General features: G+C 41.3%; 1 protein-coding gene across 1 annotated transcript; it reads right to left on the minus strand.

Moving 5' to 3' along the window:
• Positions 1 to 614: 614 nt before the first annotated feature.
• On the minus strand, positions 615 to 39,087 carry LOC125344857 (ankyrin repeat domain-containing protein 26-like). The gene is made up of 15 exons (XM_048337169.1): positions 38,897 to 39,087; positions 38,151 to 38,265; positions 37,822 to 37,995; positions 36,852 to 36,958; positions 33,986 to 34,148; positions 30,604 to 30,710; positions 27,721 to 27,883; positions 24,337 to 24,443; positions 21,464 to 21,626; positions 18,082 to 18,188; positions 15,200 to 15,362; positions 12,336 to 12,518; positions 10,066 to 10,332; positions 8,918 to 9,015; positions 615 to 858 (listed from the first exon to the last, which is right to left on the minus strand). Exons 1-15 carry the CDS (start codon positions 39,085 to 39,087, stop codon positions 615 to 617), a joined length of 2,352 nt encoding a protein of 783 aa, XP_048193126.1.
• Between the last annotated feature and the right edge of the window lie 33,002 nt (positions 39,088 to 72,089).

Below are 72,089 nucleotides of genomic sequence, written 5' to 3' on the forward strand. Positions count from 1 at the left end.
ATTCTATAGCAAACTGTTGTTAAGAAACTCACATACCAATCTTAATCCATACATTAGGCTATTCTATTAGGCAAGGACACAGTAAGACGATGATAGCAAAACAAATAATTCCTATAATGAAAGGGGCTTTTCAAATAACATATTAATTTAAAGCTTGTTTTAATTATAGTCAACTTATTTTTCAAGTATTGCCTCCAAAACTTTTGCAATGCACCAAGAACAGAAAACTGTGTGTGTGTGTGTGTGTGTGTGTGTGTGTGTGTGTGTATGTGTGTGTGTGTGAACTTACTTTTCTTGCTCTGGTATGGTATGGTAACACATGATAACTTTATTTATAGAAAGTCACATTTATTCTCAAATATCTCATTTAATTATACTTTTTAAAGATAGTTGAAACATTTTTAGTTTAAATACATGTATCGAATCGAATTATTAGGAAATGAGCATCACTTGAAATGGGACACATTTGTTGACTTGTGCTGCTTTTTAAAACAGATTATTGTCATATTTGTATGGCACAAATAAGTCAACTGTACTTCTCAATAATTCATCAAATCAAAGACAGAACGTGTCTGAAGTCTGAAATCCAAAATGAAAAAGATACTGTAACTAACCTAAAGTTTTCTCAGGAAGGCGTCCACCTTCTCAAATGCAGATCTTAGTCTTGGGCTCAAATCCGCATAGTCTTCTCTTGCTGAAAAATGCGTCCGAGGTCCCAGAAAACTCTGAGAATTTCTCTCAGTAGGGTTGTTTAAGCTATTCCTGGTAGTAAAAGTTTCAGACGATGTTTGACACAGATGAACTCTTAGATGAAGCTTACAATTTTCATCCTCCAGTCTCTTAATCTTTCTTTCACATCTGCAAAAGGCAAACATCCAGGAATCCATCTTTCCCTGAGTTAGACCCAAAGGACTTATGGCTTTAAGAAAAAAGGTGCAAACACTAACTTTTAAAATTAGCCTTAAGACCAAACTTAAGTTCCTTGAAACAGTATCTTGAAATACACATTGGTTAATGAATGCCAACTGTATAACGTGTAAAATTGTAATTTATTCTAAATAATCACACACACACACACACTCATTCCTGGCAAGTTAATTCCAACACTGTAGGGAGGAGACAAGTGATTGTCAGGGATGTCTGGCTCCACAGTTGTCACTGCTGCCCTCTGGTAGGGCTCTACTTAGAGGATTCCTCATGTAAGTATTACTATCTATGTAAAATCATCTCTGTATTATCATATGTGGACACTTTATCAAGCATAAGTTCAGTGAAACAACATATGATTCTCCTTAAGTAGGTGTTTAAACTACGAATAATAAACTTAGATTACTGGCATTCAGTAAAGCAGGTCAGAGATTATAAATATGCAACCGAGACATTTGCAAGTGCTTGTTTGCACTGTGTTTATCGTCCTTAAGATATCAAACTTTGGCTAGAGGAATACAAGGCAGCAGTTCCAATGGAGAAGATCGCAGAGCCGGTGATCCAAAGAACTAAAGTAGCCTTTTGGCAATTGGCACACAGTATGCAATTCTGTTGTCAAAGACATTGCCCCCTTCACAGAAACAAAGGAAGGAATTCCATTTACGGTGTTGAGAATTGAAATTCCCAGTCTTTCCCTGTATAACTTTGAAGGGCATTTTGTCTCCGGGCACTCTCAGTTGTGAATTCAAGTATCACAGTCAGGGAAGACAGATAGACTGTGCCTTCAGCAGAAGTGCTACATCTTTGCACTGATGGTGCAATGTCCCAAAAAACACAAGTGAGCTTGAAATTTTCTGTTGAAGGAATACTGACAAGTAATTGTATACAAACAACTGTGCTAATTAGAAAGACAATGACTTCTCTGAAAATGAAGGGGGAAGGCCACTGAGAATAGGAAGAAAAACAGAGCAGCAACCAATAAAGCCCCAAAGTAAACCAAGAGGAGAAACTGTTCTATTCTAATAAGTTAGGAGAAAATTAATGTATTCATAGTATTTTCCAAAGTTGGTTTGTTCAGTTAGGTTCCTCTTCCTAGTAATCTCATGAGTCTGTCATATCAAAACTATTGTAAGGGCTGACCTCAGAACCCGGGTGACTAAATATAAGTTTTACTGCTAAAAGTATAACAGCTCCTAAACCCTGGGGATGACTCTATGCTAGAGGGCTGCACCCCCACCCATGAGACTATTTTGTAGTTTGACATTTAAAAATATAGGGAGCCCTTGTTCCCCCCTGTACCTAGGTAGCAACCATGGTAATGGACAGTCAAAAACGATCCTAGTCATAGACTATCGAAACAACCATACTAAGAGTAGAAATGCCATGGAAACTGTTGGGTTGGTTTACTCATGACTGAGTACTGGATTGTTTTCGCCTGCTCAAGCTTGGGAAAACATGGTGGTAATTGTTAAAATAAAGTTGATAATGGGTCAGCCTGACTGCAAAATTCTGCTTCTGTAAACGGCTTGCTTAACCCATTTGTGACTTGCTCTACCCCCTGCACTAACCCACTGTATCAGTGCTACGTGACCACCTGCTGTCAGTTCCTCATATCAAGGCCAGTTCCCATTACCAAAGCCAAAATAGGTTAACTGATAGGGTAGAGAGCCAATAGAAATAGGACAAGACTTGCTTGCTAAATGCCATCCAATAAGTATCTGCCAAGTTGTAAATACCCTGCCCCTGTTGTAATCACAATAAAAACCCCGCCTATCTGAGGGTCCGGGCTTTCAATCCAGATCAGCTTGGTGATGGTTGAGAGTCCAGGCTCCACCTGCAATAATGACTCTTGTGCGTTTGCATCGGTATCGGCTCCTTGGTGGTCCTTGGGGACTGGAAATCTTAGGCATAACAGCTTGGAGGACTCTTCCCAGAACCCCAAGATCCCAGGACCCTCGAACCAGAGTGTGACACTTGTTTTTCTTGTCTGTTTTGGCGTCCTTAATAACCAGTAACTAATATTCTGTAAGGTTGTCATAAGACTTAAGCAGACATGTAGGTGGGTCATCTTGGAAGACCAGGCCCCCTCCTTAGTGGGGAACAAAGTCCCCTCCTCACTTAGTATAGTCAGTAGGAAGGAAACGGGCTGCTCCTGGGGCGCAGCAGCCTAAGGCCAACAATCCCTATTCACTTCTTCCTCCTCTGGGCAGAAGGAATTCGTTCACTGAAAATCTGCTTTGTGCCTTTGGTGCGTCTCTTTGGTGTTTGCTTCTGGCTGTTTGTATCTACTTTTCTGAAACTCACATAAGATGGGACAGACTCAGAAGACTCCCTTTCTCTTCTGACAGACAATTTCAAGGACATGAAAAGCCAGGCACACGACTTGAGTATAGAAGTAACAAATGGGAAACCAATCACTTTTTGTTCTACATCCTGGTCTGGCAGGATTTGCTGGAAAATTCCCTTCCTAGTTAATGCCCTTTTTACCTCCTCAGGAACAGTTTCCAAGAGACACCTGGTCTCTGCTGGTATAGAGTTCCAAACAGCCTCCCCAGGTCCCCCCAAGTCTGAAAGACCAAGGGGAAGAGAGATCAGCTTCAAGTAGCCATTTTCTTCCAACTGAAGGTATTTAAAGGCCAATTGATCTGTACAATGCTCTAGTTAAAACTGGGCTCAGACTAGAGTCAAGGACTGGGTGGGCTGAGTCTTAGCCCAGGGAACCCCCAACCAGCTTTCCTCAGCAGAAAAGTACTTAGTGCACTAAAATGTCTTGCTAAAACTAGAAAGCCCTGGTAAATGAGACCGGAGAATGCTAAAATCATTTGTTAAGTTTTGTCTTAAATCTTGGTTATTGCAAGAGTAAGATTGGCATAAATACCTCTTGCCACTGGAAAAAGTATGGCCGACATTTATTTTGCTCGCTTTAAGATCTTTTGCATGTGTATGTGTGTGCAGGTGTGAGTGTGAACATGTTCCAGATGAAAACTGTCAGTATAATGTAAGAATGGGTGAGTTGACGTTCAAAGCTCATCAAGTTCGGGCCTTACCAAATGTTTTAAAGGATTAGTGCATAGTTTAATACAAACAGTTAAAAGGTATCTAAGGATTCTTTAATTTGCAGTTTTAAGTCTGGTATCTTAATGCATAAGGCTATTTAACATGTAATCAAGTTATTTTCTTTAGCAAAAGACATTGGAAATGTGAAATTTATTTTCCTCTGCTGTTAATATTCAGGGCTAAATGTCAGAAATTTGGATATTAATGTTTATCCCTGTTAAAAAAATTGCTTGGGTTTCTCAGGGAGAGATGGAAAAAAAGGCAGAAACCCTTAGGCCAGGCCTGCAAGCCTATCCTCAGGAGTGAGGGTGATGTGGCAAAGGGGCAGCTTAGCCAGTCCATGGGGTGGGCCAGGCCCTGGGGGAGTCCACACATGGTGGAAAAGCGTAAGCTGGCACAGAGGCAATTCTCCCAGCCCCAAGGAGTAGGATGGGCAAATGGAGGCTTTTCCTTGTCCCGTATCTTTTCCTTACAGGTGGACATAACATCCTGATGATAAAATAGGTGTTGTGATGATGCTATTGAAGTCTATAACTGCTCCTTGGGAGGTTTGAACATTAAAAAAAAGTTTTCAGAAGACAGTTCAAAGTTTATCTGGACAATGTAATTTGACTTCTAGGCTATGTTGCAATTTGGATGTGTCTTAAAAAAGGGGACAAAGATACCAAGTCTGGATTCTTGTTTGTCATTCTGGAATGTGTAATTCTTGCATGGAGGGAAAACTGTCATTTGAGTTCAGAGGTGTTCTAGGCAATAACGCAGACCGCAGGGAAACAAATGACCCCTTTAAAGCAGCCACCCGGAGGGAACAGACTGTGGCCAGTGCCTCTAGATTTCAGAGTTCTTCAAATACAACTGAAAGCTAAAATGTAAATATTAAAGCAGAGGTTACTAAAAGAGTTTAGAGATCAAGATGGATTTCTAGATATGAGATTGGAAAATAAAGTTGTCCTAAATGTTTCATTGCAATTGGACAAAAGAAATAATTTAGGCTGCCAAAATGATTGTTTAATTTGCTATTCCAATTTGCCTTGCTGGTTTTATAAATTTCCAGGTAGAACTACAGTCAAGGACAGATGATTCTTACAAGTTTATCAAATGTAACTTTGGCCCTTACCAAGTTCCAGTTAAGATGATGCTTAAAAGCTACTTCTGTGTGGACCATCTTGTTGCTTTAATTGGAGTAAGAGGACTTTTGTAAGATTCATTGATCTGAAAACTGTGGTTCAAAGCCAGCCCAGGCAGAGAAAGGTCCCTGTGAGAGTCTTCATCTGTATTGAGCCAGCAGAGTGCTGAGAACAGAGTTGTGTGGAGCTTAAAGTGGTAGGGTGCTAGCCTAGAACTGAAGAGCTGAGGGACAGCACTCAGGTCCTGAGTCCAAGTCCAGCGACGGATCAAGAGAAATGTCAAAGGTGCATTGACCTCAGCATGGAAAAGGCTGGGACGAAAGAGATGGAGCATCCAGAGGCAGGAAGCCACTGCCTGGATGGCAGCGAGGGTGTCAGATCCTAGAGTCATGTGTGCTTGGCCTTCACAAGTTCATCAGAGCCAGGAGGTCCTGGAGGAACTTGCCAGTCCTCTGTGATAGTGGGTAGTAAAGCTAAGATTGTCTAATGAAGGGATAGCTTAAAATCCCAACCCCTGCATCTGCTCAAAGCCCTGAGCGGCAGTGAGAATTCTGAGCTCGCACATCTGTTCAGGAAGGAAGCTTGTGGACCTGAGATGGTGTCCTTCCCGAGACCTACCTGATGCCTACTAAGGTAATTTAGGCATTGTTAGGTTATCAGAGATCTGTTTCCCCAGCCAGTCAGGAAAACGCTTTTGCAAACTGAAATGTTAAAAGGCGACACTGCTGTAGCCCCAAAAGTCTATAACGTTGTTAGAAGTTAAAAGTTGAATGTGATTTCCAGTTTGGAGGAAAGCTTGTAAACTGGACATCTAATCCTGCAGCCTCTCGCTAAAGTAGACTAAGGTGATAGGTTCCTGGCTAGGTCAGGTCAACGCCCCTGAGCAGGCCTGAAGAAGTTACAGAAGAGGAATGATCTTCACCCATCAGCTCCCTTTAAAAGATGAGGAAGGATAAAGTAGGGAGCCCCCTTCCCCCCTGCTCTCCTCCCACTTCCACCCTCCCTTCTCAAAGAAGCCTCAGGCACTAGATGTCCTCTTCCACCTGAATTCCTGGCAGGGAGGGAGTGGCCAAAGGTTTATCACCAGGCTCTTCTGGGGGGCTCCGGGCCACCGGAAAGCGCGCAATCAATTTGTCTAAGGTGGGCAAGTTAGACAGGCAGTGGGTGAGTCTCCAGCAGCCTTCAAAGGCTGCTTGTGCTTACCGTCCTTCCGCTTCCATAGATCTAGAGGCTGAGGAAAATTGACAACGATTCATGTAGCATTTGTGGGACAGGCAGCTCCAGGCATTAGAAGGAATATTAGCAGCAGCAGCGTGCCATGCCAGACCACAAATGCGGCTGGCGGAGTAGCCGCCAAGAGAAAGAGGGCAAGAGGAACGGTGCCAGGAGCCTACAGGGAGGTGATTTACTGAGATAGAAAGTACCTGCTAGCTTTTCTAGTCACTGTTTCAGGATGGATGGAAGCTTTCCTAACCAAGTGGGAAACAGCACAGAGAGTACAGAAGAAGCTTCTAGAGGAGATAATTCCCAGGTTTGGACTCCCAGTAGCCATAGGCTCAGACAATGGCCCCTCCTTTCCTCACTTAGGTAAGGCAGCTATTAGGTAAGTCATTGGGGATTATTAGGAAATTACATTGTGCCTACCACCCCCAAACTTCAAGTCAGGTAGAGAGGAAAAGAGAGCTTAACCAAATTAGCCCTTGAGACTGGTGAACACTGGCCAGCCCTCCTCCACCACCCTGTTCGCCATCACACCCTAGGAAGCAATGTTCCCGCGCCTCCTCCTTTAGGCACCAGGCTTGGTTGTGAAGCAGTAGCTAAACTGTCCAACCAGCATTTGCCGAAAGGCAACCAGGACTATATTAGGGGGTTCACTAGCCAGGCCTTAGGGTAAGCTTCTTGAACCAGGCTAAGCAGAAAGTTGCAGCAGTCCAGCAGGAGGTGTGACATTCTGTGGGAGCCACTGCTGCCTGTGGCTGCCCCACCCCCTCCCATCCCATTGGGGTTCAGATCAAGTACAGCCTGACAGCCATCGGAGCCATCCACCAACTCCTCACCACTCAAGTGGGTTTGGACATCGGTGAACGCATGCACCCACTGAGACGCTGACCAACTCCCTGGCAGAAGTGGTCCTCCCAAACAGGACAGGTTTCTTTGGAGAGGAAGGCTGTCTTGGGGTTAAGCATACGGGAATGAGCAGAGAAACACCAGGAAAGCATGGGATGGGATGAGTCTTTGTGTAACGGGTCCCTTTGGCTGACATTGTTAAAAACCTCGGTAGCAGGACCTTGGAGGTTGGTAATAGTCATCTTAATGGTTGGTCCTTGTATTCTTTTTTAAATTAAATGTTATTAAGGTGTCAATAAATTAAGTTGTATTGACAAGGCCAGTGAGTCCATTTCTTGTGATATCGTACACCCTCGTTTTTCTTTCTCTTCCCTAGATCAGGTAGGCATATATACAAACCATACCCAGTGTACTAAAATCACATAAAGTAACCATATAGGGTACGCCAAAGGAAATTCACCTAAAACTTCAAAGGCGACATCAACAATAGACTCCACCTGTGTCCTTCTCTTGGGGTTGTTTTTGCTTATCCTGTTCTTATATGATGTGTACATAGCTTTGGAGCTATGGTGATCCTCTGATAGGTCTATTGTAGACCTTTTCATGTTTAGTAGTTGTTTGGTTTTAGATATATACTGTGAGGTCACTGACCCAAACGTGGAAATACCATTTGACAAGAAGTTTGTTGTTTTGCAGACCTGGTCTCTACTGGTCTTTGTACTCTTAAGAGGCTCACTGCATTTCTAAGAGATCGTGTCAGCGCGGTACAGCTAAGAGTGCTGAGGTCTCCATATCAGCCCCTGGACAGGAAAGCCATAAAAATGTAGGATAATGAGGGCATGACTGGCCCCCCCCAGTAAGCAGTAGAAGAGGAGGGAATGTAAGGGCTGACCTCAGAACCCGCGTGACTAAATATAAGCTTTACTGCTAAAATTATAACAGCTTCTAAACCCTGGGGATGACTCCGTGCTAGAGGGCTGCACCCCCACCCGCGAGACTATTTTGTAGTTTGACATTTAAAAATATAGGGAGCCCTGTTCCCCTCTCTACCTAGGTAGCAACCATGGTAATGGACAGTCAAAAACGATCCTAGTCATAGACTATCGAAATAACATACTAAGAGTAGAAAGGCCATGGAAACTGTTGGGTTGGTTTACTTATGATTGAGTACTGGATTGTTTTAGCCCGCTGAAGCTTGCTTAGTGGTAATGGGAAAACATGGTGGCAATTGTTTAAATAAAGTTGGTACTAGGTCAGCCTGACTGCCAAATTCTGCTTCTGTAAGCGGCTTGCTTAACCCATGTGTGATTTGCTCTACCCGCTGCACTAACCCACTCTATCAGTGCTATGTGACCACCTACTGTCAGTTTCTGATATCAAGGCCAGTTCCCATTATCAAAGCCAAAATAGGTTAAGTGATAGGGTAGAGAGCCAGTAGAAATAGGACAAGACGTGCTTGCTAAATACCATCCAATCAAGTATCTGCCAAGTTGGAAATATCCGGCCCCTGTTGTAATCACAGTACAAACCCTGCCTATCTGAGGGTCGGGACTCTCAATCCAGATCCGCTGTGTCGGTGACGGTTGAGAGTCCAGGCTCCAGCTTGCAATAAAGCCTCTTGTGCATTTGCATCGGTATCGGCTCCTTGGTGGTCTTTGGGGACCGGAAATCTAGGCATAACACTATGTTTTACAGTCTACTTAATAAGTTTTGTTTATTTTCTGTGACTCTAAACTTACTCCTGTAATTTATTTGATAGCTGGGAGATTTTAGATAGTTGTGCTTGCACTGTCGATGTCCAAACAGCGTCCTGATATGCTCGAGCTCTGTTCTGCTCCTAAAGAAAATTGAAGAGTCATTTTTCAATCAATATTTCTTGAACAAGTTCCTATATTCTCTCCGTGGTGTAGAACACTATGAGATATGGGAAAGCCGGTGCTTGAATTTACAGTACTTCTCATCATTATCCCCTGCATTTAATCTAAATACTAAATACCTAAGTGCAGTTTTCTCTTGGGGAGGACATGAAGTAAGTACTACAGCAGGTGTACAAGAGTATGGATAAAACTTAATAAAATAGAACAAGACCAATCAAATTTGAGAAAGAAAACCTGACCTGAATGAAAGTCTATGAGCATGTTCCAATTTGTTTTATTTTTGACGGTTGTCCATTGTGGAGCTTGATCTCAGTGCCTGGGCATTGTCCCTGAATTTTTCTACTCAGGGTACTACTTGACCACTTTGAGCCGCAGCTTCACTTATGGTTTTCTGGAGGTTAACTGGAGAGGAGTCTCAATAGACTTTCCTGTCTGGGCTGGATTTGAACTGCAGTCCTCAGATCTCAGTTTCACGAGTAGCTACTATTAGTTACAGGCGTGAGCCACAGGTGCCTGGCTTGCATGTTATAATCTGTATGAATTATTGTTTTCTAAGAATTTAATTTTATGGCAACTAGATTTCAAACATGAAGTAATTTTTTTTTTTTTTTTTGCCAGTCCTGGGCCTTGAGCTCAGGGCCTGAGCACTGTCCCTGGCTTCCTTTTTGCTCAAGGCTAGCACTCTGCCACTTGAGCCACAGCGCCACTTCTGGCCATTTTCTGTATATGTGGTGCTGGGGAATCGAACCAAGGGCTTCATGTATACCAGGGAAGCGCTCTTGCCACTAGGCCATATCCCCAGCCCATGAAGTAATTTTTAATAAAAAGAATGTTATTGAATATAAATGTACTTACAATGTGGGAATAATGTAGAATATATAGAATATGATGTAATATGTAAGATAGAAACATTATATAATTTACTTCTAATAAAGTACATGAAACAATGTGTAAGTCCAAAATATACCTTCCAATAAATGTTTAAGCATATTAGAAATAAACATATTCACCTGTATAAAGTTGGACACTTTTTCTGCTTGTTCACTTATTTCGCTTTCCGTTTTTTGTGTGAGGAATATTCTGTACTGTTCTGTCATAGCTATGGTACACTTGCAACTCTCAGTAAGATGTTTTTGGTCTTCCTTCAGCTTTGTATTCTCCTCAGCCAGTGAATCGTTTTTGCTTTGCAGGGACTGTAACTGCTCTTTGAGGAAATTATTTTCTTCTTGCAGCTGTTGATATTTGCCCATCTGCAGATTCTCTGAGGCAGCAGAAACCTGCATGGTCATCAGCACAGGTTGGTAAAGAAAGGCAAGCTTACACAGATCAATCATGAGTATAGTAAGATACTTAGAATATGCTCCCCTGAATTACGCAGAAAGTCAACTCATTTCAAATGACTACAAGGTTAAAGTACATTCCCTCCATCGATCAGCTTTGTCATAAAACACTTGTGCTTGGTCTTGCACTTCTGTCTCCTAGTTTTCTTGTTTTTTTTCTTTATAGAATGACTCTAATTCCAACCTTAGAATTCCAATTCCACTTAAAGAGAGTGCAATCTATGCTGTCTAAAATTATAAGCCGTATTCTAATCTTCAAGTGTTTTTAATGTAAATCTGAATTTCATGCCAGAAAATGATGACTTTTGGCAAGTAACTATGTATGACATGTCCCAGTATAGAAGTTTAGTGATATAATCTACGCATGGTTTTGAACAAAATGGACTGGATTCAATTACATGATTTTGTAATTGTCTGATTCTTGCCACAAAGCAGGGAGAATTCTAAGCCAAACAAGTAAATAATTGTACCTTTTCAAGAGCACGAAGTTGTGAAGAAGTGATTTCCTTTGCAATAGGGTTTGATTGGTGAGATGATTCTCAAGCTTGACTCTCTCTCTCTCTATATATATATACACATATTTATACATATATGTATATATATATATATATGGGGGCATTCCTCCTATAATTTTACTTTATCTGAATAGGACCTAGCCTTTGAGAATGCTCTCTAGTGAACAGAATGTGATGAATTTACTGTTTTATTTCAAACATTAAATTAGAAAAAGTTTAGAAACAGCAAGAAAACTTCCTCTCATTGGGAAGTTTGCCTTCAGAATCTCACCACTACACTACACTGTGAAGAAGCCCACATGTGGATTCCTTCAATGGCTGCTGTCACCCAGACATGTAGAGCAAGGCTTTTGGTGACACAGTCATCCCATACAATGCAGAGTGTAGAGAAATGGGCTGACTTCACTACTGATTCAATTCCAAATGGAAACACATTAATGTTGCACTGAAACTCCACATTAAGAGGTGGATTGTTCTAGGTAAACAAATGGGACGGGAATGCACAATAAACATGAATAGAAACCCATAATCTTCCAGCTATCTTAAAGCCAGTATGTAGAGGAAAAGGAATAGATAACTAGTATAAAAATAACTATGCTAACAATTACAAGCGTAATGAATCAAAACCGCAATTCACAGCCTCATTTAATGTGACTTTTCCCCTTCATTTAAAAAAATATTCTTTATGTATTTGTACAAGGGGGCTTCAATTCAGGCTATCAATTTATAAGTACAAAAATCGTGACCAATGTCACCCCTCCTATTGTACTTCATCTGTCTCAAACCTAACTATCCTTTAAGCGAATCCTTTTCTTTTCTGAAGCTGTAGGGATCTTGTTAACTATGAGACTTTGGAGAGAAGCAACTAGGATCCCAAAATGCCACATTGGAGCGATCCATTGGGCAAATGGAGCTTCCACACTTGCACCCATTTGGCTAGTCCTTTGCGGAACTCCAGGCTCTGCTGGGATATGACTTTTCTGTGGGGCTGTTTGTGTTCTTAGTCATCCCCAACCAGGAAAACAAGGCCAACTACCTGGTGATCATGCCATCGGTAGAATGTTAACACTGTTTAGAATTGGTTTGGACATTTCCCTTATGTTTGATTGTATGCTTCATGTGTGGTGCTCTATCTATTCTATCAAGAAAGCAAAAGCCCACTTTGGGATATATCTCAACCAAGTGGCCCATTTATAGTTAAACCTCTCAAAGAAAAAATGTAAGATTTCATCACAAAACAACACAGCCTGTGTACATTTTAGGAAATGAGAAAAGGTAAATTTCAAATAAAACTTTAGGTTATTATGTAGTTGTTTTATTTTAAAACATTCCATCAAACAGAAGTGAAATAAAGTGCTGGATTAATAGACTTTTGTAACATAAACAGTACATGTAAGGAGTCACAAAGGTTTTGCACTGTTCTACCTTAGAGATTTCTTTGTATCGCTTGGTCTGAAGTTTTTCCCTGTATAGTTTATGAGTCAGCTTTGCAAATTCTTCTGTCTGTGACTCATATGCGCTTCTCATGAGCCGTAACTCCTCTTTGAGGACACCCATTTCCTTTGACAGCTGTTCACATTTGGAGGATTGGATGTGCACATTTTCATCCTGCATGATACATAAGTGTAGGTAGGTAAAGAAGGAATTCCCGTGGCAACTGTATAACACAAAACGAGTTATAAATATTGTCAGATTCTTAGAATGGAGTCCCTTGAAGAACTCAGAAAAACAACCAATTTCAAAGTAATGTTGATTCACCCAATGGCTGTAGTAGAAACCTGATTTTGCCTTCAGACGTGTGAAGGAATAAGCCAGTTGTCAGGGTCAAGTCACCCCAGCTGATACACAGGGTAGAGAAATGGGCTAATCTCATTGTTGTTGATTAAATTTCACGTTGTGAACACTTTAATAATGTTACTGTAGAATTCCACACAGGGAGAAGTATTGTTCCATGTAAACAAGTAGGACAGAAATCCACAATAAATATGAAGTAGAAATTCTCAACCTGTCAGTTATCTTTGTGCTGGTAGGGAGCACAAAATGAATTGATAAGTAAATGTGCTACCGATGACATTTTAGCTTCTAAACTATAAGCATGTTTCCGTTACCGCAAGTTTTCTTTCTCATGGTTCTGTCTTCCTTGTCTTAATGTCCTTGTCTTAACTCGGGGCCTGATCACTGACCCTGGCTTCTTTGGCTCAAGGCTAGCTCTCTACCACTTGAGCCACAGAGCTGCTTCTGTGTTTGTCTGTATCTGTGGTGCTGAGGAATCGAACCCAGGGAGTCACGTATACGAGGCAAGCACTCTACCACTAGGCATATTCTCAACCCCGTACATAGTAATTTTCTATGGTGCTGTTGGTGTGGTTCAGTGTCCAAAGCTAGGGAAACTAGGCTATTCATCCACGCCTGTTGCCCTTGGCCTTTGGAAGAAGTTTCATATTTGTTGAGATTGGTTCTGTTATGCTTAATTGGATTTTTTATGTTTGGTGCCATTTATTTCCTACTGAAAAATAACCCCCAAACTTTGAGACACAGTTTGACAAAACGGTCCCTCAAAGTTAAACCTTACAAAAACAAAGATTTTTTCACAACCCAGCTTGGCTTGTATATAGCAAATAGAATGACGATAGATAAATTGTAGTCAAACTTTAAATAATCTCACAATTTTTATATTTTAAATTATTCTGTAAGTGCCACAGGTTAGTATAGCCACTTTCTCTATGAAATGGCAGTGTTTCTAGAAATGTAACAGCATGTTTGGTGTTCCAGTGATGAATGGCTTGCGTCTGTCTCATTCACGTGGGAAGGGGCTAAGCGTCAAAGTGACAGAGCATCTTGGGCTTACACCGTGGCGTGCTGTGATTGCAAATGAAAAACTCTGAGTACTGAGTAGTGGCAAGAATTCTAAGTGGGGTGAAAATAAAATTATTGCGGGTAGAAGTTAGCATGTCCTTGTTCTGGAGCACAGTCTCTAGATTGCTTCCATGAACACATAGCGTGTAGGACAACCTGGAACACCAATATAAGGGATACACTGTGGTCAAAGTGGCTCCATGTGAGTTTCAGTAGAAGAGAGACAGAGAAAGGACGCGAGAGACACAGAGAGAAAGGCATTCCGTAGCCGACTTCTTGCCCTTAGGAGCCACCACCCCTGTGAGGAAATGCACACACAAAGGAAGTCCACCCAGAGGCCAGCAGCACTCAGATAAACAGACATGGGGGAGGAAAACCTCCAGTGGACTCCTACCAAGCAGTTCTCAAGCAGTCTCACGAGAACCACAAGGAACGGCATGAGTACAAGTTTCCTCAGCAAGTGTCTCCCAAACCACAGACTTAGGAAGAAAGCAAGTCCCTTGAGATAGAAGATTTGGGGTAAGTTTTAGAAAGTTATGACAGAAAAGTGGATTCAACAGTTCAATGTATTCTCAGTTAATTCAATTGTATTTAGTAAGAACAATTTTTATACTTATTTTTACTGTTTATCATTCAAGTGATATGCAGAGGGAGTACAGTTACATACATAAGGTAGTGAGTGCATTTCTTGCCAAACTTGTAGCCTCAACCCTCATTTTTCTCCCACCTTCCCTCCTCCACCATTCCTAGTTCACAACATACTGTCTTGTAAGGACAATTTTTGGAAACACTTTTCCCATTATGTTCTTGTTCTATAAGTGATTTGGAGATTAGAAAAACACCCATTCCTTGGAGCTGCCCTGCTCTGAGTGCAAGTGTACCTTTCCTACTACCTGTTTCACCTCCAAGCTCAACTCTTCTCTACATTATCCAAATCCTTTCCCTTTGAAGTTACATTGGCTGTATGGAATTTTCTAGTTTCAGGAGTGCTCCAGGCTCTGCTAACTCATTAATGAGTTAGCAGAGGGGAGTAAGCCAGAGAAATTGCTTGGGGCTACCAACATTCTGTTTGTCTTTATTGGATTTCTGGGAGTTATTGAAGTAGGAAGGCTTCAACGAAGGTGACTAGTTCAACTAATGATCACATTCAGCATGGCCCCTTCAACTTGATCAGTTATACATTCCATCCTCCTTCAAGTTCACTTCTTCTATACAGTAGCCTCGAGGGCCACTACCAGGTTTGGATAATTTCTCTGCATAGCCAATCTCCTACACGTTATGTTTCCCCCTGGGATTCTGAAGGTACATTGAGATTTCCTAGTTTCAGGAGTGCACCAGGCTCTTCCTTGTCCACACTTAGTGCATCACCACACGTAGTTCGTCCTGCTATTAATAAAGTTAGGAACGTGACAGCATTATGGAAGATTAATTACCTCACTCACGTTTACCTTTGAACCATTCAGTTCCATATCTGGTGGTGTCATATCTGTTTCAAGCTGTGTTTTCACGTGGAGTTTGTTAGTATGCTCTTCTTCTGGAACATTTTCATGAGATGCAGTAGTTTCTTCGTTGCTTTCCTCTTTTCCTCGGCATTTACTGTGAATAAGTGCGATCATCTTAACATTTTGATTAATAAAGGGAAAGGTCACTTTGTGAGCTCTCTTGTCAGATATCGATGTGACATTGCATAAGATCAAGCACATATGATGTGTAGAAAACTTTGCACACTTTCCGTATATAATGCAAGGAGAATTGAGAGATCTTAGGAAGGACAATGAGACAACATAAAATGTTCATTATTAGACTGTAATACAAGCAACAGACACGAAGAATTCCACTGGTCTGCTCACATCCCATCTGATTGGGAAAGGATATTATCTCCTTTGGGCTTAAAGAACTCCTAAAGTTATTAAGAAATTCAAGAAAGTTGTGATCTAAAAATCTAAGAGATTAATGGATGGTTTTTATGCTAACTTGGCTTTGTTCAAGCAGGAAAAGCAGGTCACTACTATCAAAGATGTGGCACTGCTTGCAACCCATGCATAGGGAGAGGTTATACATTGAGTAGACACTGCACAGATCTCTAAGAATAAAGATGCTGAAGGAGCTGGAGAGACTATAAATCAGTATCAGAACACGTTCCTCATATGTGCAGAACTCTTGGGTCAGTCCCAGTACCACTAGAAAGCAAGGCCTGAGATGAAGAACCCACACCATTGCTATGTCCTGCTGTGCTAGCCTTCTGCATGATATCTGCCAGCTGAAGTCACTAACTCAGCCATCCAAAACTGAGCTGGAGAAGGAAACAGCAGCAGATGTAAATAGCATGGGAAAATTATCTGTTTTAGCCCTCAAGGAGACCATAAGGGGTATTATCATGTAGTCTTAATTAGTGCAGCCACAGCAAAAATTGATTTGGATAGTTCAGTCCACCCAATAGTATCTCTAGCAGAGATGTCAATACCTTGCTTAGGCAGAATCCTGACAACATTTTGAGATGCACAGTTTACAGTAAGATTAAGGGCTACTAAAGTAGTAATTTCATAGCCTGGTTTCTCTTCAGATTGTATAAATCGTTTGCCTTTTACTATGATAACTATTTATCTTCACACTCAAAATTTTAAGTGAATATAATTTCTACAATAGATAATGAGCTATATATTATCAATACAATTATTTCCTATCTGTGTATATTTGAAGATTTCCACAGATTAAACAATGTAAGTATTCCAAAGCTCAGTCATTTATGTTTGCGCATTCTCACTAATGTCAAAACAGAGAAACTTCGCCCACAACAAATGATGTGGTAGTAATTCTAATGAAAACCTTTTTGAAGGTAATTTCAATACTGAGGTAATTCTTTGAGGTAGAAAACTATTTCAAATGGAAATGTTCTTCATTTCCTTGGAGTCTGATAAAATATATTGTAATACATAGTAAGCTCAAAGTAAAATGAATACAGTCTCTTGGCTGCTCAAATCACTATCATTAGTTTTGAAAGTAATGTAATGAGAATTAGGTTATAGTAGTTTCTGTAAGAAGGTAATCGGTGAGCTACTTCTAGGACATAAAATTCAGTCTACATGTGCAACTTTCCAATCACTGATAAACATATACTAAACACTTTTTGGAAATGAGGAAATATAGATAGAATTTCCAAGGTCATTGATAGAGCAAGTATGAAATCTATGAACTAAATTAACTCATTTGTGTGAATATAAAGCCTGTCTTTCCTTTCTGTGTCACCCAACAATAACCTGTAATCACTGAAGGAAAACCATCCCTTATTTCTCACTCTCATGTCCATTAAAATAAAAACTCATTAGATCACATTGAAATCAACAACATTAAGGCACATTAGAAATAGAAGAGAAAAACAATTGAATGGAGTATATAGAAACAGTTACTAACCAGCTTGTGATGCTATATTATTAATATTAGTAAAGAAAGAAGTAATCTCTAAAACAAAAAATGCTTCTGGAGTTTCTGTTTATGCTTCATTTTGCATTTGTAAAGAAAACACAAGACAGTACCAATGATGAAATTTTGTGTAATTGTTAAGAATTCATTGTGAGCCCTATAAGTAAACTACAAATATGAATTATACAAATGACTTGAGCTTCCATTAAGAATACAAAGCATCAATGCATACTGAGGGTATTATGAATCCTCCCAAACAGTGTAAACTACATGCTGTAATTTACATAAATGCTTTTATTTGAAGTATTCAAACTTGATTTGGCACACTTAGTGACTCACATCTGTAATCCTAGCTACTCAGGAGACAGAGGTCAGGACCACAATTTGTAGCCAGCTTGGGCAGATGTGTCTGAGACTCTCCCTAACTAAGCACCAAAATCCAGAGGGGCAGTTGTGGCTCAAATGGGAGAACGCTTGCCTTGAACAAAACACTTGCGGGCAGCTACCAAGCCTTAATAGGACACACACACACACACACACACACACACACACACACACACACACACACAGAATTCTTCAACACAGGGTCTGGGTCTTGCTATGGAGCCTTCTACTGGTTGAGTCCTGACCCGAGGCCCTTTTGCTTTCTTTCCTGTTTGAATAGTGTCTCCCTCTTGCTGAAACTACAATCCTCCTAAACCTTCCCTCTCAATTAATTAGCTAGGGCTTTAGTTTAAAGCCATTATGCCCAGCTTAAATAAAAGCTTTTAACCCTGCAGCTCACTTGGTAGGTTGTATGATTTAGTATTTTCCCTACTTAGTATTTCTGAATTGAGTGATTGTTTCCCATCTAGAATACATGCAAGGTCATGAAAAACTGATCAAATAGCCATACTTTTCCATGTCATCAACTTCGCCTTCATTTTCTTCATTCTTTAATGTTGTTTCTGTCTTCTGGTGTTCACATTCCTTTTCAGGAGTGGTAATTTCCAAGGCTTCATCCTATGAAACAATAATAAATATTTATATTTACCCTACGTTACATTTCCTAAGAGAACAGGAAAATTCAATGCAAGATCCTGTGTGGGTAAACACTCAATACAGAGAGTAAAGATCTATTAAAATCATCTTTGTGACTCTCTGGCCCCCTCCTCTAGGAAAGCCTCCCTAGCTCCCATGGGTGAGTGTCCACATGAACCCTGGTACACTGTGAAAATTCCCTAGAAATTTACTGCCCCCTCAAACTTCAGTTGCTTCAGAGCATTTGTCGTGTAGTTCCTATATAGTTTCGGGGCTTACAGCAGAGGATCACAAGAAACCAATAGCTATGATGCTAAGTGAAATGAACTCAATTTTATTGAAATGATTGTTATATCAAAGTTGTAACTACTTTCAACATCCCATGTGTATCTGTAGTTTCTACTATTGATGATGTTTTTGTGTCACCCTCTTGTGATTGTAGCTACACTATCTCTGTAATCTTATCTGAGTATACAGGAAACCGTGTATACTGGTACTAGAATTAGGAAATTGAAAGGGAATACCAAAATTGAGAGACTAAGTGTAAAATAAGAGAAACAACAACAAAAGCAATACTTGCAAAACTGTTTGGTGTAAGTGAACTGAACACCTCAGGGGGCATAGGGGAAGGGGAGGGGGGTATAAAGGACAAGGTAACAAACAGTACAAGAAATGTATCCAATGCCTAACGTATGAAACTGTAACCTCTCTGTACATCAGTTTTATTATAAAAATTTGAAAAAAAAAGTTTCAGGGCTTACAAATAGCCTGACTGCTACTGGGCATGATACTTTCATTATAAAAGAAACCTGTAAGTTCTGACCTACATAGGAAATTTAAAATACCTTATGACCACTCTGCTTTATCGAATTTTCCTGTGCTCATTACTATGTAGTCCATCTGTATCCAGTTACTCCAGTTAAGTGGAGGAATATTTTCCTAAGTCTTCTAAGAACAAACTATTGAAAGGGTTGCTTCTCTAACTGTTGGTTCCTCATACCTCCACCCTTTTGCATCTGTAAAGTGTGGGGCAGTTACCAAATCCTCCCTGGGAAATAGTCTGTACAGAGTTGCCAAAATGATCAGTACACTGGAGCCATTTCTCAAGTGGTGGAAATGTCAAACAATCAAACAGGACAAAGTTAGAGGAACTTGCCTCATATGCTCAGTAGCAGAAAAGTTAAAAAAAAATTCACATTGGATTATCCGACTCTATCGGATTTTTGGTGCTTAGCACTTCCAGGCTGATGATGTCTGATCTGTGTCAACATAACAGACACAATGGATGGGCTACCAGAGTTGAAGTCATTTAAAAATGCAATTGGCTAACATGCAGATTCAGAAAACTCTGCTTCTCCCTGACTCTTGGTGGATGACCTGAGTATCCACAGGAAACTTGAAATTCACAGAGGGTCAGCTTCTATTTAGCAAAAGACAATGCCAACATGTTTCTCAAGACTGTTTAAATGGGAGTGAAAGACTGTAGGTTGGAAGGAAAAGGGTGTCTTTCTGGAAGCCCAGAGACAAGGCCAGTAATATTTCTTTTATGTTCTAAGAGATGAAAAAACCAAAGAATAGCAAAGGAAAATTAGGCTTATATGGATGGAAATAAAAGGATCAAGAGAGCAACATATGATCTGCTCTGAAGTTTTGAGTTCCTGAGTGACATATATGGACATGTATCAATCCTGTGTCCCTTATGTCTAGGAGCAGTATCTGAGACTTGAGAAAATCCTCAAATATCCATGCCTGGTACATCTAAAGTATTTGAAAAGTTGGGACCTTAGAGGCGATGTGGATGTGAAAATTTGTTATCTTTCTGTTAGTCAGTGTGCGGAATAATTCTTCTGGAGAACAACAGGAAACAAGAGACATTGCATTCTCATCTCTCATCTACTGAGTGAATTTCTTTCATGCCTTGGAGGTACAGGGACAATCGCTTACTGACAACTCTTACAATCCCTAGGTAGAGCTAGAGTAGGGACTATTGTTCAATTTACGATGCAATTCCATTCAAAATTATACACTATCTGCCACCTGTTAGAAATCACATTTCAGTAATGAGAGCTCCACTTATCTTAAGGGGCTTTAAGTGTCAAAGAATCTATCGCAGGAATCAGTTTAGCTTTTCTCTGCTTTTGCACAAAATTCCAGTTAAGTCACATATTCTGGTCAACTAAGAATCCTCCTAAATACATTTCTTGAGATGATTGTATGGCAGTCTTTCTCAACCTGAGCATTGTTATACACCAAATGAAAGGCCACTGTATCCATACACGACCACTACATGGACAAGTAAGCAGGAAATTTTGTAAGATGATTATTTTCTGAGGAGGTGGGGAGGATGTGCACTAAAAAGAGCCAACTTTATCTTTTTATTGATGGAGAACCTGGTCGTGAACCCCAAAGCCAACAGCAGAATCCAGAGGGGAAGAAGGACAGTTAGGAGAGGAAGGCAGGAAGAGACAGAGAGGGGCCTGATACAGCATCAGGAATGGAACCCAGATGTCAGCAGGTAATTAAACAACCTGCCCTGGTGCCCGCAAAAGCAGCCTTGAGAAAAACAAAGCCCAAAAGGGCACAAAGGAGGACGGCATGGCCAGCAACATGGGAGGGGCAGGGATCTGAGGGGAGAGGCTGGGGAGCCTCAAGTGGTTTTGGAAAGAATATTGGGCTTTTCTGTGCCCTCCCCATCTCCCCGGAAGGTGGAGAGAGGAATTCCTCCCAGGACAGAGTCAGAAGAGGAACAATCTCTTCTGGGGTCCTTGCGGCCCAGGACAAGAGGGAGTTTCGCAAGGGCTGCCATCCGGGCACTTGGCCATCGCAGTTTGGTTTAATGAGTTAGCAGAGGGGAGTACGCCAGAGAAATTGCTTGGGGCTACCAACATTCTGTTTGTCTTTATCGGATTTCTGGGAGTTATTGAAGTAGGAAGGCTTCAACGAAGGTGACTAGTTCAACTAATGATCACATTCAGCATGGCCCCTTCAACTTGATCAGTTATACATTCCATCCTCCTTCAAGTTCACTTCTTGTATACAGTAGCCTCGAGGGCCACTACCAGGTTTGGATAATTTCTCTGCATAGCCAATCTCCTACACGTTATGTTTCCCCCTGGGATTCTGAAGGTACATTGAGATTTCCTAGTTTCAGGAGTGCACCAGGCTCTTCCTTGTCCACACTTAGTGCATCAGCACACGTAGTTCGTCCTGCTATTAATAAAGTTAGGAACGTGACAGCATTATGGAAGATTAATTACCTCACTCACGTTTACCTCTGAACCATTCAGTTCCATATCTGGTGGTATCATATCTGTTTCAAGTTGTGTTTTCACGTGGAGTTTCTTAGTATGCTCTTCTTCGGGAACATTTTCATGAGATGCAGTAGTTTCTTCGTTGCTTTCCTCTTGTCCCCGGCATTTACTGTGAATAAGTGCGATCATCTTAACATTTTGATTAATAAAGGGAAAGGTCACTTTGTGAGCTCTCTTGTCAGATATCGATGTGACATTGCATAAGATCAAGCAAATATGATGTGTAGAAAACTTTGTACACTTTCCATGTATAATTTAAGGAGAAATGAGATATCTTAGGAAGGACAATGAGAATACATAAGATGTTCATTATTAGACTGTAATACAAGCAACAGACACGAAGAATTCCACTGGTCTGCTCACATCCCATCTGATTGGGAAAGGATATTATCCTCTTTGGGCTTAAAGAACTCCTAAAGTTCTTAAGAAATTCAAGAAAGTTGTGATCTAAAAATCTAAGAGATTAATGGATGGTTTTATGCTCACTTGGCTTTGTTCAAGCAGGAAAAGCAGGTCACTACTATCAAAGATGTGGCCCTGCTTGCAACCCATGCATAGGGAGAGGTTATACATTGAGTAAAGTAGACACTGCACAGATCTCTAAGAATAAAGATGCTGAAGTAGCTGGAGAGACTATAAATCAGTACCAGAACACATTCCTCATATGTGCAGAACTCTTGAGTCAGTCCCAGTACCACTAGAAAGCAAGGCCTGAGATGAAGAACCCACACCATTGCTATGTCCTGCTGTGCTAGCCTTCTGCATGATATCTGCCAGCTGAAGTCACTAACTCAGCCATCCAAAACTGAGCTGGAGAAGGAAACAGCAGCAGATGTAAATAGCATGGGAAAATTATCTGTTTAGCCCTCAAGGAGACCATAAGGGGTATTATCATGTGGTCTTAATTAGTGCAGCCACAGCAAAAATTGATTTGGATAGTTCAGTCCACCCAATAGTATCTCTAGCAGAGATGTCAATACCTTGCTTAGGCAGAATCCTGACAATATTTTGAGATGCACAGTTTACAGTAAGATTAAGGGCTACTAAAGTAGTAATTTCATAGCCTGGTTTCTCTTCAGATTGTATAAATCGTTTGCCTTTTACTATGATAACAATTTATCTTCACACTCAAATTTTTAAGTGAATATAATTTCTACAATAGATAATGAGGTATACATTATCAATATAATATTTTCTATCTGTGTATAGTTGAAGATTTCCACAGATTAACCAATGTAAGTATTCGAAAACTCAACTATTCATGTTTGTGCATTCTCACTAATGTCAAAACAGAAAAACTTCTCCCACAACAAATTTTGTGGTAGTAATTCTAGTGAAAACATTTTTAAAGGTATTAACAATACTGAGTCATTCTCTGAGGTAGATAACTATTTCAAATGGAAATGTTCTTCATTTCCTCGGAGTCTGATAAAATATATTGTAATACATAGTAAGCTCAAAGTAAAATGAATACAGTCTCTTGGCTGCTCAAATCACTATCATTAGTTTTGAAAGTAATGTAATGAGAATTAGGTTATAGTAGTTTCTGTAAGAAGGTAATCGGTGAGCTACTTCTAGGACATAAAATTCATTCTACATGTGCAACTTTCCAATCACTGATAAACATATACTAAACACTTTTTGGAAATGAGGAAATATAGATAGTATTTCCAAGGTCATTGATACAGCAAGTATGAAATCTATGAACTAAATTAACTCATTTGTGTGAATATAAAGCCTGTCTTTCCTTTCTGTGTCACCCAACAATAACCTGTAATCACTGAAGGAAAACCATCCCTTATTTCTCACTCTCATGTCCATTAAAATAAAAACTCATTAGATCACATTGAAATCAACAACATTAAGGCACATTAGAAATAGAAGAGAAAAACAATTGAATGGAGTATATAGAAACAGTTACTAACCAGCTTGTGATGCTATATTATTAATATTAGTAAAGAAAGAAGTAATCTCTAAAACAAAAAATGCTTCTGGAGTTTCTGTGTATGCTTCATTTTGCATTTGTAAAGAAAACACAAGACAGTACCAATGATGAAATTTTGTGTAATTGTTAAGAATTCATTGTGAGCCCTATAAGTAAACTACAAATATGAATTATACAAATGACTTGAGCTTCCATTAAGAATACAAAGCATCAATGCATACTGAGGGTATTATGAATCCTCCCAAACAGTGTAAACTACATGCTGTAATTTACATAAATGCTTTTATTTGAAGTATTCAAACTTGATTTGGCACACTTAGTGACTCACATCTGTAATCCTAGCTACTCAGGAGACAGAGGTCAGGACCACAATTTGTAGCCAGCTTGGGCAGATGTGTCTGAGACTCTCCCTAACTAAGCACCAAAATCCAGAGGGGCAGTTGTGGCTCAAATGGGAGAACGCTTGCCTTGAACAAAACACTTGCGGGCAGCTACCAAGCCTTAATAGGACACACACACACACACACACACACACACACACACACACAGAATTCTTCAACACAGGGTCTGGGTCTTGCTATGGAGCCTTCTACTGGTTGAGTCCTGACCCCAGGCCCTTTTGCTTTCTTTCCTGTTTGAATAGTGTCTCCCTCTTGCTGAAACTACAATCCTCCTAAACCTTCCCTCTCAATTAATTAGCTAGGGCTTTAGTTTAAAGCCATTATGCCCAGCTTAAATAAAAGCTTTTAACCCTGCAGCTCACTTGGTAGGTTGTATGATTTAGTATTTTCCCTACTTAGTATTTCTGAATTGAGTGATTGTTTCCCATCTAGAATACATGCAAGGTCATGAAAAACTGATCAAATAGCCATACTTTTCCATGTCATCAACTTCGCCTTCATTTTCTTCATTCTTTAATGTTGTTTCTGTCTTCTGGTGTTCACATTCCTTTTCAGGAGTGGTAATTGCCAAGGCTTCATCCTATGAAACAATAATAAATATTTATATTTACCCTACGTTACATTTCCTAAGAGAACAGGAAAATTCAATGCAAGATCCTGTGTGGGTAAACACTCAATACAGAGAGTAAAGATCTATTAAAATCATCTTTGTGACTCTCTGGCCCCCTCCTCTAGGAAAGCCTCCCTAGCTCCCATGGGTGAGTGTCCACATGAACCCTGGTACACTGTGAAAATTCCCTAGAAATTTACTGCCCCCTCAAACTTCAGTTGCTTCAGAGCATTTGTCGTGTAGTTCCTATATAGTTTCGGGGCTTACAGCAGAGGATCACAAGAAACCAATAGCTATGATGCTAAGTGAAATGAACTCAATTTTATTGAAATGATTGTTATATCAATGTTGTAACTACTTTCAACATCCCATGTGTATCTGTAGTTTCTACTATTGATGATGTTTTTGTGTCACCCTCTTGTGATTGTAGCTACACTATCTCTGTAATCTTATCTGAGTATACAGGAAACCGTGTATACTGGTACTAGAATTAGGAAATTGAAAGGGAATACCAAAATTGAGAGACTAAGTGTAAAATAAGAGAAACAACAACAAAAGCAATACTTGCAAAACTGTTTGGTGTAAGTGAACTGAACACCTCAGGGGGCATAGGGGAAGGGGAGGGGGGTATAAAGGACAAGGTAACAAACAGTACAAGAAATGTATCCAATGCCTAACGTATGAAACTGTAACCTCTCTGTACATCAGTTTTATTATAAAAATTTGAAAAAAAAAAAGTTTCAGGGCTTACAAATAGCCTGACTGCTACTGGGCATGATACTTTCATTATAAAAGAAACCTGTAAGTTCTGACCTACATAGGAAATTTAAAATACCTTATGACCACTCTGCTTTATCGAATTTTCCTGTGCTCATTACTATGTAGTCCATCTGTATCCAGTTACTCCAGTTAAGTGGAGGAATATTTTCCTAAGTCTTCTAAGAACAAACTATTGAAAGGGTTGCTTCTCTAACTGTTGGTTCCTCATACCTCCACCCTTTTGCATCTGTAAAGTGTGGGGCAGTTACCAAATCCTCCCTGGGAAATAGTCTGTACAGAGTTGCCAAAATGATCAGTACACTGGAGCCATTTCTCAAGTGGTGGAAATGTCAAACAATCAAACAGGACAAAGTTAGAGGAACTTGCCTCATATGCTCAGTAGCAGAAAAGTTAAAAAAAAATTCACATTGGATTATCCGACTCTATCGGATTTTTGGTGCTTAGCACTTCCAGGCTGATGATGTCTGATCTGTGTCAACATAACAGACACAATGGATGGGCTACCAGAGTTGAAGTCATTTAAAAATGCAATTGGCTAACATGCAGATTCAGAAAACTCTGCTTCTCCCTGACTCTTGGTGGATGACCTGAGTATCCACAGGAAACTTGAAATTCACAGAGGGTCAGCTTCTATTTAGCAAAAGACAATGCCAACATGTTTCTCAAGACTGTTTAAATGGGAGTGAAAGACTGTAGGTTGGAAGGAAAAGGGTGTCTTTCTGGAAGCCCAGAGACAAGGCCAGTAATATTTCTTTTATGTTCTAAGAGATGAAAAAACCAAAGAATAGCAAAGGAAAATTAGGCTTATATGGATGGAAATAAAAGGATCAAGAGAGCAACATATGATCTGCTCTGAAGTTTTGAGTTCCTGAGTGACATATATGGACATGTATCAATCCTGTGTCCCTTATGTCTAGGAGCAGTATCTGAGACTTGAGAAAATCCTCAAATATCCATGCCTGGTACATCTAAAGTATTTGAAAAGTTGGGACCTTAGAGGCGATGTGGATGTGAAAATTTGTTATCTTTCTGTTAGTCAGTGTGCGGAATAATTCTTCTGGAGAACAACAGGAAACAAGAGACATTGCATTCTCATCTCTCATCTACTGAGTGAATTTCTTTCATGCCTTGGAGGTACAGGGACAATCGCTTACTGACAACTCTTACAATCCCTAGGTAGAGCTAGAGTAGGGACTATTGTTCAATTTACGATGCAATTCCATTCAAAATTATACACTATCTGCCACCTGTTACAAATCACATTTCAGTAATGAGAGCTCCACTTATCTTAAGGGGCTTTAAGTGTCAAAGAATCTATCGCAGTAATCAGTTTAGCTTTTCTCTGCTTTTGCACAAAATTCCAGTTAAATCACATATTCTGGTCAACTAAGAATCCTCCTAAATACATTTCTTGAGATGATTGTATGGCAGTCTTTCTCAACCTGAGCATTGTTATACACCAAATGAAAGGCCACTGTATCCATACACGACCACTACATGGACAAGTAAGCAGGAAATTTTGTAAGATGATTATTTTCTGAGGAGGTGGGGAGGATGTGCACTAAAAAGAGCCAACTGTATCTTTTTATTGATGGAGAACCTGGTCGTGAACCCCAAAGCCAACAGCAGAATCCAGAGGGGAAGAAGGACAGTTAGGAGAGGAAGGCAGGAAGAGACAGAGAGGGGCCTGATACAGCATCAGGAATGGAACCCAGATATCAGCAGGTAATTAAACAACCTGCCCTGGTGCCCGCAAAAGCAGCCTTGAGAAAAACAAAGCCCAAAAGGGCACAAAGGAGGACGGCATGGCCAGCAACATGCGAGGGGCAGGGATCTGAGGGGAGAGGCTGGGGAGCCTCAAGTGGTTTTGGAAAGAATATTGGGCTTTTCTGTGCCCTCCCCATCTCCCCGGAAGGTGGAGAGAGGAATTCCTCCCAGGACAGAGTCAGAAGAGGAACAATCTCTTCTGGGGTCCTTGCGGCCCAGGACAAGAGGGAGTTTCGCAAGGGCTGCCATCCGGGCACTTGGCCATCGCAGTTTGGTTTAATGAGTTAGCAGAGGGGAGTACGCCAGAGAAATTGCTTGGGGCAACCAACATTCTGTTTGTCTTTATCGGATTTCTGGGAGTTATTGAAGTAGGAAGGCTTCAACGAAGGTGACTAGTTCAACTAATGATCACATTCAGCATGGCCCCTTCAACTTGATCAGTTATACATTCCATCCTCCTTCAAGTTCACTTCTTGTATACAGTAGCCTCGAGGGCCACTACCAGGTTTGGATAATTTCTCTGCATAGCCAATCTCCTACACATTATGTTTCCCCCTGGGATTCTGAAGGTACATTGAGATTTCCTAGTTTCAGGAGTGCACCAGGCTCTTCCTTGTCCACACTTAGTGCATCAGCACACATAGTTCGTCCTGCTATTAATAAAGTTAGGAACGTGACAGCATTATGGAAGATTAATTACCTCACTCACGTTTACCTCTGAACCATTCAGTTCCATATCCGGTGGTATCATATCTGTTTCAAGTTGTGTTTTCACGTGGAGTTTCTTAGTATGCTCTTCTTCGGGAACATTTTCATGAGATGCAGTAGTTTCTTCGTTGCTTTCCTCTTGTCCCCGGCATTTACTGTGAATAAGTGCGATCATCTTAACATTTTGATTAATAAAGGGAAAGGTCACTTTGTGAGCTCTCTTGTCAGATATCGATGTGACATTGCATAAGATCAAGCAAATATGATGTGTCGAAAACTTTGTACACTTTCCATGTATAATTTAAGGAGAAATGAGATATCTTAGGAAGGACAATGAGAATACATAAGATGTTCATTATTAGACTGTAATACAAGCAACAGACACGAAGAATTCCACTGGTCTGCTCACATCCCATCTGATTGGGAAAGGATATTATCCTCTTTGGGCTTAAAGAACTCCTAAAGTTCTTAAGAAATTCAAGAAAGTTGTGATCTAAAAATCTAAGAGATTAATGGATGGTTTTATGCTCACTTGGCTTTGTTCAAGCAGGAAAAGCAGGTCACTACTATCAAAGATGTGGCCCTGCTTGCAACCCATGCATAGGGAGAGGTTATACATTGAGTAAAGTAGACACTGCACAGATCTCTAAGAATAAAGATGCTGAAGTAGCTGGAGAGACTATAAATCAGTACCAGAACACATTCCTCATATGTGCAGAACTCTTGAGTCAGTGCCAGCACCACTAGAAAGCAAGGCCTGAGATGAAGAACCCACACCATTGCTATGTCCTGCTGTGCTAGCCTTCTGCATGATATCTGCCAGCTGAAGTCACTAATTCAGCCATCCAAAACTGAGCTGGAGAAGGAAACAGCAGCAGATGTAAATAGCATGGGAAAATTATCTGTTTAGCCCTCAAGGAGACCATAAGGGGTATTATCATGTGGTCTTAATTAGTGCAGCCACAGCAAAAATTGATTTGGATAGTTCAGTCCACCCAATAGTATCTCTAGCAGAGATGTCAATACCTTGCTTAGGCAGAATCCTGACAATATTTTGAGATGCACAGTTTACAGTAAGATTAAGGGCTACTAAAGTAGTAATTTCATAGCCTGGTTTCTCTTCAGATTGTATAAATCGTTTGCCTTTTACTATGATAACAATTTATCTTCACACTCAAATTTTTAAGTGAATATAATTTCTACAATAGATAATGAGGTATACATTATCAATATAATATTTTCTATCTGTGTATAGTTGAAGATTTCCACAGATTAACCAATGTAAGTATTCGAAAACTCAACTATTCATGTTTGTGCATTCTCACTAATGTCAAAACAGAAAAACTTCTCCCACAACAAATTTTGTGGTAGTAATTCTAGTGAAAACATTTTTAAAGGTATTAACAATACTGAGTCATTCTCTGAGGTAGATAACTTTCAAATGGAAATGTTCTTCATTTCCTCGGAGTCTGATAAAATATATTGTAATACATAGTAAGCTCAAAGTAAAATGAATACAGTCTCTTGGCTGCTCAAATCACTATCATTAGTTTTGAAAGTAATGTAATGAGAATTAGGTTATAGTAGTTTCTGTAAGAAGGTAATCAGTGAGCTACTTCTAGGACATAAAATTCAGTCTACATGTGCAACTTTCCAATCACTGATAAACATATACTAAACACTTTTTGGAAATGAGGAAATATAGATAGAATTTCCAAGGTCATTGATAGAGCAAGTATGAAATCTATGAACTAAATTAACTCATTTGTGTGAATATAAAGCCTGTCTTTCCTTTCTGTGTCACCCAACAATAACCTGTAATCACTGAAGGAAAACCATCCCTTATTTCTCACTCTCATGTCCATTAAAATAAAAACTCATTAGATCACATTGAAATCAACAACATTAAGGCACATTAGAAATAGAAGAGAAAAAACAATTGAATGGAGTATATAGAAACAGTTACTAACCAGCTTGTGATGCTATATTATTAATATTAGTAAAGAAAGAAGTAATCTCTAAAACAAAAAATGCTTCTGGAGTTTCTGTTTATGCTTCATTTTGCATTTGTAAAGAAAACACAAGACAGTACCAATGATGAAATTTTGTGTAATTGTTAAGAATTCATTGTGAGCCCTATAAGTAAACTACAAATATGAATTATACAAATGACTTGAGCTTCCATTAAGAATACAAAGCATCAATGCATCCTGAGGGTATTATGAATCCTCCCAAACAGTGTAAACTACATGCTGTAATTTACATAAATGCTTTTATATGAAGTATTCAAACTTGATTTGGCACACTTAGTGACTCACATCTGTAATCCTAGCTACTCAGGAGACAGAGGTCAGGACCACAATTTGTAGCCAGCTTGGGCAGATGTGTCTGAGACTCTCCCTAACTAAGCACCAAAATCCAGAGGGGCAGTTGTGGCTCAAATGGGAGAACGCTTGCCTTGAACAAAACACTTGCGGGCAGCTACCAAGCCTTAATAGGACACACACACACACACACACACACACACACACACACACACACACACACAAGAATTCTTCAACACAGGGTCTGGGTCTTGCTATGGAGCCTTCTACTGGTTGAGTCCTGACCCCAGGCCCTTTTGCTTTCTTTCCTGTTTGAATAGTGTCTCCCTCTTGCTGAAACTACAATCCTCCTAAACCTTCCCTCTCAATTAATTAGCTAGGGCTTTAGTTTAAAGCCATTATGCCCAGCTTAAATAAAAGCTTTTAACCCTGCAGCTCACTTGGTAGGTTGTATGATTTAGTATTTTCCCTACTTAGTATTTCTGAATTGAGTGATTGTTTCCCATCTAGAATACATGCAAGGTCATGAAAAACTGATCAAATAGCCATACTTTTCCATGTCATCAACTTCGCCTTCATTTTCTTCATTCTTTAATGTTGTTTCTGTCTTCTGGTGTTCACATTCCTTTTCAGGAGTGGTAATTGCCAAGGCTTCATCCTATGAAACAATAATAAATATTTATATTTACCCTACGTTACATTTCCTAAGAGAACAGGAAAATTCAATGCAAGATCCTGTGTGGGTAAACACTCAATACAGAGAGTAAAGATCTATTAAAATCATCTTTGTGACTCTCTGGCCCCCTCCTCTAGGAAAGCCTCCCTAGCTCCCATGGGTGAGTGTCCACATGAACCCTGGTACACTGTGAAAATTCCCTAGAAATTTACTGCCCCCTCAAACTTCAGTTGCTTCAGAGCATTTGTCGTGTAGTTCCTATATAGTTTCGGGGCTTACAGCAGAGGATCACAAGAAACCAATAGCTATGATGCTAAGTGAAATGAACTCAATTTTATTGAAATGATTGTTATATCAATGTTGTAACTACTTTCAACATCCCATGTGTATCTGTAGTTTCTACTATTGATGATGTTTTTGTGTCACCCTCTTGTGATTGTAGCTACACTATCTCTGTAATCTTATCTGAGTATACAGGAAACCGTGTATACTGGTACTAGAATTAGGAAATTGAAAGGGAATACCAAAATTGAGAGACTAAGTGTAAAATAAGAGAAACAACAACAAAAGCAATACTTGCAAAACTGTTTGGTGTAAGTGAACTGAACACCTCAGGGGGCATAGGGGAAGGGGAGGGGGGTATAAAGGACAAGGTAACAAACAGTACAAGAAATGTATCCAATGCCTAACGTATGAAACTGTAACCTCTCTGTACATCAGTTTTATTATAAAAATTTGAAAAAAAAAGTTTCAGGGCTTACAAATAGCCTGACTGCTACTGGGCATGATACTTTCATTATAAAAGAAACCTGTAAGTTCTGACCTACATAGGAAATTTAAAATACCTTATGACCACTCTGCTTTATCGAATTTTCCTGTGCTCATTACTATGTAGTCCATCTGTATCCAGTTACTCCAGTTAAGTGGAGGAATATTTTCCTAAGTCTTCTAAGAACAAACTATTGAAAGGGTTGCTTCTCTAACTGTTGGTTCCTCATACCTCCACCCTTTTGCATCTGTAAAGTGTGGGGCAGTTACCAAATCCTCCCTGGGAAATAGTCTGTACAGAGTTGCCAAAATGATCAGTACACTGGAGCCATTTCTCAAGTGGTGGAAATGTCAAACAATCAAACAGGACAAAGTTAGAGGAACTTGCCTCATATGCTCAGTAGCAGAAAAGTTAAAAAAAAATTCACATTGGATTATCCGACTCTATCGGATTTTTGGTGCTTAGCACTTCCAGGCTGATGATGTCTGATCTGTGTCAACATAACAGACACAATGGATGGGCTACCAGAGTTGAAGTCATTTAAAAATGCAATTGGCTAACATGCAGATTCAGAAAACTCTGCTTCTCCCTGACTCTTGGTGGATGACCTGAGTATCCACAGGAAACTTGAAATTCACAGAGGGTCAGCTTCTATTTAGCAAAAGACAATGCCAACATGTTTCTCAAGACTGTTTAAATGGGAGTGAAAGACTGTAGGTTGGAAGGAAAAGGGTGTCTTTCTGGAAGCCCAGAGACAAGGCCAGTAATATTTCTTTTATGTTCTAAGAGATGAAAAAACCAAAGAATAGCAAAGGAAAATTAGGCTTATATGGATGGAAATAAAAGGATCAAGAGAGCAACATATGATCTGCTCTGAAGTTTTGAGTTCCTGAGTGACATATATGGACATGTATCAATCCTGTGTCCCTTATGTCTAGGAGCAGTATCTGAGACTTGAGAAAATCCTCAAATATCCATGCCTGGTACATCTAAAGTATTTGAAAAGTTGGGACCTTAGAGGCGATGTGGATGTGAAAATTTGTTATCTTTCTGTTAGTCAGTGTGCGGAATAATTCTTCTGGAGAACAACAGGAAACAAGAGACATTGCATTCTCATCTCTCATCTACTGAGTGAATTTCTTTCATGCCTTGGAGGTACAGGGACAATCGCTTACTGACAACTCTTACAATCCCTAGGTAGAGCTAGAGTAGGGACTATTGTTCAATTTACGATGCAATTCCATTCAAAATTATACACTATCTGCCACCTGTTACAAATCACATTTCAGTAATGAGAGCTCCACTTATCTTAAGGGGCTTTAAGTGTCAAAGAATCTATCGCAGTAATCAGTTTAGCTTTTCTCTGCTTTTGCACAAAATTCCAGTTAAATCACATATTCTGGTCAACTAAGAATCCTCCTAAATACATTTCTTGAGATGATTGTATGGCAGTCTTTCTCAACCTGAGCATTGTTATACACCAAATGAAAGGCCACTGTATCCATACACGACCACTACATGGACAAGTAAGCAGGAAATTTTGTAAGATGATTATTTTCTGAGGAGGTGGGGAGGATGTGCACTAAAAAGAGCCAACTGTATCTTTTTATTGATGGAGAACCTGGTCGTGAACCCCAAAGCCAACAGCAGAATCCAGAGGGGAAGAAGGACAGTTAGGAGAGGAAGGCAGGAAGAGACAGAGAGGGGCCTGATACAGCATCAGGAATGGAACCCAGATATCAGCAGGTAATTAAACAACCTGCCCTGGTGCCCGCAAAAGCAGCCTTGAGAAAAACAAAGCCCAAAAGGGCACAAAGGAGGACGGCATGGCCAGCAACATGCGAGGGGCAGGGATCTGAGGGGAGAGGCTGGGGAGCCTCAAGTGGTTTTGGAAAGAATATTGGGCTTTTCTGTGCCCTCCCCATCTCCCCGGAAGGTGGAGAGAGGAATTCCTCCCAGGACAGAGTCAGAAGAGGAACAATCTCTTCTGGGGTCCTTGCGGCCCAGGACAAGAGGGAGTTTCGCAAGGGCTGCCATCCGGGCACTTGGCCATCGCAGTTTGGTTTAATGAGTTAGCAGAGGGGAGTACGCCAGAGAAATTGCTTGGGGCAACCAACATTCTGTTTGTCTTTATCGGATTTCTGGGAGTTATTGAAGTAGGAAGGCTTCAACGAAGGTGACTAGTTCAACTAATGATCACATTCAGCATGGCCCCTTCAACTTGATCAGTTATACATTCCATCCTCCTTCAAGTTCACTTCTTGTATACAGTAGCCTCGAGGGCCACTACCAGGTTTGGATAATTTCTCTGCATAGCCAATCTCCTACACATTATGTTTCCCCCTGGGATTCTGAAGGTACATTGAGATTTCCTAGTTTCAGGAGTGCACCAGGCTCTTCCTTGTCCACACTTAGTGCATCAGCACACATAGTTCGTCCTGCTATTAATAAAGTTAGGAACGTGACAGCATTATGGAAGATTAATTACCTCACTCACGTTTACCTCTGAACCATTCAGTTCCATATCCGGTGGTATCATATCTGTTTCAAGTTGTGTTTTCACGTGGAGTTTCTTAGTATGCTCTTCTTCGGGAACATTTTCATGAGATGCAGTAGTTTCTTCGTTGCTTTCCTCTTGTCCCCGGCATTTACTGTGAATAAGTGCGATCATCTTAACATTTTGATTAATAAAGGGAAAGGTCACTTTGTGAGCTCTCTTGTCAGATATCGATGTGACATTGCATAAGATCAAGCAAATATGATGTGTCGAAAACTTTGTACACTTTCCATGTATAATTTAAGGAGAAATGAGATATCTTAGGAAGGACAATGAGAATACATAAGATGTTCATTATTAGACTGTAATACAAGCAACAGACACGAAGAATTCCACTGGTCTGCTCACATCCCATCTGATTGGGAAAGGATATTATCCTCTTTGGGCTTAAAGAACTCCTAAAGTTCTTAAGAAATTCAAGAAAGTTGTGATCTAAAAATCTAAGAGATTAATGGATGGTTTTATGCTCACTTGGCTTTGTTCAAGCAGGAAAAGCAGGTCACTACTATCAAAGATGTGGCCCTGCTTGCAACCCATGCATAGGGAGAGGTTATACATTGAGTAAAGTAGACACTGCACAGATCTCTAAGAATAAAGATGCTGAAGTAGCTGGAGAGACTATAAATCAGTACCAGAACACATTCCTCATATGTGCAGAACTCTTGAGTCAGTGCCAGCACCACTAGAAAGCAAGGCCTGAGATGAAGAACCCACACCATTGCTATGTCCTGCTGTGCTAGCCTTCTGCATGATATCTGCCAGCTGAAGTCACTAATTCAGCCATCCAAAACTGAGCTGGAGAAGGAAACAGCAGCAGATGTAAATAGCATGGGAAAATTATCTGTTTAGCCCTCAAGGAGACCATAAGGGGTATTATCATGTGGTCTTAATTAGTGCAGCCACAGCAAAAATTGATTTGGATAGTTCAGTCCACCCAATAGTATCTCTAGCAGAGATGTCAATACCTTGCTTAGGCAGAATCCTGACAATATTTTGAGATGCACAGTTTACAGTAAGATTAAGGGCTACTAAAGTAGTAATTTCATAGCCTGGTTTCTCTTCAGATTGTATAAATCGTTTGCCTTTTACTATGATAACAATTTATCTTCACACTCAAATTTTTAAGTGAATATAATTTCTACAATAGATAATGAGGTATACATTATCAATATAATATTTTCTATCTGTGTATAGTTGAAGATTTCCACAGATTAACCAATGTAAGTATTCGAAAACTCAACTATTCATGTTTGTGCATTCTCACTAATGTCAAAACAGAAAAACTTCTCCCACAACAAATTTTGTGGTAGTAATTCTAGTGAAAACATTTTTAAAGGTATTAACAATACTGAGTCATTCTCTGAGGTAGATAACTATTTCAAATGGAAATGTTCTTCATTTCCTCGGAGTCTGATAAAATATATTGTAATATATACAAAGGTAAAAAAAATGAATACAATCTCTTTGCTGCTCAAATCACTATCAGTTTTGAAAGTAATGTAATGAGAATTAGGTTATAGTAGTTTCTGTAAGAAGGTAATCGGTGAGCTACTTCTAGGACATAAAATTCATTCTACATGTGCAACTTTCCAATCACTGATAAACATATACTAAACACTTTTTGGAAATGAGGAAATATAAATTGTATTTCCAAGGTCATTGATACAGCAAGTATGAAATCTATGAACTAAATTAACTCATTTGCGTGAATATAAAGCCTGTCTTTCCTTTCTGTGTCACCCAACAATAACCTGTAATCACTGAAGGAAAACTTTCCCTTATTTCTCACTCTCATGTCCGTTAAAATAAAAACTCATTAGATCACATTAGAAATCAACAACATTAAGGCCCGTTAGAAATAGAAGAGAAAAACAATTGAATGGAGTATATAGAAACAGTTGTTAATCAGCTTCTGATGATACATTATTAATATTTGTAAAGAAAGGAGTGATCTCTAACACACAAAAAGGCTTTTGGAGTTTCTGTGTATGCTTCATTTTGCATTTGTAAAGGGAACATAAGACAGTATTATGATGAAAATTTTGTGTAATTAAGAATTTCATTCTGAACCCTTAAGTAAACTACAAATATGAATTATACAAATGGCTTGAGCTTCCTTTAAGAATACAAAGCCTCAGTGCATACTGAGGGTATTATGAATCCTCCCAAACAGTGTAAACTACATGCTGTAATTTACATAAATGCTTTTATTTGAAGTATTCAAACTTGATTTGGCACACTTAGTGACTCACATCTGTAATCCTAGCTACTCAGGAGACGGAGATCAGGATCACAATTTGTAGCCAGCTTAGGCAGAAATGTCTGAGACTCTCCCTAACTAAGCACCAAAATCCAGAGGGGCAGTTGTGGCTCAAATGGGAGAACGCTAGCCTTGAACAAAAAACTTGCGGGCAGCTACCAAGCCTTAATAGGATACACACACACACACACACACACACACACACACTCAAAAGTCCTTGAATACAGGGTCTGGGTCTTGCTATGGCGCCTTCTACTGCTTGAGTCCTGACCCAAGGCCCTTTTACTTTCTTTCCTGTTTGAATAGTGTCTCCCTCTTGCTGAAACTGCAATCCTCCTAAACCTTCCCTCTCAATTAATTAGGTAGGGTTTTAGATTAAAGCCATTATGCCCAGCTTAAATAAAAGCTGTTAACCCTGCAGCTCACTTGGTAGGTTTTATGATTTAGTATTTTCCCTACTTAGTATTTCTGAATTGAGTGATTGTTTCCCATCTAGAATACACGCAAGGTCATGAAAAACTGATCAAATAGCCATACTTTTCCATGTCATCAACTTTGCCTTCATCTTCTTCATTCTTTAATGATGTGTTGCTCATGTGTTGTTCATCTTCCTTGGCAGCATTGCTAATTTCTAACAGGATATCCTATGAAACAATAAAAAATATTTATATTTACCTTAGGTTATATTTCCCAAGAGAACTGGCAAATTCAATAAAAGATCCAGTGTGGGTAAGCACTCAATACAGAGAGTAAAGATCTAGTAACATCATCTTGGTGACTCACTGGCCCGCTCCTCTAGGAAAGCCTCCCTAGCTCCCATGGGTGAGTGTCCACATGAACCCTGGTACACTGTGAAAATTCCCTAGAAATGTACTGCTTGCTCAAACTCCAGTTGCTTCAGAGCATATGCCATGTAGTTCCTACTAAGTTTCAGGGCTTACAAATAGCCTGCCCGCTACTGGGCATGATACTTTCATTATAAAAGAAACCTGTAAGTTCTGGCCTCCATAGAAAATTTAAAATACCTCATGACCACTCTGCTTTATGGAATTTTCCTGTGCTCATGACTATATAGTCCATCTGTATTCAGTTACTCCAGTTAAGTGGAGGAATATTTTCCTAAGTCTTCTAAGAACCAATTATTGAAGGGGTTGCCTCTCTAACTGTTGGTTCCTCATGCCTCCACCCTTTTGCATCTGTAAAGTGTGGGGCAGTTACGCAATCCTCCCTGGGAAATAGTCTGTACAGAGTTGCCAAAATGATCTGGCAATCTTTCTACGCGTATATGGAATATATATATATATATGTTTATACAAAATAATATATCCATATCCATTGCTTTCTATAAAGTGCAGTTTGCTTAAGTGTTTGTGCATATGTGTTTGTGCATGTGTGTGTGTATTTCTACCATGGTGGAAACGTCTATGTAGATAGATAGAGATGTGTATGTGCTAAGTAGTGATACTTGTATTTCAAGCACTTCAAAGTAAATTGGGGTGATAGATACCTTTCTGATGTTGTCCACGTAGGCCCCAAATGCCACCAGTTTCGCAGCTATCCTGATGTTCCCCACCGAAACGGCGTGCTGGAGGGCAGTTTTCCCACAGGCATCTCTCCTGTTTGGGTTAGCACCATGTTCCAGCAGAATACACACACAGTCCTCTTGTTGGCACTGGGTAGCCTGTTGGGATAGCGTCAGAAAGTGAGTGGTCAGGTCACACGTGGTCTGCTAGTTAGTTCTGGTTCAACGAGGAAGTTTCCCCGTCATCCCTGTATTGGTGTGGTAAGCAGGTCAACCAAGTCCCTCTCAGGTGGCGACGGTTGGGTCCTAGTTACCTTCATCAGAGCTGTGTTGCAGTCGCTATCCACAGCATCCACTTCACAACCCCTCCTCAGAAGGAGGGTCACCACTTTTGGGTGGCCATAGGCACAGGCAAAATGCAGAGCCGTCCTGTGAGGGTGCAAAGGCCTCTCAGGACCTGGCAGAGCGCGCTCCGAAGCCGCAGCCTCCCCCCGGCAGTGTGGACGCGGAGCCGCGAGGGCCCCACTTCTCCCAACATGGACTCCTGGCTGAAGGGGTTGTAACGCACGCTGGCTTTCCGTCTGTCCTACTAGTGGGGAAACCATGCGTTCCTATGACTACAGAGTGTGGCGAGTGCCAGGGCCTGGGGGTGCAGCCGGGCGACCCCCCCCCCCCAGTGCTGGGCTTCTGGCTTAGCGGGGGCCTCTTCTGGGCTGCTGGGCTGATCAGGCTGAAGCTCACAGCCCTGGGAGGGGCAGCCCCTGGCCCGAGAGGGGGCCCGGGAGAACCCCGCCGACGCCCTGCAGGGCCGAGCCTGTCACCCCCGAGGCCTCGAGCGCAGCAGGGGCGCAAGGCCGTGGCCCCGACTTGGTCAGCAGCGCCTCCGACAGGGCGCGGGGCTGCGAGTGGGGGCGGGATGGGTGCCGGGGACCCGCCCCGCTCTCGGCTGGGAGTCCGTGGGGGGGTTCGGATCCGCCCCGCCCCCGCCCCGCTCTCGGTAGGGGGTCCGTGGGGGGGATCGGATCCACCCGCCCCCGCCCCCGCGGCCCCGGGTCCTCACCGGTCGTGCCTGTCCGCGGCGTTCACGTCCGCCTTCCCCTGCACCAGCATCTTCCGCACTCGGGCCGCGTCGCCCGCGCTGGCCGCCCGGTGCCACTTGGTGACGGCTTTGTAGTGGGCGAGGCCCCGCGGGGAGTCCGCGCCCCCCGGCTGCCCGGCATCCCCCCAGCAGCACCGGAGCGCCCTCCTCATGGCCGAGCCGGGGGCCCCGCACGCCCTTCCCGCCCCTGCCCCTCGTCGGGGATCGCGGGCACTCAGTCAGCTGTCACCGCTCACCGCACCTGCGCAAGGTCTCCCTCCACTGCCACCACTGCCACGGCTCACTGCGCCTGCGCACCGTCTCCCTCCACCGCCACTGCTCACCGCGCCTGCGCACTGTCTCCGTCCACCTCCACCGCTCACCGCGCCTGCGCACCGTCTCCCTCCACTGCCACAGTTCACCGCGCCTGCGCACCGTCTCCCTCCACTGCCAGCACTGAAGCCGCTCACCGCGCCTTCGCACCTTCTCCCTCCACTGCCACAACCGCCACCGCTCACCGTGCGCGTGGCCCAGCGCCGTTGGAGGCCGGTGCGGGGCGCGTGCGGGGCGAGTGCGGGGCGCGCTCCCCAAGGACGCGACCGGAGGCGGGGGGGGGCCCCCAGGCGGGCGCGGGCCGCCCCCACCCCGCCAGCCCCCGGGAGCTGCGCCGCCCCACCGCCCAGCACGGGGACCTGGGCCTCGGAGCCCCGGCTGCAAACCCGAGCTCCACGGCGGCGCCCCCCTGGGTCCGCATGCTGCTTCCAGACCGGGGACGCGGGGGGACACTGGCTGTGACCAAGTCACCAGCACCACCAGTTAAAAAGAGAAAACACTCAGTGAACCACCGTTCTGTGTGAAGCTCACACTTAGGGCTTCTGGAAGAGTCGCTAGCAAATGACAGGTGACATGCATTCTAGAATGGCTCCAGATTCCCTACCGCTTGTTGACAATGCCAAGAATCGGTTTGTGCTTTGTCTTTCTGTTTTTAAATTTTTTTTTTTATGGCCAAAGTGATGTACACAGAGGTTACAGTTGCATCCATTGGGCATTGGGTACATTCCGTGTGCTGTTTGTCACTCCTCCCTCAGTCCCCCCTCCCCCTCCCCCCTCCCCGCTCCCCCCCATGAGTTGGTCAGTTGGTTTACACCAGTTTTGCAAGCATTGCTTTCGGAGTCATTTGTCTTTTTACCCTGTGACTCTCGATTTTGATAATCCCTTTCAGCGTCTCGTTCTGATTCCAGTATATGCAGTTTCCAGTGGATTCAGATAAGATACAGTGATAGTGCAGGTACAACCACAGGAAGGGGATACAAGAAGATCATCAAGAAATTTATTACAGTGGGAAGAGGATCCGAATAACAGCAGACCTCTCCACACAAACCTACCACACGCGAAGAGAATGGAAGAACACCATCCAAATCCTACAGGCCAACAATAGCCAACCCAGAATTCAATATCCAGCAAAACTGGAATTCACCTTCGAGGGAAAAACCAGATCTTTCCATAGCAAAGAGGATCTAAAGGAGTATGTGAATGAAAAACCAACCTTATAGCGAAGTCTAAGAGAGGAACCCCACTCAACAGAAAACCCACAGGACCCCCAGACAGAAACAGAATCAAACTACAACATCCAGAGCCCAACAGAAAGAGCAGCTCAATAAAGAAAAGAAAAGAAGGTGAGGAAAAACAGCCTAACAGGAAAATGGAAGGGAAAAAAACACGCTTATCCTTGATCTCTGTGAATATAAACGGTATAAACTCTCTGACAAAGATGAGCAGACTGACAGAGTGGATCTGTAAACAAAAAGTTGCCATCTGTTGTCTTCAAGAGACCCACCTTACGGCAGGGGACAAAAACAGGCTCCGAATGAAAGGATGGAGCAAGATCTTCCAAGCAAATGCACCTACAAAAACGGCAGCAGTAGCCCTCCTGATCTCAGACAAGCTGGACTTTTCATTAAAATCAACTCAAAAAAGACAAAGAAGGCCACTATATTTTAATACAAGGAAAAATCCAGAATCAAGACATCACAGTGATAATATGTATACTCACCGAACAAAAGAGGCCCTATATATGTCAAGAAAATGCTCACAGAACTACAGAACGAGATAGATGCAAACACAATCATAGTGGGAGACTTAAATACCCCACTCTCTCCAAGAGACAGATCCAGCACCCAGAGGATTAGCAAGGGAGCTGAGGACCTAAGTAATAGCATGTCCCACATGGATCTGATAGATTCGTATAGAGTCTTTCACCCTACAGAGACCCAATACATATTCTTCTCAACAGCCATTCAACAAATAAATAAGACTAAAAACCCTGCCAGAGCAGCCAGCAGGAAACTTGAGGCTGAGTCAGCAGCACCCATTTTCAACCCAATAAAGAAATCTGAGGAGGGAAAGCTCTGCCCAGGGCGGGATGGGCTCCCCCAGGGCAGGAAGGCCTCCCCCAGGGCAGGATGGGCTCCCCCAGGGCAGGAGTGCTCCCTCAGGGAAGAACTAGAAGTGGAGCTATGGGTCATGGTGGTAGAGCCCTGGCAAAAGAGCTCAAGGACAGCTTCCAGGCCTGGAATGTAAGCCCTGACTCAGGAGAGGAAGGGAGAGAAGGAGGGAGGGAAGGAGGGAGGGAGGGAGAGAGAGAGAGAGAAAGAGAGAGAGAGAGCTGTATACATGATTACTCCAAAAGTGATACAAATTAAAATCAGAGTAACACTATTGGTTTGATTTCATCAACTCAACATGGAAAACATGTAGAAAAATATAATTTGAATTATATACTTAGGCAAGAAAATAGATGATCCCTATGACCAAACGTTTTATCTTGTTTCAAGGACACCAAGTTTACTTTAGTGACATAAATAAATGTCCACTGTACACACTTGCCAAATTAAATCCACTGATCATGAATCTGCATGAGATGAATTGAGCTTTGAGCCAAGGGCTCCTGTGTACCAGGCTGGCCTGGAAGCTGTTGCACAGCGTGGACCGCCCTAGAACTTGAAGGGTCCCCAGGGCCGTGTGCCCAGTGCTGGAATCACAGGTGTGAGCCATCGCTCTCCACCCAACTTATGACAACGTGATCAGGGAAGGAAAATACAATCCATTAATTTGACACACTTCATTTTCATAGTGATTCACAATGTTTAAAAGGAAACAAAACTAACAGATATCAAGCTGTGACTTGGACTACTACTGTGGGTCCTCTACAAAACCCAGCTCAGAAGGGGTTCCTTTGCTTTGCCAGTCCTGGGCCTTGAACTCAGGGCCACAGGAGGGTTCCCCCAGTAATGGTGCACTGTTGGGATCCTGCCTTTAGACTTGGTGGGGTGCTTGATGCCCTTCCCCCCCCCCCCAGCCCTAGGGGAATGCGGAAGCAGGCTACACTCTCTGGGTCCGGAACCAGAAGAACCGGCTTTGCACCCAGCCCCCAACTCTCCCGCCAGCCCAGGCGCCTCCCTGTCCCGCCCTGGCTCTGCTTTCGAGTGACATTAGCTCAAGGGGATCAGGTGACAGCTCTCAGCCCATCGGCGTCCTGGCCGATCGCCTTCTCTCGGAATCATCTCCCGTTACCTTTGCCTTAATAAAGCAGTTGCTCTTGAAGCTTTCTCCGAGACTTGCGGACGTCTGACTTTGTTTACCGGTCAGGGGGCGGGCAGGCTCTCTCCTCTCGTGTGAGGATGGGGCTAACTCCCCTGCTCCACTCTAGCCTTATCTGCGGGCCGGGTGACTGGGGGAGAGGGTGAGAAATGGAGTTGAAAAAAGAGTACCTGAGTCTCGATCCCCACACCGGGAGAGGCGACCGAGCCCGACAGTGCACCCAGGCCTGAGCGAGCAGTGGGGTGGGTGGGGGGATGACACTTGTCCACTGCCCTGACACTCAGGTGCCTTTGGTGGGGGGAGTGAGTGGAAACCCGGGAGAACCGCACACCCCAGAGAGAGAGGAGAGGGCCCAGCCCCAGCAGAGGGGAGGGATGGGAGGCGCCTTCCTCTCTGCATGGGTTGTGGCACCATAGCCCGTCCCATATCAGTGATAGAGACTCTGATGGACGTGCTGTTTCCTGGGCTGCACTGGAAACACACGCCTCTCAGCTACAGACAGAATCAGCTGGAAGGAGTTGCACACACCACAGCTCTTAGTTGAGAATGAATTTCACATCAGGCTTTGAAACAGGATCTCAGTGTCAGACTCCGTAGTGACAGGACTGCAGGCAGGAGCTATCAGAGCCTGCTAAGATGGGTCATTTGTAGCTAAGTAAACAGTGGTAAGATAACACTATTTACTTATTACATCATGAGTTCTGTATCTGTCTAAACAGGACTCTCCTTCATGATCCCACTACGTAATGCTTCGTTAAAAATATTAAGAATTCAAAATACATTTAATCTTTATACCCCAGAGATCATTTTACAATTTCAACCATTTTAGTGACAATAGGTGGATGGTTTGGGTACCATGTATTAATCTAATGTTTCTATATTGTTACCTTATTTTTTGCTTTCATCTTGCTTCACTAATAAAATATGTATGATGAGAAAATTTGGCTTAATGTCCAGAATAAGAAAAATGGGTCATCAATATTAAGCTGTGAGAGAAATCTAAAAGTAGAAAAATGAAATATTGCATGTTTTGTCTTGATGTAATTTGAATTCTAAGGTTGTGAAAAATATAGGGAAACAAAGTAGATAGGATAGGTTAAAATATAATTGACTTAGGTCCCACAGTTAGATATACTTTTCAAGAATGAATTACTCTTCGGAGTATAGATACATTTGGCTTTAAGGATATTGTTTCCTAAGAGGGACAGAAAATATGACAAGAAAGCTCTTTCCAACTAGCTGTAGTGTCTACAAGGATGGGGACTCTATGACCATTACAGATGGACCTGCTATACAATCATGGGACAGCTAAAATTAAATGTAGAGATTTAAATACTTGCTGATATTATTTTACTGATGCAATAGCCTCTCCGTTAGATTTTTTTTTCTTTTTTTTTAATTTTCTTTTGGCCAGTCCTGGGCCTTGGACCCAGGGCCTGAGCACTGTCCCTGGCTTCTCTTAGCTCAAGGTTAGCACTCTGCCACTTGAGCCACAGCACCACTTCTGGCCGTTTTCCATATATGTGGTGCTGGGGAATCGACACTAGGGCTTCATGTATATGAGGCAAGCACTCTTTCCACGACGCCACATTCCCAGCCCCACAATAGCCTATCAGTATAATTAGCCTTAAATGGTGCAATATTTTTTAGATTTTGAAAAAGTTAAATACATAATGATAATTGATTTGTGTTTATCTTTGAGGCTATCAAGTAGATAAGGAACCAACATAATAGGTAATAATGTTTAGAAATATCAAAAGGTGTTAAAATTTCTAAAACTAAGATAAAACTTTTATACAAAGGGAAGTACCTGTTGCGTATATATATATGGAAATTAGAGTTAAATAAAAACTGCAATTCCTTGATTTCTTTCAGAACACCTCTTCACTGTGTCTAATGAACTGCAACTCCTAAGATCACAGCTGTTTTGTTTTTTTATCCCATGGTAAGAAAGATGCTCTATCTTGATGGTCCAGCTTACTTCTACTTGCTAATAGCCCTGTCGAAACCTTCTGGAGTGCTGTAAAATAAATGATATTTGTGCTCAGCCTTCTTTGAAGGCCTATGCTTCTTTAAGTGTCATCTGATTTGCAAATCTTTTCTGTATGATCCTAGAAAAGAGAAAATTCACCCCCATACATTCCTTATACTTTCCTCTAGGGGAATTTAATTAGAAATTATAATAATGTTACTTTTTTCACATAAAGGACAAAAATCACTGATGGGATCAGAAGCAAGACTTAACAGATATTAAAGCTACATAGAGTACAAAGCACATAATATTTTAACAGTACTATAATAGACATTATCTATAAACTCAAGAACATATTAGGTTCAATATTTTGGATGATCTTAGGATTTCAAGTCAGGGGTTTATGTTTCTCTTTTTATTGTGATTGTAGAATTGATACACAGTGGGGCTACAGTTACATGAAGGAAATGAGCAAGGAATGTAACTCTTTTGGAACCAGGTCTCCCCTTCCCTCGCTTTCTTCGGGTTTTTCCCTCGCATTCCCACCGCACAGTGTCTAGTGAGTGTCACTGTTGTATTTGTTCAACCTTGTCCCCCCTTTTCTGTGCTCTCCCTTACCCTCCAAATACAAACTAACAAACAAGATTACAGGAAAAGGAAACAAACACAGCACCAATGGCAACTAAAGATGTCTCCTGTTTCCTTTCCTTGCAGTTCATTCATAGAATATTATTGAGCCTTGGCCAAACACTCCTAGGCTATGCTCTTTTGGCCTCACTGTGTGAGTGTCCGGAGTCTAATATAATTCATCAAGTCCCAAAATGCAGGCATATATATACATATATAAACACATATACATGCACACACACAATTATACACACATACATTAATCATTCAGTATGCAAGCTCTTGACCACTTAAGCCACTCCACTCCACTAGCACCCTGAAGATTTTTTTTCTCATGAGAGCACCATTAGGAAATGTCAACCATAATTTAAGATAATGCTTACATAACTGATTTAATTTAGATCCATATTGACAATGATAAAAAACATCATGGGAATATTGAATGACTGACAAAGACTGTCATTTCATGATGAATTTTTTTCTCTCTGTTGGTTTTGACTTGGTTAGATTATCATCCTGTTGTGCTTCTTTCTGCTTGATTCTTTTCTTCCGTTTTCAATTGGTGTCTCAGTATTTAGCTGTGGTTAGTTTCAGACCGATAACCTTCATTCCTCAGCTTCCCAAACGCTGTGTTTGCAAGCGTCTGCATATGCACAATGGGCATCTTTATTTTTCTTGTTATTTGTGTTAATGCTGGTTTATTATCTCAGGGCCTGAGTGCTGTCCCTTAAGTCTTTATTGCTCACAGCTATTGCTGTTCCCCTTGAGCCAAAGTTCCACTTTTGATACTACTCAGACCTCCAGAGAAGAATTAAAGGCATGAGACACTAACACGCAACAGGTACTTCCCTTTGTATAAAAGTTTATCTTAGTTTTAGAAATTTTAACACCTTTTTTTTTTTTTTTGCCAGTCCTGGGCCTTGGACTCAGGGCCTGAGCACTGTCCCTGGCTTCTTCCCGCTCAAGGCTAGCACTCCACCACTTGAGCCACAGCGCCACCTCTGGCCGTTTTCTGTATATGTGGTGCTGGGGAATCGAACCTAGGGCCTCGTATATCCGAGGCAGGCACTCTTGCCACTAGGCTATATCCCCAGCCCATTAACACCTTTTGATATTTCTAAACATTATTACCTATTATGTTGGTTCCTTATCTACTTGATAGCCTCAGAAGATAAACACAAATCAAACAATATCATTATGTATTTTGCTTTTTCAGAATGCAAAATATATTGCACCATTTAAATCTAATTATACTGATAGGCGATTGTATCAGTAAAATAATATCAGAAAGAATTTAAATCTCTACATTTAATTGTAGCTGCCCCATGATTGTATAGCAGGTCCGTCTGTAACGGTCATAGAGTCCCCATCCTTGTAGACACTACAGCTAGTTGGAAAGAGCTTTCTTGTCATATTTTCTGTCCATCTTAGGAAACAATACCCTTAAAGCCAAATGTATCTATACTCGGAGAGTAATTCATTCTTGAAAAATATATCTAATGTGAGGCCTAACTCAATTCTATTTAACCTATTCTATCTACTTAGTTTCCATTTATTTTTCACAACCCTAGAATTCAAATTGCATCAAAACAAAACATGCATTAATTGATTTTTTTACTCTCAGGTTTCTTTCACAGCTTAATATTGATGACTTATTTTCCTTATTCTGGACATTAAGCCAAATTTTCTCATCATACATATTTTATTAGTGAAGCAAGATGAAAGCAAAATTACGATAATCATATAGAAACATTAGATTAATACATGGTACCCCAAACCATCCACCTATTGTCACTAAAATGGTTGAAATTGTAAAATGATCTCTGGGGCATCAAGATTAAATGTATTTTGAATTCTTAATATTTTTAACGAAGCATTACGTAGTGGGATCATGAAGGAGTGTCCTGTTTAGACAGATACAGAACTCACGATGTAATAAGTAAATAGTGTTATCTTACCACCGTTTGCTTAGCTACAAATGACCCATCTTAGCAGGCTCTGATAGCTCCTGCCTGCAGTCCTGTCACTAGGGAGTCTGACACTGAGATCCTGTTTCAAAGCCTGACATGAAATTCATTCTCAACTAAGAGCAGTGGTGTGTGCTGCTCCTTCCAGCTGATTCTGTCTGTAGCTGAGAGGCGTGTGTTTCCAGTGCAGCCCAGGAAACAGCACGTCCATCAGAGTCTCTATCACTGATATGGGACGGGCTATGGTGCCACAACCCATGCAGAGAGGAAGGCGCCTCCCACCCTCCCCTCTGCTGGGGCTGGGCCCCCTCCACTCTCTCTGGGGTGTGCGGTTCTCCTGGGTTTCCACTCACCCCCCCCCACCAAAGGCACGTGAGTGTCAGGGCACTTGACAAGTGTCATCCTCCCCACCCACCCCCTGCTCGCTCACTCCTGGGTGCACCATTGCTGGGGGAACCCTCCGGTGGCCCTGAGTTCAAGGCCCAGGACTGGTAAAGGAAAGGAACCCCTTCTCAGCTGGGTTTTGTAGAGGACCCACAGTAGTAGTCCAAGTCACAGCTTGATATCTGTTAGTTTTGTTTGCTTTTAAACATTGTGAATCACTATGAAAATGAAGTGTGTCAAATTAATGGATTGAATATTCCTTCTCTGATCACGTTGTCATAAGTTGGGTGGAGAGCGATGGCTCACACCTGTGATTCCAGCACTGGGCACACGGCCCTGGGGACCCTTCAAGTTCTAGGGCGGTCCACACTGTGCAACAGCTTCCAGGCCAGCCTGGTACACAGGAGCCCTTGGCTCAAAGCTCAATTCATCTCATTCAGATTCATGATAAGTGGGTTTAATTTGGCAAGTGTGTACAGTATACATTTATTTATGTCACTAAAGTAAACTTGGGGTCCTTGAAACAAGATAATACGTTTGGTCATAGGGATCATCTATTTTCTTGCCTAAGTATATAATTCAAATGATATTTTTCTACATGTTTTCAATGTTGTGTTGATGAAATTAAACCAACCATGTTACTTTGGTTTTAATTTGTATCACTTTTGGAGTGATCATGTATACAGCTCTCTCTCTCTCTCCCTCCCTCCCTCCCTCCCTCCTTCCCTCCCTTCCTCTCCTGGGTCAGGGCTTACATTCCAGGCCTGGAAGCTGTCCTTGAGCTCTTTTGCCAGGGCTCTACCACCTTGACCCGTAGCTCCACTTCTAGTTTTTTGGTGGTTAATTGGAGACTTTCCTTCCTGGGACAACTTTGAACTGTGATCCTCCAGGATCAAGCAACCCAAGCAGCCCAAAAAAGTTTACAAGAAACATTTAAACATGTACAACCAGAATTAAAATTTTTATTGCTTTCAAAAGATTACAGCATGCATTTTCATGTTGTATTTTCAATATTGCCATCACTCTGACCAAAGTATAAGTGTATCTTGTTAAGGAAATAGATCACAAACTTTATGCAAAAAAACCCAACTATATAATTATTATTCATCTCATAAACAAATGCCTTCCATCTGGTCTTTGAAGTATTTTCGGGGAAATCAAAGGTTGCTTACTTCTAATTCCAGGTTTATAAAATATGAATGTGTTACAAAATTTGTAGATAGGAATTTGATAACTCAATAGAGCATATTTGGGGGAAGGATGCTCTCGATTTTACAGTATTTTAACCTGACTTCATTCCATATAATTTTCTAATAACATAAGCTTTGCTGTTCACTGAGGAAGAAATTCTGGTAGCTCCATAGGCGTCTGAGATCTGCATGATCAAAGTTGATGCCAACCCAGGTGGACACAGCAGACTCCTTATCACCCACCGTCTGGGCTGCTCCCTTGGTTCATCATCCTCACAGTGGGCGTGAACTCGGGAGGAACACGGTTCCAGGCCAGCCTGAGCTGAAAAGTTCCTGAGACTCTGTGAGCAGCAGAAGCTCGATGCGGGCACGCTGGGCTTCACCAGAGCGACCGAGTCGGAGTTAGGAAGGAATGTACACAGGGAAGGAGGAGGCTGAGCAAACACGGTTGGCTGTGTATCTAGGGATGAAGTAGAAAAAAGTGAAGTTAATAAAAGTAAGGAAAACGAGAAAATAAAAGTAATGAAACAAGCAGACATTAAAGACCTGTCATTCGAAAAGAGACTCTTTCCATTGATTTGGGAGAGCTTGGACAGGTTCCCCTGTGTGCACTAAGCAGTCTCTTGATGGTGCATGTAGGGCTGTCTTGGGGTGTCAGCCTTCCTGTGGCCTAGGGGAGCTGGGGTGTGGGGTGTGGAGGGGGCAGGGGGGCTGAGGCCTGTCTGGAACCAGTAGCTTTTGCAGAGGGGCAGGGCTGCTTCGAGCTGCCCTTACCTCAGGAAGGGAGCACTCCTGCCCTGGGGCAGCCCATCCTGCCCTGGGGGAGCACTCCTGCCCTGGGGGAGCCCATCCTGCCTTGGGCACAGCTTTTCCTCCTCAGATCTCTTTACTGGGTTGAAAATGGGCGCTGCTGACTCAGCCTCAGGTTTCCTGCTGGCTGCTCTGGCAGGGTTGCTGGGCTCCATCTCCATCTCCAGAGGAGGGGAAGGGCTGCCTTCCAAAGGCTGCTCTGGGTGGGAGACTGAGGGGGTCTATCCCGGTGAACTCACGCTTTCCCTTGGGTTTTTGGTCCATCTGCGACTTGTGTCTGTCTGTGGCTTGCAGCCAGGTTTCCACATGCACTGGAGGTGAATGGAAAGTGAGTACTCTCTCCCCTCTCTCCTTCCCTCCCTCCCTCCCTCCCTCCCTCTCCCTTCCCTCCATCCCTCTCTCCCATTGCTCATATCTTGGTTTTGTCTGCTGCTCTGGCTGCATTACCGCTGTCACCGCCTCTGGAGCGCCTGTGCTCAAATCCGTCTTCTTAAGCAGGCTTCCTCTCTGTCCTGCATCTCTGCACTGGTTTGGCTCCCTGGATGTGCTTCTCTAGTTGTGGACTTTCGCTTGGAGAGAGCTCAGTTAGTGCCCGGCTGTCCCTCTGCCCTCTTCCTCCATCCCCTAAAATTCCCCTGCACAGAAAAGGAGGCCGCTAGTAACCTCATGAGACAGCCTACAGAATGGACAACATTTGCCAGGTCAATGCTGGACAATTGCCTAATATCCAGAATAATACAGAGAACTCAAGAAACAAAACCTTTTAAGAATCAATACTCAATGTATACATGGGCCTGTGAGGTAAAGAGACATCTCAAAGGAAGAAATACAAATGGCCAATCGACACATGAAGAAATGCCCAATATCCATGGCCATAAAAGAATCCAAATTAAGCCAACATTGAGAATCCATCTCATTCTAGTTAGAGTGGCCATCACCAAAGATATTACCAACATGTCCTGGCACAGGTGTGAGAGATAACTAACCATAACCTACTGCTGGGCTATACACTTGCTCAACTATTGTGGAACATTTGGAGATTCCTCAAAAACCTAAACATAGGATGTCTCCATGATCCAGAAATACTACCCCAAAAGACTACAAATCAGGATACAGCAAGGCTACTTACACAACCATGTTCACTGATGCACTATTCAACAGAAATAAGCTATGGAAATAAACCCAGATGTGCTTCATGGATGAATGGATCAACAAAATGTCACATACACACAGTCACACACACACACACACACACACGCACACCTACACACAGACACACAAATTTTACTCATCTGTCAGGCAGAATGATATTTGTAGAGAAAGGGATGTACTTTAAAAAATTATATTGCATGTTGAATCTTACTAAAGTCTTCACAAGAATGAGATTCCATGGTCTAATCCTTTTGAATAATTACCAGTTAGGCAACATGAGTATCAATACCTGAAACATGTTTTGAGAGGAAGGGTGCAAGAGTTGGAAGCTAAAATGAGGACTGACCCAATAAAGTGAAAAGAAATAATGAGCAAATCCATTCATATACAATGTATACACATGAAAGTAGAACACAGAAATCATATTAGACAGTTCCTCCTAGGTAAGTGGGGACAGAATTTTGAAGAGGTGATTCAACTTAAAATGTCTTCTATGATGATCAAGATATGTATCTGAATCTCCTAAACTTGAAGATAATTTTTAAAACCCCCAAATATTAGTTCAAAACTTGAAGTTTAGCCTGGTGTTGTAGTTCACACCTTGAATCCCTGCTACTCAGCAGACTGAAGCAGGAAAATGCACAGAGCAGAGTGCCATCCTAGCTCTAAGTAGATAAATCTTCACTAAGTGAATACATTACTATTTTTTCAATATATATCAAATGAAACCAAAAGGAAAATACATCATTGTTATCACAGAATTGATATTTAATTCCACTAAAGCATTAATGTCAACTTTGTGGTTTAGGTTCTACTTAAACAATGGGCATTTTGACAGAACAAGTAATAATCATTTTTGCATAGAACATCTACCTGAAGATTTGTTTTGAAGCAGTTCAAAATAGTATAAAACTTTTCATTGCAACATATTATTAGAAATGTTATTTTTACAACATTTTATATCTTTCATCTATTAAGAATAATTCCAATAACATTCAGAAATAACATTATCTTTTAAGTTTTCTGTTATAACATAAATTTTCTTTTATGAACCTAATTTATACATTCTCCTTAAAAATGCCATGTTATCATCAGTTTCCACATGTGAATCTTGACTTCAATAGTACATCATAGAGCAGAAGTTCTAGCAGACCCAGACTCAAATCTATATTAGGTGAACACAAAACAAAACATGAAAGCATTATAGTCTTTATCTCAAAGACTTTTAGTTAAGTAAGCATGTGATAGTAAACTTATGAAGGATTATATAAATGTTAATAAGAATAAAATTATGGGCATTGGGTATGGTAAGTTATGTGTATGGCAGAAGGAGAGAGAGAACTACAATACAAAATGATATTCAAATGTAATTAAACCATATTGGTGACTAATTATTATGTGGCTAACTGTGAAGGTTCTATATATTTGGATTTATTCATTAACTCAGCAACCATTTATTCAACCACTTACACAAGCACTGAAATTCAAGATCACGATATACTCCATTCTTCATCAATCTCTTCCTTGCTTCTGGAAAATGAGATCAACGGGTGATTTCCAGGCAGAACTATACTTACCATAACAAGTATAAAGGTACTTGAGCACAAGGGTGGGATGTATTTCTCAGTTTTGTGCCAATGTGAATGCATTTTGTTGTAGTTATTACATTAATAACTGAACTTTGATAAGGAGGGAAGTAAGCCATACAAATTGCTACACATTGTAAGTAGTTCACACTGACTAGAGTTACAGCAACGAAGGGTAAGTAGAAAGCACCAAGGCTGAATAAGTTGATGTAAATAAACTTAATTTGAATATTTGCCTTTCATACCAAGGTAGTTGGAAATTTCATGAGTGCAAAAGATAAACACGGGGCTGGGGATATGGCCTAGTGGCAAGTGTACTTGCCTCAAATACATGAAGCCCTGGGTTCAATTCCCCAGCACCACATATACACAAAATGGCCAGAAGTGGCGCTCTGGCTCAAGTGGCAGAGTGCTAGCCTTGAGCGGGAAGAAGCCAGGGACAGTGCTCAGGCCCTGAGTCCAAGGCCCAGGACTGGCCATAAGAATAAAAAAATAAGAATAAATGAATATAAAACACACAAAAAAGGTAAACACTTATATTTGGAGACATTTAACTAAGAAGTGGAGGATGCCTTCATTTGCTAAGAATAGTCTGAGAGTTTCAAGAGATGACAAGTGAAAAAAGTGCTGAGTCACAAAAGAAAATGCACATGAAACTTGATAGTTACTACAGTGATGAAAGACACGTGGGAAGTTAGTCTACAGGAGGGGTGTTGGTTTTTAATCCCTTCCATTTGAATTTTAATTATATGTTGTAGGTCTGTTGGCCAAATAAAAAGAAGGGGTGCTAATTGCTTTGTTTCAGAATATCAACACACCTAAGTTAATTTATAACGTTTGGCAACATACCTCCTGGCAGTCCACGAGTTATAATTCTTCCTTCTTCATATCTTGAAATAAGCCAAATATGACATCTATTATTTGAATTCAAAAAGAGATATCATCCTGGAAATGACTTACAGCTTATGAAATCTGAGCTTACATAAGGATGTAGAGACTAAGACAGTTTGAAGAAAGTTGTGAAAATGTCACCCATGTAAAATTAACCTACATTCACTTTATGTAAAAAGTATCCATATATAATGCTACTTAATCTGCTTAACATTAAAATGAATACTTCTGTACTAATTATGCTGTGAGTATTCACTAATGTATGCACAATACAACCTATATTATATATTCAATGCATTTTCAATGCAAGTCAATGGTTTTCACCAAAACTGCTTTCTTTCCCCGCACAGTTTTAACATCAATTACGTGTAAAGGCTGTTTCACTTATGTTTCACTTCATATATGCCTATAATGTACCTTATTCATTTTTCCTGCATCCTTCACAATTGCTTCCTAAACTAAATTTAATGCATTTCCTTTTTAAGTTTTTATACACGTATGTAACATATTTTGATCAATTGTTTATATTCTCCATTCACTCTCTTTCCTCTTACCATCTCTGCATGCTGGACAAGATTTTATAGCTCAGTCAGTCACTTCTTAAAAGTGTACTCTACTTATCAGAAGGCTTTCACCATAGTATTTCATCCATGCATATATTGTACTTGAATGAAATGTGCCCTGTATCTACCTTTTCCTAAATATTTAATCACTTATTTCAAGTTAATGAATCTTTTGCTCGAAAGAAACTTTCCATTCTCTACTTAGCAGACCCTAATGACAATACCAAAATACTTGTTAGTATGATCAACATCTTTGGAAATACAGCTGGATAGAGAATTCAATATTCAAAACTCACTAATCTTTCTATAGTCCAATAATGAACAGGTTGAGAAAGAAATTGAGAATAGCAATAACTTCCAAAACAATTAGAGACCCATAAATAAGCTTAACAAAGGGATTAAAAGACATCAATAATAAAGTCTATTAAATAATGACATAAGAAATAGAAGAAGACATCAAGGGATGGAGAGATCTTCCAAGACCGTGGAATGGCATCATTCAATCATGAAAATGACAATATTGCCAAGCATTGCAACTTACTTATTTTTACAAATACTCATCAAAACCCCAATGCCATTCTATATAGAAATAAAAAGTCATTCCAAAAATTCATGGAAGAGAATTAAAGTCTCTGAACAACAAATGCAATTGTGGATGTATCATAATACCAGGCTCCAAAGATATAATAACCAAACAAGTGTGCTCCTTGCAAATAGAAATCCTACAAACGAGACCCAAAGACCAATGACACTCTATAAAAATTAATAAAGCACACAGCTTCAGCTATATCGTTTTTGACAGTGGAGATAAACACAAAGCCTTGAGAAAAAACAGCCTCTTCATAAATGGTGCTGACAGAAATGGTTATCTCCTTCAGGGAGACTGAAACGAGACCCTTCTCTCTCACGCTTCTCAGAACTGATTCAAACAAGGAGACATACAACCACACAACAGCAGCTATCCGGTATTTGACAAAGCCTTGTTGCTGTTATCTAAGCACAGATTATTTTGATCTTTACTTGACATGCAAAATCTATTTTAGTTCTCAATAGTTCCCCAAGTCAATATCAAGAAATCTAGCAGACATGAGACTCAAAGTGAACATACCTAACCTGCAGTGCGCAGTCCTCCAGAGTGGAAGATTGTGTGTGTGAGCCTAGGTTACCACCTCTTCTCCTGGAAGAAAACTTTTTGAGTTCACAGGAAGTATGATTTCCAACACTAGGGCAAAAATGTTGGACAGACTCTGCTCTACTGGCTCTGGAAATGAGGATTCCACTTGTCCTCCTCCAGTCTCTTAACGGACCTGTGAAAATCCAAACAGCAAATGCCAAATCATTCCTTTATATTAACAAAGTAGGACTATTTAAAAAATACCTATAAAATAAAACTTAATTTCTTTTAAATTTTATTTTTACCATCAGTATTTGTAAGAAAATTTCTGTTTCAAACAATTTCATCCTATAGAAGTACACATATATTTACAGGAAGATACCACTCTAGAAAGTCACCCCAAAAAAGTAAGGAGGACAGAAGTGACTTTCAATGATTTCTGGGTTAATAGGTTTCCCTTGCTTATGATAGGTCATTACTAAGACAATTATTCAGAAAATGTTTAGAAATGCCTGTTTTTCAAGTATGACTGTGTGAGAAGATTGGTGTATTAATTTGGTTGCCACTACTAGCCATTTTACCATGCAAAACATATGTTAAATCACCATACTGAGGAGCAAAATCAAGAATCACATGATTATGTCTCTGGATGTGGAAAAAGTGTTTGATAAAATCCAGCACCCATTTATGATGAAAGCTTTGGAGAAACTAGGATTCCAGGGAACATTTCTGACTATAATAAAGTCTGTCCATCACAGGGTAAAAAAAGACAAACAACTACAAAAGCAATACTTGCAAAACTGTTTGGTATAAGTGAACTGAACACCTCGGGGTGGGGGTAGGGAAAGGAGAAGGCGGGCGGGGGGTATGAGGGACAAGGTAACAAAAAGTACAAGAAATGTATCCAATGCCTAATGTATGAAACTGTAACTTCTCTGTACATCAATTTGATAATAAAAATTCGAAAAAATAATAAAGTCTGTCTATGACAAACCCACAGCAAGCCTTATACTTCATGGTGAAAGTGAAAGCCATTTCCTTTAAAATGAGAAGCACAAAAAGGTTGTCTGCTCTCTCCTCTCCTTTTCAACACAGTACTGGACTGCCTAGCCAGAGCAATAAGGCAAGAGGAAGACATAAAGGGGATCCAAATAGGAAAAGATGAAGTCAAACTCTCTCTCTTTGCAGATGACAAGACCCTGTATCTTAAGAACCCAATAGACTCTACTTCCAGGTTACTTGAGGTGACCCAACACTTTGGCCAGGGAGCAGGATACAAACTAAATCCTCAAAAATCAATGGCTTTTCTCCATGTCAACGACCCGAAGAGCAAGGCTGAAATCAGGAAAGCAACTCCTTTGGCAATAGCCTCAAAAACCATAAAATACTTAGCAAATACCTTAGCCAAAGAAGTCAGAGACCTCTATGATGAGAACTTTAAAAACCTGAAAAAGGAAATTAAAGCAAAACTAAGGAAATGGAAAAACCTCACATTGCTTCTGGGTTGGGAGGATCAACATGGTGAAAATGGCAATATTGTCAAAGGCTATCTACAAATGCAATGCAATACCCATCAATATCCCAACACTATTCTTTAACAACATAGAGGAAGCAATCCAGAAATTTCTATGGACCAATAAACGACACCAAATAGCAAAAGCTATCCTAAGTAAAAAGGATAGTGCTGAAGGAGTTACAACACCAAACTTCAAGTTGAATTACCAAGCTATAGAAATAAAAACTGTCTGGTATTGGCACAAGAACAGGCCTGAGGACCAATGCAATAAAACTGAAGACCCAGAAATGAACAAGCAGACCTATGGCTACATAATCTTTGATAAAGTAGCTAAAGACAGGATGGAAGACAGCCTCTTCAACAAATGGTAATAGAAAAACCAGCTCAACACCTGTAATAAACTGAAACTAGATCCTTACATAACACCCCGCAGCAAAATAAATTCCAAATGGATCAAAGACCTTGAATTAAAATCAGATACCCTAATAACATTGCAAGGAGGAATAGGAGAAACACTTGGGCTCCTTGGCACAGGATGAAACTTCCTTAATAAAGGCACAGAATTTCAACAAATGAAAAAAAGTAGGACAAATGGGACTGCATGAAACTGCAGAGCTTCTACAGGGCAAAGGACATAGCTGCCAAGATAAATAGAACGTCCACACATTGGGAGAAGATCTTTACCAGCCATACAATAGAAAAAGGCCTCATATCCAAACTATACGTAGAAGTCAAAAAAATAAATTCCTCCAAAACAAATCCTCAAAGAACCAAAAGCCCCCTCAACAAATGGGCCAAAGACCTAAAAAGAGACTTCTCTGAGGAGGAAATGAGAATGGCCAAGAGACACATGAAGAAGTGTTCTACATCACTGGCCATAAAAGAAATGCTACTCAAAACAGTACTGAGATTCTATCTAACACCAGTAAGAATGTCCAATATCAGCAAAACTAATAATACCCAATGCTGCAGGGGATGTGGCCAAAAGGGAACCCTACTACAGTGTTGGTGGGAATGTAAGCTGGTTCAACCACTCTGGAAAGCTGTATGGAGATTCCTCAGAAGGCTAAACCTAGAGCTCCCTTATGACCCAGTAGCCCCACTGTTGGGCATCTACCCAGAAGACCACAAGCAAGACCACACTAAAGCCACCAGCGCAACAATGTTTGTCGTAGCACAATTTGTCATTGCTACAATATTGAACCAACCCAGATGCCCCTCAGTAGAAGAGTGGATCAGGAAAATGTGGCACATATACACAATGGAATTTTATGCCTCTATCAGAAAGAATGACATTGCCCATTCGTAAGGAAATGGAAGGACTTGGAAAAAATCATACTAAGTGAAGTGAGCCAGACCCAAAGAAACATGGACTCTGCGGTCTCCCTCACAGGGAATAATTAGCACATGTTCAGGTTCGTCATAAGAGAGATCACAGTAGCTCAACAGTTATGACCATATGAACACATAAGATGATGCTAAGTGAAAAATGAACTCCACATTATGGAAACAAGTATTATATCGTTGTTGTAATTTTATTTTCAACATGCCATGTGAAACCGTAACCTTTATTTCCCTCGCGCATTCCCTCCCTTTAGTTGTACCTCCGCTATTGCTGTATCTCATCTGAGTACCGTGGATACTGTATATACGTGTATTCGAACTAGGGACGGGAAAGGAAATGTGAAAATTGAGAGACAAAGGATAAAAAGGCAAACGACTCCAAAAGCAATACTTACAAAACCATTCGGTGTAAACCAACTGCACAACTCATGAGGGGAGAGGGGAAGGGGGAGGGGAAGGCGGGGGAAAAGTGAGGGAGGAGGTAGCAAGTTGAACAAGAAATGTACTCACTGCCTTATGTATGAAACTGTAACTACTCTGTAATTCACGTTGACAATAAAGAAGGAAAGAATAATCGTACTCAACATTCAACACAAAATACAATTAAGCATACCTGAACGCTGGTATTGAGGAAAGTCATTTAGCAATGAAAAGGAATCATCTGGCTGCCGTTTGCTGTCACCATGCATGCATTCTTTGAGATATCCAGCTTTTAGCGTGAGGATTCACTCAGAACAGCAACATCTAGGGAGGAAGATGGTGACGCGGAGATTAAAAGACCACAAGCAGCTCTTGGCCCATTTCATCCTCACAAGGTGTCAGGGGTGGGACCTGCCGGCTCTGCCTTCCTCACACTCCCCAAACCTGACCAGAGATTTATAGTTTCACGGCTTTGGAAATTATATACCTTCCCATTATCATGTCATTATTTTTTTACATCAGTTGAGGACAGCCTGGTTCTGCGCACTCTCTGCTGGTAGCAAGGTCATAGTCAAGATCAGGTGTTGAGCTACAAACTGACAACTAATTAGCTCTATGTCGAAATATGAGAAAAATATGCACATGAAACTGAACTAAGATGAAGGAATTCAACAGCAGTAGACTAGTCTTTTATAAGTATCAGGGAATTAAATTCCTTCAGAATATTATGCTAAATTCTATTTACTTTTCCTTCCCAGCGACCTCACTGTCTCACTACAAATTATGCTTTTGAGACAAGTAGCTACGTTTCGTTAGTATGATTCCACTTTGACTTCTATAGCTTTTTGGTCTGGACCTTTTCGTAAATCTCAAGCCTATGAGAGGGCTCTGCACGGTCTTTGTAGGTGTCCTTGAAGATCAATTTTGTGAAGATTTTGTCTTATAGAGCCGACATCCCATCTCCATGAGCATGTGTAAAGTAATTATATTGTTTCCCATCACTTCTGCCTCAGTGGTTCACCAAACAATCAATTTAAAATATATTAACATGCTGCTGCAGCTTAAATTTATTATCTTATCAACTGCATTTCATCTGAATGATGTGAGCCTAGTTTTTGCTGTTGGAGATTGCACACTCCATATTATGCATATGACATAAGTATTCTCACGCCAATCAATGCCCTCATATTTGACGCATTCTTATTTTATTCCTCTAGTTATATGGTACCTCATAGAATGACAAATTCAATATTTTCCCATTAAATACATGACTTCAGACAAATATTAGAAACATTTAAACATTTGTACAACACAATACTTAGGGTTTTCCTAGTAGTCTAGATGTTTGCCAACAAGTCTTAAAGAAATCAATTTTCTAGTGAATGTAGGTATTCTGATATAAAAATGAATGCATAATACTGATGAAAATGAACTATTTCCTAGGAAAACAGATATTTCATGTTTCCAAGTGTTACTTTTCAGAGACCTTCTTGTATACCATAATGAATTTATCCTACGGATGTTTATTTATATATTTACAACAATATTCCTCTCCAGCACATCATTCAAAAAGAGTCAGGGCAGGAGTGGCTGTCATGGTGTCTGTCTGGATTCGCAATGTTGCCAGCACCGTTTGTGGACGAACCTGTCTTTCTTCCATCCTGTTTTCTGTCTTTTTTTTGGCTCCCTTATCACAGATGAGGTGGCCGCGGGTGGGTGGGTTCATTTCTGGGTCTTCAGTTCTAGTCCACCGGTCCTCAGGCCTGATCTTGTGCCCTGCCCACGAAATGCACTCCCTGCTCTGCAAGCTCCGCAGTGGGAAGGGTTAAAGGTATTTCACTCACCTGCATGGAGAACGGCACCTGCGCGTGTCCTCCGAGGCTGAGCTGGCTTCCTCTCTTGCGGTCCTCCCTGCGGTCCTCCCTCTAGCATGGTCGGGGTGGCGTGCCGTCCACTGGTCCTCCCTGAGATCCCTTCTCGTCCTGGGTGAGGGTCTGGACCGTCCCTGCTGGGATCCTGCGTTGCCTCTTGCGAGCCTGCGGTAGCTGCTTCGTGGGCTGGGGTTGGGGATCCGTGGCTCTTCCCACCAGGAGGACGAGCGGGGGAAGCAAAAAGGGGGGTCAGGAGTGTGACGGGGACACCAGAGTCCAGGTCATCAAACTGTGGGCAGAAATATTTCCCTTGCTACAGGAATTCTAGGACATAACTTAGGGCCAACTTGAAGTTGTTCATTTGTTTTTAGCACAATTTTTGTGCATGCTTATAATATCTAAAACTTATTGTACTTATGTGTATAAACATAAAAAAGGATTCGTTGTCTTTAGTGCATAAAAGCCACTATAACTGTCAAGGGTTGGTCATGTTATCTCAATCAAGTTAAACCCAAATAAGGGGAAAAAAGCAGTAAACAACCAAGGAGACTTGGTGACTGGGTAACGTTGATTCTGAACACGTGGGGTTCATCAGGATGGCATGCACAGGTTAAGATTGGTTTGCTTCTCCGCTACTTCGTTGAAGAACAGCGTTGTGTTAAAAATGTTGGTTATGTTATCAAGACTTATCCAGGAATGTCTCATACGAAAATATTGAATTCCAGACCTTTGATATCGTTTAGAGAGGTTAAATGAAATCTCTTAAGTGCTCAAATAAAATCTAATTATGAGCTCTTGGCTTTAAATATAGCGAAAAGATTTTGAAAGTTCAATTCAAGATTTGGTGTAACATATCTATACAGTACAAATTTTCAATACTCATTGTAGCAAACTTTAAATCATCAGTCAAATTAGCCAGTGTACATGTCATTCTAAATTCTAAAGATACCACAGAAGCAGTCTAATTTAACCTTAAAATAAGCACTAAACACGTAGCATTTCAACTTAAAAAGTTGGTTTAATATAAACATTTCTTCTAAAAAATGGGATGTTTGGCCTCTGGTTAGGTTAACTGTAATTTAAGTTTATTTAAAAGGTTTCCAAAGATAAAGATTAATACACAGAGTTAGAGTAAGGTATTTACTCTCTGTAACAATGAAATTATTTGAAAGAAAAATATTACTTATCAAGGTAATTGCTTGTGTACTATTGATACTGTCAAGTTCTACTGAAACTTAAAAAAGCTAAGTCTGGCTTTTTTTTTTTTTCACCATTTTCCCAGCACCCAAACTAACTTTTTTTTTTTTTGGCCAGTCCTGGGACTTGAACTCAGGGCCTGAGCTCTATACCAGGCTTCAAAAAGCTAAGTCTTAACTAAGCAGAATTTTATTTAAAGAGCAGTTTATAAGTCTAATAAATTGTTACTTATAACTAAGTATATAAAACTATACATGAATTCTTTTTTTCTACGTTGCTAACTACGCTGTATCTCACTTATTAAAAAGTTTTCGTCTCCATTAAGGCCTATCGAAATAAATATAAATGGGGAAGTAAGAGTATATCCTCTAGAGATCTAAAAGGTAATGATCTGCTGGTAAGAACTCACAGTTAAGGAAGGAAAGGACTTCTGGAACTCTAACCCCTCTATAGATCAGGGTTTGTGTAGCTCCTACCCCCGAAGCAAAGTACTTTAGCCTCCATCTGACTGAATAAATTGCGCATTTTTCTTTCTTTCAGTTTTGAGATTGATTAATTATGATTTCCACAGTTAGTGTCCCCACTTTATTTTTCAAATCTTTACCTATGGTCGCCCTGTCATTAAGCCATATCCCTGCAGTGTTCCACGGAGAATCACAAAATAAGTCCATCACCAACCTGTCATTTATCCTCCTTCCAGAACAGGACAGCAACCGAGAACAAAGAGAACACAGTGTCCAGGTAGTTTCTGCCTGGGGTGCGAGCTACTCAGGAGGCTGAGAGCTGAGGCCTGAGGTTCAAAGGCAGCCAAGACAGCAAAGTCCCTGTGTGGTTCTTGTCTCCTATTCATCATCAAGGATGCTGTAGAGTTAGAGCTGGAGGTGCTGTACCTCCAGCCTTGAGCACAAAAGCTTGCATCCAACGCTCAGGCCCTGAATCAAAGCCTCAGGACCAGCAAAAAAGAAAAGACCTAAAGGAGCTTCTTTTCAGGTAAAAATGAAATTAGGAGCACCAACTAGATGAGTGGGTACATTTCATAGGAATAATAAAGTTTGCACTATTGACTTAAAATAACTTACCAAATTATAATTTTGGGGAAATACTTACATCTGATCTTGCAACTATAATTTGTCCTCCAAAATGGCCAGACCTAGGTAGCCATGATATGGGAAATGGAAAAAGAAAACAGAAATGTTAAGTGTCTCATAAACACATGATCAGATGGCAGTGGCAGGAACAGATCACTTTAGAATTCTAGCATAGGTATGTAACTTAGGCATTTTTTTTCTTCAAAATTTGGCTCAAACTACCATCTGAGTAAACGTAAGGCACTTGGCTTAGCAGCCTGCAATCATAGCACTGACAAGGCTGAGCATGAAGGGATATTTCATCCTAGACATCTGGGCTCGCTAGTGAGATCCTGTCTAAAGAAGCAAAAAGTGCTATATAAATTAATGGATGAGTAAGTGAATGTAGAACAATGATTTATGTATTTAGATATATGCATGTGATTAAAGAAAAAACACATATGCAGATAATATTCATAGAGTTACTTTAGTCAAGGAACTGATTATTCTATAGCAAACTGTTGTTAAGAAACTCACATACCAATCTTAATCCATACGTTAGGCTATTCTATTAGGCAAGGACACAGTAAGACGATGATAGCAAAACAAATAATTCCTATAATGAAAGGGGCTTTTCAAATAACATATTAATTTAAAGCTTGTTTTAATTATAGTCAACTTATTTTTCAAGTATTGCCTCCAAAACTTTTGCAATGCACCAAGAACAGAAAACTGTGTGTGTGTGTGTGTGTGTGTGTGTGTGTGTGTGTGTGTATGTGTGTGTGTGTGAACTTACTTTTCTTGCTCTGGTATGGTATGGTAACACATGATAACTTTATTTATAGAAAGTCACATTTATTCTCAAATATCTCATTTAATTATACTTTTTAAAGATAGTTGAAACATTTTTAGTTTAAATACATGTATCGAATCGAATTATTAGGAAATGAGCATCACTTGAAATGGGACACATTTGTTGACTTGTGCTGCTTTTTAAAACAGATTATTGTCATATTTGTATGGCACAAATAAGTCAACTGTACTTCTCAATAATTCATCAAATCAAAGACAGAACGTGTCTGAAGTCTGAAATCCAAAATGAAAAAGATACTGTAACTAACCTAAAGTTTTCTCAGGAAGGCGTCCACCTTCTCAAATGCAGATCTTAGTCTTGGGCTCAAATCCGCATAGTCTTCTCTTGCTGAAAAATGCGTCCGAGGTCCCAGAAAACTCTGAGAATTTCTCTCAGTAGGGTTGTTTAAGCTATTCCTGGTAGTAAAAGTTTCAGACGATGTTTGACACAGATGAACTCTTAGATGAAGCTTACAATTTTCATCCTCCAGTCTCTTAATCTTTCTTTCACATCTGCAAAAGGCAAACATCCAGGAATCCATCTTTCCCTGAGTTAGACCCAAAGGACTTATGGCTTTAAGAAAAAAGGTGCAAACACTAACTTTTAAAATTAGCCTTAAGACCAAACTTAAGTTCCTTGAAACAGTATCTTGAAATACACATTGGTTAATGAATGCCAACTGTATAACGTGTAAAATTGTAATTTATTCTAAATAATCACACACACACACACACTCATTCCTGGCAAGTTAATTCCAACACTGTAGGGAGGAGACAAGTGATTGTCAGGGATGTCTGGCTCCACAGTTGTCACTGCTGCCCTCTGGTAGGGCTCTACTTAGAGGATTCCTCATGTAAGTATTACTATCTATGTAAAATCATCTCTGTATTATCATATGTGGACACTTTATCAAGCATAAGTTCAGTGAAACAACATATGATTCTCCTTAAGTAGGTGTTTAAACTACGAATAATAAACTTAGATTACTGGCATTCAGTAAAGCAGGTCAGAGATTATAAATATGCAACCGAGACATTTGCAAGTGCTTGTTTGCACTGTGTTTATCGTCCTTAAGATATCAAACTTTGGCTAGAGGAATACAAGGCAGCAGTTCCAATGGAGAAGATCGCAGAGCCGGTGATCCAAAGAACTAAAGTAGCCTTTTGGCAATTGGCACACAGTATGCAATTCTGTTGTCAAAGACATTGCCCCCTTCACAGAAACAAAGGAAGGAATTCCATTTACGGTGTTGAGAATTGAAATTCCCAGTCTTTCCCTGTATAACTTTGAAGGGCATTTTGTCTCCGGGCACTCTCAGTTGTGAATTCAAGTATCACAGTCAGGGAAGACAGATAGACTGTGCCTTCAGCAGAAGTGCTACATCTTTGCACTGATGGTGCAATGTCCCAAAAAACACAAGTGAGCTTGAAATTTTCTGTTGAAGGAATACTGACAAGTAATTGTATACAAACAACTGTGCTAATTAGAAAGACAATGACTTCTCTGAAAATGAAGGGGGAAGGCCACTGAGAATAGGAAGAAAAACAGAGCAGCAACCAATAAAGCCCCAAAGTAAACCAAGAGGAGAAACTGTTCTATTCTAATAAGTTAGGAGAAAATTAATGTATTCATAGTATTTTCCAAAGTTGGTTTGTTCAGTTAGGTTCCTCTTCCTAGTAATCTCATGAGTCTGTCATATCAAAACTATTGTAAGGGCTGACCTCAGAACCCGGGTGACTAAATATAAGTTTTACTGCTAAAAGTATAACAGCTCCTAAACCCTGGGGATGACTCTATGCTAGAGGGCTGCACCCCCACCCATGAGACTATTTTGTAGTTTGACATTTAAAAATATAGGGAGCCCTTGTTCCCCCCTGTACCTAGGTAGCAACCATGGTAATGGACAGTCAAAAACGATCCTAGTCATAGACTATCGAAACAACCATACTAAGAGTAGAAATGCCATGGAAACTGTTGGGTTGGTTTACTCATGACTGAGTACTGGATTGTTTTCGCCTGCTCAAGCTTGGGAAAACATGGTGGTAATTGTTAAAATAAAGTTGATAATGGGTCAGCCTGACTGCAAAATTCTGCTTCTGTAAACGGCTTGCTTAACCCATTTGTGACTTGCTCTACCCCCTGCACTAACCCACTGTATCAGTGCTACGTGACCACCTGCTGTCAGTTCCTCATATCAAGGCCAGTTCCCATTACCAAAGCCAAAATAGGTTAACTGATAGGGTAGAGAGCCAATAGAAATAGGACAAGACTTGCTTGCTAAATGCCATCCAATAAGTATCTGCCAAGTTGTAAATACCCTGCCCCTGTTGTAATCACAATAAAAACCCCGCCTATCTGAGGGTCCGGGCTTTCAATCCAGATCAGCTTGGTGATGGTTGAGAGTCCAGGCTCCACCTGCAATAATGACTCTTGTGCGTTTGCATCGGTATCGGCTCCTTGGTGGTCCTTGGGGACTGGAAATCTTAGGCATAACAGCTTGGAGGACTCTTCCCAGAACCCCAAGATCCCAGGACCCTCGAACCAGAGTGTGACACTTGTTTTTCTTGTCTGTTTTGGCGTCCTTAATAACCAGTAACTAATATTCTGTAAGGTTGTCATAAGACTTAAGCAGACATGTAGGTGGGTCATCTTGGAAGACCAGGCCCCCTCCTTAGTGGGGAACAAAGTCCCCTCCTCACTTAGTATAGTCAGTAGGAAGGAAACGGGCTGCTCCTGGGGCGCAGCAGCCTAAGGCCAACAATCCCTATTCACTTCTTCCTCCTCTGGGCAGAAGGAATTCGTTCACTGAAAATCTGCTTTGTGCCTTTGGTGCGTCTCTTTGGTGTTTGCTTCTGGCTGTTTGTATCTACTTTTCTGAAACTCACATAAGATGGGACAGACTCAGAAGACTCCCTTTCTCTTCTGACAGACAATTTCAAGGACATGAAAAGCCAGGCACACGACTTGAGTATAGAAGTAACAAATGGGAAACCAATCACTTTTTGTTCTACATCCTGGTCTGGCAGGATTTGCTGGAAAATTCCCTTCCTAGTTAATGCCCTTTTTACCTCCTCAGGAACAGTTTCCAAGAGACACCTGGTCTCTGCTGGTATAGAGTTCCAAACAGCCTCCCCAGGTCCCCCCAAGTCTGAAAGACCAAGGGGAAGAGAGATCAGCTTCAAGTAGCCATTTTCTTCCAACTGAAGGTATTTAAAGGCCAATTGATCTGTACAATGCTCTAGTTAAAACTGGGCTCAGACTAGAGTCAAGGACTGGGTGGGCTGAGTCTTAGCCCAGGGAACCCCCAACCAGCTTTCCTCAGCAGAAAAGTACTTAGTGCACTAAAATGTCTTGCTAAAACTAGAAAGCCCTGGTAAATGAGACCGGAGAATGCTAAAATCATTTGTTAAGTTTTGTCTTAAATCTTGGTTATTGCAAGAGTAAGATTGGCATAAATACCTCTTGCCACTGGAAAAAGTATGGCCGACATTTATTTTGCTCGCTTTAAGATCTTTTGCATGTGTATGTGTGTGCAGGTGTGAGTGTGAACATGTTCCAGATGAAAACTGTCAGTATAATGTAAGAATGGGTGAGTTGACGTTCAAAGCTCATCAAGTTCGGGCCTTACCAAATGTTTTAAAGGATTAGTGCATAGTTTAATACAAACAGTTAAAAGGTATCTAAGGATTCTTTAATTTGCAGTTTTAAGTCTGGTATCTTAATGCATAAGGCTATTTAACATGTAATCAAGTTATTTTCTTTAGCAAAAGACATTGGAAATGTGAAATTTATTTTCCTCTGCTGTTAATATTCAGGGCTAAATGTCAGAAATTTGGATATTAATGTTTATCCCTGTTAAAAAAATTGCTTGGGTTTCTCAGGGAGAGATGGAAAAAAAGGCAGAAACCCTTAGGCCAGGCCTGCAAGCCTATCCTCAGGAGTGAGGGTGATGTGGCAAAGGGGCAGCTTAGCCAGTCCATGGGGTGGGCCAGGCCCTGGGGGAGTCCACACATGGTGGAAAAGCGTAAGCTGGCACAGAGGCAATTCTCCCAGCCCCAAGGAGTAGGATGGGCAAATGGAGGCTTTTCCTTGTCCCGTATCTTTTCCTTACAGGTGGACATAACATCCTGATGATAAAATAGGTGTTGTGATGATGCTATTGAAGTCTATAACTGCTCCTTGGGAGGTTTGAACATTAAAAAAAAGTTTTCAGAAGACAGTTCAAAGTTTATCTGGACAATGTAATTTGACTTCTAGGCTATGTTGCAATTTGGATGTGTCTTAAAAAAGGGGACAAAGATACCAAGTCTGGATTCTTGTTTGTCATTCTGGAATGTGTAATTCTTGCATGGAGGGAAAACTGTCATTTGAGTTCAGAGGTGTTCTAGGCAATAACGCAGACCGCAGGGAAACAAATGACCCCTTTAAAGCAGCCACCCGGAGGGAACAGACTGTGGCCAGTGCCTCTAGATTTCAGAGTTCTTCAAATACAACTGAAAGCTAAAATGTAAATATTAAAGCAGAGGTTACTAAAAGAGTTTAGAGATCAAGATGGATTTCTAGATATGAGATTGGAAAATAAAGTTGTCCTAAATGTTTCATTGCAATTGGACAAAAGAAATAATTTAGGCTGCCAAAATGATTGTTTAATTTGCTATTCCAATTTGCCTTGCTGGTTTTATAAATTTCCAGGTAGAACTACAGTCAAGGACAGATGATTCTTACAAGTTTATCAAATGTAACTTTGGCCCTTACCAAGTTCCAGTTAAGATGATGCTTAAAAGCTACTTCTGTGTGGACCATCTTGTTGCTTTAATTGGAGTAAGAGGACTTTTGTAAGATTCATTGATCTGAAAACTGTGGTTCAAAGCCAGCCCAGGCAGAGAAAGGTCCCTGTGAGAGTCTTCATCTGTATTGAGCCAGCAGAGTGCTGAGAACAGAGTTGTGTGGAGCTTAAAGTGGTAGGGTGCTAGCCTAGAACTGAAGAGCTGAGGGACAGCACTCAGGTCCTGAGTCCAAGTCCAGCGACGGATCAAGAGAAATGTCAAAGGTGCATTGACCTCAGCATGGAAAAGGCTGGGACGAAAGAGATGGAGCATCCAGAGGCAGGAAGCCACTGCGTGGATGGCAGCGAGGGTGTCAGATCCTAGAGTCATGTGTGCTTGGCCTTCACAAGTTCATCAGAGCCAGGAGGTCCTGGAGGAACTTGCCAGTCCTCTGTGATAGTGGGTAGTAAAGCTAAGATTGTCTAATGAAGGGATAGCTTAAAATCCCAACCCCTGCATCTGCTCAAAGCCCTGAGCGGCAGTGAGAATTCTGAGCTCGCACATCTGTTCAGGAAGGAAGCTTGTGGACCTGAGATGGTGTCCTTCCCGAGACCTACCTGATGCCTACTAAGGTAATTTAGGCATTGTTAGGTTATCAGAGATCTGTTTCCCCAGCCAGTCAGGAAAACGCTTTTGCAAACTGAAATGTTAAAAGGCGACACTGCTGTAGCCCCAAAAGTCTATAACGTTGTTAGAAGTTAAAAGTTGAATGTGATTTCCAGTTTGGAGGAAAGCTTGTAAACTGGACATCTAATCCTGCAGCCTCTCGCTAAAGTAGACTAAGGTGATAGGTTCCTGGCTAGGTCAGGTCAACGCCCCTGAGCAGGCCTGAAGAAGTTACAGAAGAGGAATGATCTTCACCCATCAGCTCCCTTTAAAAGATGAGGAAGGATAAAGTAGGGAGCCCCCTTCCCCCCTGCTCTCCTCCCACTTCCACCCTCCCTTCTCAAAGAAGCCTCAGGCACTAGATGTCCTCTTCCCCCTGAATTCCTGGCAGGGAGGGAGTGGCCAAAGGTTTATCACCAGGCTCTTCTGGGGGGCTCCGGGCCACCGGAAAGCGCGCAATCAATTTGTCTAAGGTGGGCAAGTTAGACAGGCAGTGGGTGAGTCTCCAGCAGCCTTCAAAGGCTGCTTGTGCTTACCGTCCTTCCGCTTCCATAGATCTAGAGGCTGAGGAAAATTGACAACGATTCATGTAGCATTTGTGGGACAGGCAGCTCCAGGCATTAGAAGGAATATTAGCAGCAGCAGCGTGCCATGCCAGACCACAAATGCGGCTGGCGGAGTAGCCGCCAAGAGAAAGAGGGCAAGAGGAACGGTGCCAGGAGCCTACAGGGAGGTGATTTACTGAGATAGAAAGTACCTGCTAGCTTTTCTAGTCACTGTTTCAGGATGGATGGAAGCTTTCCTAACCAAGTGGGAAACAGCACAGAGAGTACAGAAGAAGCTTCTAGAGGAGATAATTCCCAGGTTTGGACTCCCAGTAGCCATAGGCTCAGACAATGGCCCCTCTTTCCTCACTTAGGTAAGGCAGCTATTAGGTAAGTCATTGGGGATTATTAGGAAATTACATTGTGCCTACCACCCCCAAACTTCAAGTCAGGTAGAGAGGAAAAGAGAGCTTAACCAAATTAGCCCTTGAGACTGGTGAACACTGGCCAGCCCTCCTCCACCACCCTGTTCGCCATCACACCCTAGGAAGCAATGTTCCCGCGCCTCCTCCTTTAGGCACCAGGCTTGGTTGTGAAGCAGTAGCTAAACTGTCCAACCAGCATTTGCCGAAAGGCAACCAGGACTATATTAGGGGGTTCACTAGCCAGGCCTTAGGGTAAGCTTCTTGAACCAGGCTAAGCAGAAAGTTGCAGCAGTCCAGCAGGAGGTGTGACATTCTGTGGGAGCCACTGCTGCCTGTGGCTGCCCCACCCCCTCCCATCCCATTGGGGTTCAGATCAAGTACAGCCTGACAGCCATCGGAGCCATCCACCAACTCCTCACCGCTCAAGTGGGTTTGGACATCGGTGAACGCATGCACCCACTGAGACGCTGACCAACTCCCTGGCAGAAGTGGTCCTCCCAAACAGGACAGGTTTCTTTGGAGAGGAAGGCTGTCTTGGGGTTAAGCATACGGGAATGAGCAGAGAAACACCAGGAAAGCATGGGATGGGATGAGTCTTTGTGTAACGGGTCCCTTTGGCTGACATTGTTAAAAACCTCGGTAGCAGGACCTTGGAGGTTGGTAATAGTCATCTTAATGGTTGGTCCTTGTATTCTTTTTTAAATTAAATGTTATTAAGGTGTCAATAAATTAAGTTGTATTGACAAGGCCAGTGAGTCCATTTCTTGTGATATCGTACACCCTCGTTTTTCTTTCTCTTCCCTAGATCAGGTAGGCATATATACAAACCATACCCAGTGTACTAAAATCACATAAAGTAACCATATAGGGTACGCCAAAGGAAATTCACCTAAAACTTCAAAGGCGACATCAACAATAGACTCCACCTGTGTCCTTCTCTTGGGGTTGTTTTTGCTTATCCTGTTCTTATATGATGTGTACATAGCTTTGGAGCTATGGTGATCCTCTGATAGGTCTATTGTAGACCTTTTCATGTTTAGTAGTTGTTTGGTTTTAGATATATACTGTGAGGTCACTGACCCAAACGTGGAAATACCATTTGACAAGAAGTTTGTTGTTTTGCAGACCTGGTCTCTACTGGTCTTTGTACTCTTAAGAGGCTCACTGCATTTCTAAGAGATCGTGTCAGCGCGGTACAGCTAAGAGTGCTGAGGTCTCCATATCAGCCCCTGGACAGGAAAGCCATAAAAATGTAGGATAATGAGGGCATGACTGGCCCCCCCCAGTAAGCAGTAGAAGAGGAGGGAATGTAAGGGCTGACCTCAGAACCCGCGTGACTAAATATAAGCTTTACTGCTAAAATTATAACAGCTTCTAAACCCTGGGGATGACTCCGTGCTAGAGGGCTGCACCCCCACCCGCGAGACTATTTTGTAGTTTGACATTTAAAAATATAGGGAGCCCTGTTCCCCTCTCTACCTAGGTAGCAACCATGGTAATGGACAGTCAAAAACGATCCTAGTCATAGACTATCGAAATAACATACTAAGAGTAGAAAGGCCATGGAAACTGTTGGGTTGGTTTACTTATGATTGAGTACTGGATTGTTTTAGCCCGCTGAAGCTTGCTTAGTGGTAATGGGAAAACATGGTGGCAATTGTTTAAATAAAGTTGGTACTAGGTCAGCCTGACTGCCAAATTCTGCTTCTGTAAGCGGCTTGCTTAACCCATGTGTGATTTGCTCTACCCGCTGCACTAACCCACTCTATCAGTGCTATGTGACCACCTACTGTCAGTTTCTGATATCAAGGCCAGTTCCCATTATCAAAGCCAAAATAGGTTAAGTGATAGGGTAGAGAGCCAGTAGAAATAGGACAAGACGTGCTTGCTAAATACCATCCAATCAAGTATCTGCCAAGTTGGAAATATCCGGCCCCTGTTGTAATCACAGTACAAACCCTGCCTATCTGAGGGTCGGGACTCTCAATCCAGATCCGCTGTGTCGGTGACGGTTGAGAGTCCAGGCTCCAGCTTGCAATAAAGCCTCTTGTGCATTTGCATCGGTATCGGCTCCTTGGTGGTCTTTGGGGACCGGAAATCTAGGCATAACACTATGTTTTACAGTCTACTTAATAAGTTTTGTTTATTTTCTGTGACTCTAAACTTACTCCTGTAATTTATTTGATAGCTGGGAGATTTTAGATAGTTGTGCTTGCACTGTCGATGTCCAAACAGCGTCCTGATATGCTCGAGCTCTGTTCTGCTCCTAAAGAAAATTGAAGAGTCATTTTTCAATCAATATTTCTTGAACAAGTTCCTATATTCTCTCCGTGGTGTAGAACACTATGAGATATGGGAAAGCCGGTGCTTGAATTTACAGTACTTCTCATCATTATCCCCTGCATTTAATCTAAATACTAAATACCTAAGTGCAGTTTTCTCTTGGGGAGGACATGAAGTAAGTACTACAGCAGGTGTACAAGAGTATGGATAAAACTTAATAAAATAGAACAAGACCAATCAAATTTGAGAAAGAAAACCTGACCTGAATGAAAGTCTATGAGCATGTTCCAATTTGTTTTATTTTTGACGGTTGTCCATTGTGGAGCTTGATCTCAGTGCCTGGGCATTGTCCCTGAATTTTTCTAC

Source organism: Perognathus longimembris, unplaced genomic scaffold (assembly GCF_023159225.1).
Source record: "Perognathus longimembris pacificus isolate PPM17 unplaced genomic scaffold, ASM2315922v1 HiC_scaffold_4562, whole genome shotgun sequence".
Taxonomy (NCBI): Eukaryota; Metazoa; Chordata; class Mammalia; order Rodentia; family Heteromyidae; genus Perognathus; species Perognathus longimembris.

Coding starts and splice junctions, on each gene's coding strand:
- LOC125344857 (XM_048337169.1), bottom strand. CDS start 39,087: ATGAGGAGGGCGCTCCGGTGCTGCTGGGGGGATGCCGGGCAGCCGGGG. Junction 18,189..21,463: donor CAGAGGTAAACGTGAGTGAG/GTAATTAATCTT, acceptor ATTGTTTCATAG/GATGAAGCCTTGGAAATTAC. Junction 9,016..10,065: donor AAGTGTCCAACTTTATACAG/GTGAATATGTTT, acceptor AATTTTCTTTAG/GAGCAGAACAGAGCTCGAGC.